General features: G+C 48.6%; 1 protein-coding gene across 5 annotated transcripts; it reads left to right on the plus strand.

Annotated features, from left to right (window-relative positions):
- Positions 1 to 1344: 1344 nt before the first annotated feature.
- Sema4f (ssemaphorin 4F) lies at positions 1345 to 28519 on the plus strand. Of its 5 annotated transcripts, none has more exons than XM_021658107.2 (14): positions 1345 to 1632; positions 3510 to 3661; positions 4649 to 4708; positions 4923 to 5021; positions 9344 to 9437; positions 21115 to 21234; positions 21350 to 21483; positions 22103 to 22281; positions 22455 to 22602; positions 22724 to 22946; positions 23076 to 23185; positions 23294 to 23454; positions 26141 to 26199; positions 26423 to 28519. In XM_021658107.2, exons 1-14 carry the CDS (start codon positions 1479 to 1481, stop codon positions 27034 to 27036), a joined length of 2307 nt encoding a protein of 768 aa, XP_021513782.1. In that variant the 5' UTR covers positions 1345 to 1478; the 3' UTR covers positions 27037 to 28519. The 5 variants fall into 5 exon arrangements, with proteins under 5 accessions (XP_021513782.1, XP_021513780.1, XP_060239485.1 ...); XM_021658105.2 differs by having other exon boundaries at positions 1346 to 1632; positions 21332 to 21483; XM_060383502.1 differs by lacking the exon at positions 4923 to 5021 and having other exon boundaries at positions 1346 to 1632; positions 21332 to 21483.
- Positions 28520 to 70811: the final 42292 nt, after the last annotated feature.

Genomic DNA, 70811 nt, shown 5'->3' on the forward strand with positions numbered 1-70811 from the left:
GTAGAAGTTTCTTCTGAGACAGGAGGAAGTTACTCTTATCTCAGAGTAACCGCAAACCACAGCTGCTGTGGGAAACCTGGGCATCCGCCTCCTTAACGGGTGCCTAGAAATGAGGTAGCGTTGCGTGCACAGCAGGGCTGGCACAAACCAGGCCTCCCTTCTGAACCTCTGTGGGTTCTCCTCTTAAATACACATTGGCCGTTCTTGACCACACTTTCTGCTCCTCTTAGTTCTTACTTAAGGACTGTGATTTTTAATTTCATTTTGAGTGTGTAGATGTTTTGCTTGCTTATATGTCTCTGCATACTGTGCATGCAGTGTCTGTGGAGACCAGAAAAGGGAACATGAGATTCCCTGTACTGGAGTTACAGATGGTTGGGAACCACCACGTGGGTTCTGGGAAACAAACGTAGAGCCTCTGCAAGAGCAGCGAGCATTCTTAACTGCTGCACCATCTCTCTAGCCTAATTTTTCATAGTGTGATGGTTAACAATGTCTACTCGACAGAACCTAGAATCACCCTGAGACAAACCTTTGGGCATTTCTATGAGGCAATTACTAGATTTGGTTGAGGTGGGAAGAGCCACATTAATTATGGATGGCACCATTCCTTGGACTGACATCGAGGACAGAGAGACCGACACAGAGACACAGAGAGAAGGCTGAATAACAGCATGCATCTCTCTGCTTCCCGCTCCCTGCCCTTTCATCATGGTGGACTATGCCCTCTAACTGCGAGCCCAAACAAACCCTTCCTTAAGTTGGACTGTGGCAGTGAGAAAAATAACTAATATACTCGTATGTGCATTTACATTTTACTGTATTGATTGTGTGTGTGGAGGGAGCGGGCGTTAGCGCCACTGCGTGCATGTAGAAGTCAAAGGCCCACCTGAGCGAGGGGATTCTCTGCTTTCCATGTTATGGGGTCCCTAGGGTGGGGGTAGTGTGAAATCAAACTCAGACTTCCAATTCAGCACCAGGGCCTTTTACCCGCTGAACCATCTTGCAAACATCTGTTTGTGTGTGCAAGGAACAAAGAAATAATTCTGAAAAACTTAGTGCCTGCACCCATATACCCACATTTTCCCCCTAGTAGTACATATATGTTCCTAGTAGTACGGATACGGCTACTTGGGGATTTGGAGCTACTGCAGTAAGCACTAGGTGACTCCAGGCCTAGGGACATCTCCGTCCTTCCGAGGAAGGAACTCACACCTGCGCCACCTGGCCTAGCTCCGCCTCCACCTGGGTTGGGCCTCTCTTCCTCCTCCCTCCTCCACTCAATCTTGATTGGTAATAGGAAGAAACCGGTTTTCTATTGGCTCCTTCGTGAGGGGGTGGAGTCGGGTCGTGTTTCATCTCTCCGCTGCAGGCCGAGCTCGGCCGAGGGGACCCGAGAGGGGCCGAGGCCCGCACTGTAGCGGTACCGAGCAAGAGGCTGCCGGACGCGCCCCACCCGGCACCAGGCGGAGCCAGAGATGCTGGCTAGGGCCGAGCGGCCCCGCCCGGGCCCCCGGCCGCCTCTGGTCTCGCCCTTCCCGCCTCCGCTGCTGCTGCTGCTGGCGATGCTGAGCGCCCCGGTGTGCGGCCGCGTCCCCCGCTCGGTGCCCAGAACCTCCCTGGCCATCTCCGGTAAGACACAGGGACCCTTGTCCTCAGCCCTTTGCACGGCGCCCAGCCCTTGACAGCAGGTGTCCACACCTACCTGCCCTGCAAACCCAGCGGCAGCATCCGGGGTCCTTCTGCACGGTGCACACCCCTCTGGGACCAAGACTGAGACCTCTACCCCGAGCCTCTCCACCTCATCTCATCCCATCCCATCCCACCCCACGCCATCTCACCTATCCCACCCCCGACCTGGCCGCGCACCTTAGCTCCCAGGACACAACCAAGGTGCTCCCTAAGCCCCCTTTTCTAGCAGGGTGCAGCCCCTCCCCTTGCAGACCTGGATACTGAGGCCCAGGGAGGGCCTGGGGTTTGCCCAACATTGTCCTTTCCAGTCCTTTTCCCCTCTGATTCTTGGTATACACCCACAGCAATCTCTTCATTTCTAAGCCCATGCAATTCCCTACCCTTTCTTTCTTTCATTCTTATGGGCCATCAAGATCAACCTTGATTTCTAGCACAGGATTTCAGTCTTTTAGCTTTATTTCCTCATCGTCCTTTCAAACGCCCTCCCACTGCCATCCAGACCCAGATCCTTCCAGCCCGCTTTCCATATAGCCGACATCTCTGGAGCTATCCTTGCCATCCTTCCGTTATCAACTCATCTTAACTTTCATTTCCTGAATGCTCTCTGCTCCCTCTGCCCATTCCCTACTTTGAGTCCTAGAAAACACTTCAGTGAGTTGATTCGGTGTTCTTCGCAAAAAGCAGAGGAGGGGCCTGGCGAGAAGGCTCAGTTGTTAAGCTGCATTTTCCGGAGATCTGAGTTCTGTTCCCAGCACCTGTATCGGTGGCTTACAACCGCCTGCAGTTCCAGCTCCGAGGGGACAGGAGTCTGTGGTTACTTTACTCATTCCTGCGTTTATAAAGAGACAAGTATAATGATAATAATAATAATAATAATAATAATAAGCCTAAGAATATATATTAAAAAACAGGATAGAGCTGAGAAAGACATGAAAGAAATCGGAGGATGCTATAAAGTATCAAATGGCAGCCACAGTTTAAATACTCTCTTCTGAGGTGGACATGAGTGTGGCATGGGGCTTGTTTTCTCCTCAGTGGGTACAAAGGAAGCCAAAACTCACAACTGGGTCACAGTACCTCAAAGTTTGTGCTTAGACATAAACTCCCAACACCTCTGGATGGTAGTTTACACGTGAGGAAGGGAGGTTCCGGAGGGCGAGTTGCTTGCCTGAGTGCGCACAGCTGGTAAGGGGAAGAGCCATGGTTAAATGCAGGGTGGTCTATTTCAGAAGCACATATCCAGCCCACCATGGGTAGAATGGGGTAAGGGGAAAGTCAAGGGTACAGGGTGACAGAGGAAGTGGACTCCAAATAAGTAAGAGTGCCTGCCATCGCGCACATACCTCTAATCCCCGACTGTCAGGAGGCTGAGGTAGGAGTATTTTGAGTTCAAGGCCAGCTTAGGCTATATAATGAGAGTTGATTTTAAAAAAAAAGAGAGAGAGAGAAAGAGAGAGAGAGACAGAGAGAGAGAGAGAGATCAGGAAAATACTTGCACTTTTTAAAGGTATTTTAAAGTTTTGTATCACATTGCTATGAGTAGAAGTAACAGATTTAATATTTGTGCAATTATTTTTAAAGTGTTTTTTTTTATATAAAAAGCATGTCTGACTGGATCGTGTGCTAACTCTTCTGGCCTCTTCAGTCACCTTTTGCTGGAGACAGGGAGATGGTTAACTCGTTGAAGTTCTTTTGTTGTTGTTGGCTGCCAAATAAATAGTCCTTGGCAGACAACAAAAATCAGCCCCTTTGGGGACCTGGGGTTCCTGAAGGGATGGCTGATGCCGCCCTCTCCTGTCCTCTTTTCTTCCCACCAGAAGCTGACTCCTATCTCACCCGGTTTGCTGCCCCTCATACCTACAATTACTCTACTCTCCTCGTGGACCCTGCTTCTCACACACTTTATGTCGGTGCTCGGGACAGCATCTTTGCGTTAACCCTGCCCTTCTCGGTGGAGAGACCCCGAAGGGTGAGAGATGACAGTGGTGTGACCCAGAGCCCATAGCATGCATTTATATCTATCACTTTGTGGGCTGTGGGCGGGAGAGTTTCATAATAACTACAGATGTAATGGAGCAGAAGGGGGGGCCCACAACAGCAGGAGTTCCTTGGGGGGTTGGGTGGTGGGAAGGGTTGTCTGTGGGTGACCGTGGTGGACATGGTCAAGACCATCCCTGTGTGGGACAGAAGATGAGCAGAGGACACCCTCACAGGGTGTGAATCCTTTGTGTGTCAGGAAGGGAGGAGATAATGGGAAGGGGCCTTCTCACCTTCTTGGCTGTGATGGGGAGACATGGTGATGGAGAGACTATGGGAGCCATAATGACGGGGAAAGGACACAGTGACGCATTTCAGGTGGCCGTGGGCAATGGTATCACTAGAATGGTGATTTTCCAGGGAGAGAATCTGTAAACTGTTTGGCCAGGTGTTAGTAAGCCCGCCAGGTCGCTGTGGCACAGCACACAGGAATGTGGATGTGCCCCACGAACTCCCCTTGGCACAGCTTTGACATGCAGTGACAAGTCCTAATATTTCTCTAAATGTGTTTGGGGTTGGGGATTCGCTCAGTAGGTAAAGTACTTGCCCAGCATGGAAAAGGCCTGCATTTGATCTCCAGAACCACATAAAATCTGGTGTGGTGGTGTATGCCTGTGATCCCAGACCTGGGGAGGTGGACACAGGAGGACCAAGGTCATCCTCAGCCCTATAACGAGCTCGAGGTCAGCCTGGGCTGCTTGAGACCCAGTCACAAAAATTTAAATGTAGTTTTGGTTTCCCAGTTGGTTTTGTTCCTCATTAGTGTCCGGGAAGGGAGGAGGTCTCCAGTTTGAGAAGCACAGTGGTGGGGGATCTTAGAACTTTCCAGATTGTCCAGTTTGTACCACTGTCTCTTTCCCCCTGACCTCCATGTGCAGGGGGAAGGGAGCCTGGGAAAAGAGTTCTTCTTCTTTCTCAGATCGACTGGACGGTGCCTGAGACTCACAGACAGAACTGTAGGAAGAAAGGCAAGAAAGAGGTAGGTGTGAGCCCGCACCCTGTCCCTGTCTGTGGAGACACTGGCCCAGCCCTGACTTGGGTCGGCGGGCGCCCTGCCGTGCTCCTCGCGCTAGGGCTCTAAGACCACACCCCCACACTCCTCCTTACCACACCTGCCTCTAACGATCTATGCCCGACCTGTCTCCCCTCATACTCACTGCCTCTGATTCTCTCTAACCATCTCTGACCCCCAGGACGAATGTCACAATTTCATCCAGATTCTCGCCATTGTCAATGCCTCTCACCTCCTCACTTGTGGCACCTTCGCTTTTGATCCGAAGTGCGGGGTTATTGTGAGTGACAGGGGCAGAGGGAGAGGGAGAGGGAGCCTGCAGCAGTGTGAGTTACTGGGGGAGGGGGAAGGGATTTTTGTGAGTGACCAGGTTGGGCATGGTTAAGACACCCATTATGTAGGATAAGTATGGGGGATGGGTAGAGGATGCCCTCATAGGGTGGAGCCTTTGTCTGCCATCAAGGGGGCAGGCGGGGTGGGAGAGGGAGGTTGGCTGGAGACTGTGGAACATTCTGAGTGTGACAAGTAGTGAGACAGTGAGTGGGGTTAGGGTTGTTGGTTGGCCTGGGAACAGGACAAATCCAAGAGATACTTCAGAAGTCAGACACTCGTGTTTCTTTGCCCAGTGAGTGCTTTGGTCCCACAGCTGGAGCCTGTTTTCTTACCAGAACAGCCCAAGCTCTCTTCTCCCAAAGCGTGCCTCATCATCCCCTGGCATCCTCTGCCAGCCCCATTCTCTACAGGGTGTGACTCTCATGACTTCTGATGTCACCACCCTCCGATGTGGTACCAGCTGGCTCTGTGCTCTGGATCTTGTTTTTGGGGTGAGCCATCCTGTCAGCCATGTTTTCTTCGAGATCTTGTTTATCAGTGAAGGCCTGTGGGTTTTCCCGCCCCCAAACCAAGGCAGTCTTGGTGTGAATATATTCTTGATGATGTCTAGTTCAGTCACAGCTACATGTTTGGAACTCTGACCTTTGTCTGTTACTTGTACTGTGGTTGTCACTGGCCGCAGATCCGTGACTGAGTGCTGGGGTGAGTCAGAAACCCTACATGTCCTCTGCACACAATTTTGTGCAAGATGTTTCTCTCTTGCTTTGACCCTTGAACTGCAGACACTGACTAGACTGTTCTGTAGTCTGTGCTAGTACAGTGATCCCCTTGGGCTTAGAGAGTGCACACCCCCTAACCCCTCTGTTCGAGGGCACCCTCCTGTCTCTGGTTTTGAATGGATCCAGTGAGCCCCAGGGCTTTCCTCAGGCTTAGTTGGCCTTGAAGAATTCTTCCCATATGTTCTTTACAAAAGTCTGGGTGATTCTTTCAGACTGGGAAGCTTTATCAGTTCGGGGTGGTATTTGCAAACCTCTGTATCCCGTCAACCGAACTGAGGGCTTAGTTCGTTCTAGTTCCCACCAGGCCCACAAGTAGCAGAGCTCTTTCTCCCAGGTTGCTCAGGCACGGGGCTCCCAGAGGGGTGGACATCAGAGTCACAGCGTGCGCAGAGTGTGATGATCTCTTGGGCTTTCTGGTCTTCCTTGCATCTTTTTTGGGATCCTAGTGAGTCCTAGCCAATGTACCCAGATTTAAAAAAAAAAAAATGTTCTGGCCATGCCTGTGGTGATTGGTGTGACTTGGGCCCCTGCCATTTCTTGAGAGATGAGGGCAATGGAGAGTGAAGCCAGGGTCCTGTGTCCCACAGTTCATCTCACCAGTTCTGTATCTTCTCTGAAGCCCTCTAACAGGCTCTTGAACTGAGGGGCCGATCTTTGGAGGGAGAGTGTAGCCCTCCAAGCTCCACCCCAGGCCTGCTCTATAGACTTTTTGGAACATCCCCTGCTGCTTTCCCCTGTCTTATTCTGTTTGGCTACATTCTTGCTTTACCCTTAGTGCAGAATCTTTCCCAGTAATAATGCTGACACTGGATAACTGTTCCCTGAAATCTTTGATCTGGACACAACTCACTCATTGACAATTGTGGAGAAATGAAGGTTCTTAAGAAGCCCTGGATCTGCCAGTTTTGGCAACAGTCACTTTAATGTGACTTGTTAAGGGAACTCCAGCCATTAACAAAAATACTAGGCTCCGATAACGACCACCAGAACAGCAATGGCCACTCACTCTGTTGCAGGCTTAGGGACCTTATGTCCAGTTAAGTTTGAGTTTGTTACCACATCATGCTATTTGGGTGTGATTTGTTTCTTTTTTATAAGCAAGGAAACTGATATTCAGAGAAATTAGATACCGTGCGTGGCTGAGATTATGTAGCTAGCAGAGGCAGAGCCAGTACTTGAAGCTGGGTTGGTCTAGATGTGGTCTACAATCTGTCTGCGTGGCCACTCTACCGCTCAGGGGACTTCCTATGGCTCAGTCTCTGTGGCATCTGGCGTGGTTCATACATCTTGGAGACTATTTTTTCCCCACCTAGGAGCAGTCCTTTATAGGCCTTCTATTTATTTTTCTTGGGCAAGGCCAAAGGGCCAGCTCCGGCATCAGTGCTCATGGAGAGCCAGCCTATCTGTCCCCAGATTTCAGCTTTAGGGATTCGTCTTCAGCACAGCTGACAGTGAGACTGTTTACTGACATGATGATGATGTAATGAACCACATCCTCATACAGACAGAGAAAATCAGTGTGACGCTCTTCCATTTTCACACCCCAGTTCAAGGTCATTTTCAACAGAGGATAATCAGAGCCTACTGTTAACGGGTGGCTGGATTTCTCGAAGGTTAGGTTAGATGGTAGGATTACGGCGCTGGGGGAAAACTGGGAGGAAGCCGGTCCTGGAATGTTGAGTTTTAAGAAGCTGACAGGTAAACACTTCGAGAAAGCCCAGCAGTCAATGGAAATATGGATTCAGGTTTGGAGGATGTGGGACTCGTTAGGGACATCAGTCCCAGAGAGTTTGGCCAGTGGTTTACTTAGAAAGGCTGGAAAAGGAAGAATGAATGGGCCGTTTGAATGATACGTTAGACTACAGACAGACCCTCAGGATATGCGAGGTAGGGCTAGAAAAAGAAGGTGCCAAAGGAAAAAAAAATCAAATAGGAGAAAGGACTCCAGGCAGAGTTTCAGGAGCCAAGGAACGGAGTAACTGCAAGGAAACTAATTGAACGGGCCAGTTCATACATGGAGACTGAAGTGGGTGGAAACCAGGAAAAGGCTCGTCTTTTTGGTCTTTCGTGAAATGGAAGGGAGCAGCTTTAGGAACGGAGATGGGAAAACAGCTTGTTTTCCAGGTGGTTTGCTTGGACAGAACAAAGATAAATTTGAGATGTAGTAGAAAATAAGTAGAGTTTGTACTCCAGGCAATGGTGTGTGTGTGTGTGTGTGTGTGTGTGTGTGTGTGTGAGAGAGAGAGAGAGAGAGAGAGAGAGAGATTCTGGAAGATTGACGTGAGTTAAGTATTGGGGGTGGAGCTATCCGGCCTAGGGCAAGGAGTAGCTTAGGTGGGACAGAGGTGCAGCCACAGTAGATGCTAAGTGCACTTGAGGGCCCAGGCACCTTGGTAGACACAAAACTACCATCTTTCTCCTCAGACAAGGATGTTCTCTCTACTTGGAGTGGTGTGCTTCTGTGGTCTCTTCCTTTGGAGAGGCCATCAGATTACACCTCATCTCCACAGGCCTACTTTAGGAATTGTCTCAGTGGATCAAACCTTGTTTGCCATCTGAAGCAAAGAGAGGAGAGTTGCTTACCATCCAGTAGAAGCGTTCAGCTCAGGGGACACATTTTTGTCTTTCATCCTTAACTACCATCAGAACAATTAAGCTGCAGCCACAGTGTGTGTCTGCTTGAGTTTGCAAGCCAGAGACAGCATGCCTGGCATGTCCACATGGTAGCTTTGCTTTGAAACCAACTATAGGAATGTTTCTCTGAGCCCGAGTGTGAAACCATCCTTCCTTTCCACTTTCAGATATTATCTTGAAACTCTCTTAGTGCTATATGCTAGGGTAATGTCACTTGTGACTGGCCCTGGAGGAACTCCTATGTCTGTCACCTCCCACCCCTCTCTCAGAAGGTCCCTGAAAGAAGATGCTTATCTGACAAGATCATGATCTGAGCTTGGGGTCATTCTTCACTGACTTAACGGTTTCCTTCTCCGCTTGGATGCGGGACCTAGCCCTCTCCTCCGCCCTTGGGTGGGAGTTGGGGAAGAATGATACTTTGTTTCCTCCAAGACTCTGGACTTCAGCTGCTTCCCACAGACTTAAGCTTTTCCTGGCCCTTCCTCAGAGCTCCAACCCTCAAAAGGCTGCCTATTTCTTCCATCTCTTTGGCTATAATGCATCTTCGAGGCAGTTACAAACTCCAGAATTTTAGAGGAAAGGTCTGTGTCCAGCCTCATGGTATTTTCTAGGGCTGTTCTGGGTATGCTTTCATGGGCAAGTGTTGGGGACAGGTCTGAGGGCAAAGAGGAATAAAGTAGAGAAAAGCAATGAGTGGGTGGAGGAACCAGGAGTGAGGTGACTGATGTGGGAGTGGGCGTGGGGTGAACGGGGTCTGACTGGAAATGGGCTTTTTCTTCATTTGATCTTTGTTTAATTCTCACCATGAACCTTCCCCATAAACTCTAAACCACCTGCCCCTCCTTCTGGTCTGTAGGATGTGTCCAGTTTCCAGCAGGTTGAAAGACTTGAGAGTGGCCGGGGGAAATGTCCTTTTGAGCCAGCTCAGCGGTCAGCAGCTGTAATGGCTGGTGAGTGGGGAGAGACAGAACCCATGATTCTTGCTCTAATGACCTCCTTCCCACCCTTGCTGCTTGAGTCTCTGTGTCTTTTCTTCCCTGGGGATGTCCACCACAGTCATGTCTCCTCTGAGTCTTTCCTGATACCCCCTGAGTGCCTGCAGCTACCGACGTGTCCCCACAGGATATTAGTCCCCCAGGCTCCTCTCAGAGGACGTGGCCTCTGCAGCTCTAGTGTGATTGCCTTTTCTGTGGACCCCATGTTCTTCTTATAGCACCCCCTCAGCTTCTAGGCGGAACTGACTGCGGCGCAGACTGGAAGACGTTTGGAAAGAGCACTTTCCAAATAGAATAGCGCTGTCCAGGTTATCTTTATGCGACAACTGAAATGATCTACATCTTTGTCTGATTTGGTAGCCACTTGCTACCTTGGCGAGTAAGCCCTTGCAATGTGACAACTGCGATGGAGGGAGGGAGCTTTAAATTGAGTTGAATTTAATTTAGTGTAAGAGGCCCCATGCGCCTCGTAGCTAACACTTGATGCGCTTCTAAAATATCTCCCCTCAGAAACCACTGCCGGGATTTTAGGAGATCCCTTTCCAGCCTTTAAAATGAGCTCACGCAGCCATCTGCAGTTACACGCACGTTGTCGGCTCTTTCCTTGTTCTTCAGGGGAATGGCTGTTTTCAGTTCCTTTTGTTACCTCCTTTGAAGGAGCCACCCGCAGTTGCTCAAGAGCGGACCCCACCCAAACGTCTTTTGGAGAATGACGAATCTATTGGCATAGAGAACAGATTGCTTTTGTGCTACCTAACCCATATTTTAGGGTTGTGTATGAGGTCACCCCACGTGGACTCTGCAAATTCAGAGAAAAATCTAGCTGTTACCTCATCGCCATGCAGCAGGGGCGGAATAGACATGTGTGCATTGTAATATCTAAAGCATTTAAATACACGAGTTAATTTTGAACTTTGTCATATAACTTTATAGAGCGTTCTTTATGATTTTCAAATACCACTTTTGTTGTTATTTTGAGACCAAGTCACATGTAGCCCAGGCTAGCATCAAACTCTTTCTGTGGCCAGCTTTTGCAATCTTGGTGATGAAACCCAAGTATTGTGTGTGCTAGGCAAGCCGTCTACCAACTGAGCTACATCCCAGCTCTAAGAATACTTTATGAAGACATTTTAAAAATATTCCAGTTGATCCATCGATCATCTATCTATCTATCTATCTATCTATCTATCTATCTATGGTTCTTTGAGACAGGGTTTTGTTATGTAGCTCTGGCTGCCCTGGAACCCATGCTGTAGACCAGGCTGGCCTTGAATTCACAGAGATCTGCCGGCCTCTGCCTCCCCTGGGATTACAGTGCTGGGATCACAGTGCTGGGATCACAGGCATGCACCACTGCACCCATCGTGAACATGATTTTTTGTCCTCAATTTTGATCATCTTCTCACAATTCCTAGACAGAGATTGCCACATTAAAGGGTGTCATATTTTATGCCTCATTATCAGGTGGTAATTGCATTTTTAGATGGGGAGCACCAGTTCACACCCTAAGCCATTGATATGTGAGGATGTCTCATTTTCTCACATTAATTTTGCCATAATGTTATTTAAGAGAGCTTGTGCTAATCTGAGGCTTGGACAGGGCACTTTGATTTGTGTTTCTTCGAATGTTAGTGAAGTTGAACTTTCTTTTTTCATGTTGCACTGCTCAGTCTTGGGTTTTCTTGGGTAAATTCTCGGTTCAGGCAGTGTCTTAACATTCCAAGCCATACGTCTTTTCCTTCATAATGTGTGTGTGTGCGATCTGCTATTTTATATGTATGAGTGTTTTGCCTACACATATGTAGTGCTCCATGTGCATTCCTGGTGCCTTCAGAGGTCAGAAGAGGGCATGAGCCCCCCGACACTGGAGTTACAGATGGTTGTGAGCTCTCATGCATGTGCTTAGAATTGAACCTTGCAGAACAGCAAGCGGTCTTCACCACCAAGCCATCTTTCCAGTCATGGTTTAAATTGTTTAGGTTTTGTTTCGTTTTGTTGAGACAGGGCCTTTCTACATAGTCCAACTGCCCTGGAATTTACCACGTAGACCAGGCTGGCCTCAAACTCATAGAGCTTCTCCTGCCTCTGTCTCCGTGGACAGTAATTAAAGTTTTGTGCCTCCACACCCAATTTCTGATTTATATTTTTTAAAGCTCGGTCTTTCTTTTAAAGAATAGATAATCACTTTTTCCTTAAAAAAAGTTATCTCAGATTTAATTCTTTGAATATTTGGAATTTCAGTTAATGAATGGTGTGGGGGGGAGCTCAAAGCCTATCTTCCCTAGCTAATCTGGAACTTGTTCTCATGGATCATGCTGTTTCTTTCTTTCTTGGCACTTGTTGCCAAGGTTGTCATAAAATACATTTTTACTTACATTTTTGGACACTGTATACTCTTTACTACTTATTAATTAATTAGTTTAATTTTATGGTTTTTGGAGACAGGGTTTCTCTATGTAGCCCTAGCTGTCCTAGAACTCACTTAGTAGGCTAGGTTGGCCTTAAACTGCCTGCCTCTGCCTCCTTAGTGCTTAGACTAAAGGCATGTGCCACCACACCCAGCTTATTAATTTATTTTTGTGACAGGGCCTCACTGTGTAGACCAGGTGGGCCTTGAACTCACAGAAATCCACCTGCCTTTGCCTCCAGAATGTTGGAACTGAAGGCACGCACCACCACGCCCAGCTTGGACAATATTTTGTATAAAACAAAACCTGAGACATGGGCTACAAAAGTAAATGTTTTTCCTTATGTATGACTTTATTTTTAGGATAAACAGATTAAATCACCCTTCAGTCATACAGTTGATGACTTTCTGTTTGAAAGTGAGCAGAGCTGAGTAACTACAGTATCCGGGCATCGTGATTATAATTATCTACGGTGGACCTGAAGAGACCTTGTTTGTACTAGTTCAGGTTTGAATAAGACAAGTTCGGTCAATATTTTTCTTGGCTTTTTACCAACATGTTTGGCAAACCTCTGAATTGGCCACTGGGGTCATTAAGGATTTCTGGGTTGTAAACACCGCTACGTTCTGCAGAATTGTGTATCAACACAAATGGCTTCCCACTTGTAGGAGTGTGAGCTGCTCAGGTGCATCCTTTTCTTTCTAAGCAGTGGTCGGTAAGCATGCGTGAATCTCTGGGTAACTTCTCTGTTCTGTCAGGAAGACAATTCATATTAGGACATGGTTTAAGGAGACAGACTTCATTTTAAGTTTATGTTATTGGTTAAATCTATTGTTATTATCTAATTAAGAGTTAAATTTGATTTGTAATTTTTTCCTTATTATTATTATTATTTTTTGAAACATGGTCTCACCATGTGTCAATGCCTAGCATGGAACTGACTAAGTTGATTATGCTGGCCTTGAACTTGTAGAGCTCTGCCTACCTCTGTCCTTCCAAGTGCTGAGGCTGAAGGTGTGCACTACCCCAGCCTGATTTGTATTTTGAGTGGTGTTTCTCCTGGTGAGGTCAAACAGCTTTCCTTGTGTCAACTGGCACTTGTATTTCTTTTGGAGTAAACCTAATAATCTAGGGTTTGTTGTTGATTTTGACGTTTTTAGATAGGTCTCTCTGTTGCCCAGACTGGCCTTGACCTTCTCCTAGTAATCTTGCCTCAGCCTCCAAGTCCTGGGATAGCAGACATTAGTGATCATGTCTAGCTGTAAGTTCAATTTTGAAATATGACATTTATCTGTACTGATGTAGTCAGATAAAATTAGCAAAATCATCCCAGTATCTTTATTTGTGATATTTATACTAGAAAAAAAATGTGACTATTTTGGCAATGGATTCACATTTGCCTGAAATCATTGGTGAGTCCTTGGCAGTTTCCCTGTCTTCTGCTTGCTCTTTGAAGGTTGGCTTCTACTCAAAAGCCTCTTTTCACCCATGAAGTTGTGATCTTAACCCATCCTGGGCTTCTTTCACCACCACATTCTTATGGTCCCCGACTCTGTACCTGCCTCCCAGACCTCACCTAGATGGAGAACACACGTCCAGCTGCCTTTCAGACAGCTGTGCTTGAATGTCCCACAAGAATCTCAAAACCATCATGTCCCAACGAAAGCTCATCATCTTCATCCGAGTCCTCTAAATCTGCCCTTCCCTCAGCCCCTCTCTGGGCTCAGAGTACCGTTACCTACCTAGGCATCCACGCTGGAGCCAGCAGCCCCTAGCCTTTGGACTTCCCTCCCATTGAGTAATGAACTGGCTTTTCATGATGATGAGCTGAAGTGTCTGCTGTTTTTTCATCATCATCATTATTATATATTTGTAACACTTCCAGTACCTTTTTCTCTATGGATTCCAGAGCTGTCCCCTGGTGGTAATGCTTTTGCCAAGGTGCCCTGCAAGTGTTCAGGTGTGCAGCTGCTGTCAACATCTGAGGTAAAACACAGCCCCTTAAATTCAAGCGTATGCTGAAAACCCAAGCAAAAGCTGAGACATGACAGGCATGGGAGCCAATAGAGAGCAATAAGGGATAAACACTTTTTGTTTTTTTTTTTTTTTTTTTTCTTTCTTTCTTCCAGACAGGGTTTCTCTGTGTAGCCTTGGCTATCCTGGACACACCTTGTAGACGAGGCTGGCCTCAAACTCACAGAAATCCACCTGTCTCTGCCTCCCTGAGTGCTGGGATTACAGGTGTGCGCCACCATGCCTGGCTGCAAGGGGTAAACACTTATCTCTATCTAATGACTTATTAATAAGTTGATGAAAAAAGGCTGATCTAATTCTTACATAAAGAATTGAAAACATTTGATAGAATGGAAGCAGTCTATCTTGAAAGACTGTGTGACCGGCTGGGTGTGGTAGCATGGGCCTGTAATCCTGGGCCTGTAATCCTGGCCCTGCGGAGCAGGAGCTGGGAGCTGGGGAATTCAAAGCCAGTCTCAGCTGCATAGTGAGTTCTAGGCCAGATTGGGCTTCATGCGATTTAAAAAAAAAAAAAAAAGGAACAGAAAGGAAGAAAGGAATGAAAGAAGGAAGGAAGAAGCCTGATTATAAGTATAAAGACTAGAGCTTGTTAATAATCTTTTTAAAAACCAGACAGTCCCTATTGTTAATTTTCTTTAAAAGTGAGCATTTTGAGGCAAGAAGATCTGGAGGTCAAGGCTACCCTAAGCTACAAAGAGAGACTATTGGATTGTTGTTGTTTAGTTGTTAACTTTTTAAAGATTTATTTCATCTTACATGTGTGAGTGTTTGCCCTGCATGTATGTCTGTGTACCACGTACATGCTTGGTTCTCACAGTGGCCAGAAGAGGGCATTGGGTCTCCTGAAACTGGAGTCAAGGACGGCTGTGAACTACCATGCGGGCTCTGGGAAGCTAACCCAGGTCTTCCACAACATCAGCAAGTGCTCTAACCACTGAGCCATCTCCCCAGCCCCTCAATTTGAAAGTGGCAGTTTGAAAGTGCAGTAGTACAATGGATATTTGCTGCCTGGTGCACAGCCTAGCCTGCGAGTTTAATTTTAGGGTGCTGACTTCTGGGACCTGTGTCCACAGGCCATCGGCACGTAGGGCTCTGTGCCACATACAGTTGTGGTTTTTATTTGGCTATGAGTCTTCATCTTTTGTGGCTCTCAATATTTTTTTTTTCTATTTCTGAAATGAAGGTATGTTAAATTTTGAGTCACAAAAGTAAAAAGATGCTAACTACAGAAATGATCAATGACTATAAAAGTATTAAAAAATATACCGAGGTGTGGAGATATATGCCTTTAATCTCAGGGTCTGTAGGAAGGCGGGGGCAGGGAAATCAAGGTCATCCTTCCTTACATGGAAAGCTTGAGGCTAGCTTGGGTTACATTAGATACTGTCTCAGCCCTCTCTATCCCTTTCCCCCAGAGAACAACAACCACACGAGCAAGGTGGTTTACGATGGAAATCCCAGCACTTGGGGGTTTGCATCAGAGAATCAAGAGTTCAAGGCCATCCAGGGAAGATACGGTTTCAAAAACCCCAACCCAGAGCAATTTTTCTAATAACATTGTCAGAAACGAGTGCCACTAGCACTGTCATTGTGCCATCCTCGGCAATCTTTCCAAAGACCACATACATCCACGTAGAGACAGGCACATACGCACGTGCACACACAAACACACAGATGGGCGCCCACATGCGCATGCACACACATTTGTGTGTGTGTCCGTTATTCGTGGCGCGGTGTTTGCACGTGAGTGTGGAGGCTGTCAGAGGCTGTGCGGTGTCCCGCTCCGTTGCCTCCGCTTTGTTCCCGAGAGGCAGGGTCTCTCCCTGAAGCTGGCGTAAGTAGGGGTCAGCAAGCCTCGGTGATCTTACTGTTTCACCCTCGATCCGGGCTGCCGGCTTGCATACACTCATGCTTGGCTTTCTGCGAGCGTGCTGGGGATCAGAACCCGGGGCCTCAAGCTTGCACAGCCGGTGCTCTTACCCGCTGAGTGACTGCCCCAGCTCCTGGATATATGTGTACGTTTAAATAACTTATAAAGACAAGGCTGAATTATTCCCGGTCTTTTTTCTAACCAGCTTATTCCCTGAGCTGTATGTTATCCTGTGGTCATTACACCATGGTCATTGTATCACTCTCTTCTGTGTGATTTTAGTTTTTGTTGTTGCTTGTTTTGGTGCTGAGGCTGGATCCCAGGGCTTGTGCGAGAGCCTTACTGTTCTACCCTCAAACCCTGTTGTGTGTGTGGATTTTTGTTTGTTTGTTTTTTTTTGTTTTGTTTTGTTTTATTTTATTATTTTATTTTTTTATTATTTTTTTTATTTTTTTATTGTTTTGTTTTTTGAGACCAGATCTCACTGTGTAGCTCTGGCTGTCCTGGAACTCACTATACAGACCAGGCTGGCCCCAAACCCACAGAGATCCATCTTCCTCCCAAGTGCTGGAATTAAAGGTGGGTTGCCTCAGTCTCTAGAGACAGGCTCTGACTGTGCCGCCCAGGCTGACCTGGGGCACCTAGGACAGCTGTACTTGAGCTCCTAAACGTCAGGATTTCCTGGCATGCACCACTGGACCAGATATGTCTTTTGAATGTTTCCAGTTGATCCATTTAGAAATAATTGGCCAAACAATTGCACCTTTATGAATACTTTACTGTATGAAGGTTGCAGTTCTGTCACATTGGAATTGAGAATGTCTTGGAGAACCTAGAATGTGCTATGTCCTCCTGTGGCCGTGCTCTTCATGCCTGTGTGGTTGATGTCTGTGTGAGCTTGAGACCACGGTGAGCTCCTGCTTCTCCCAGAGCACCTGGACACCTGCTGCTTCCATCTCAAGGCGTCTGTCCCTCCTCCTGTCCCCTAGAGTCAGTGACCAGAGGGACAGTGCCCTTCTGCAGTTGCAGGTTCCAGTGTTGCCAGCTCTTCAAGGTATTGATCCCTTAGAGCATTTAGGGCCCTTCGCCTCCAGTTTCAGCGAGGCCTTTGCCCACTTGTCACTGTTTCCTCTCCATTACTGGTTTATCACCTTTACCCCCAAGGACACACTCCCTAAACGTGCATAGCTGTCTCCCTCCCACACCTTTCATCCTCAGAGCAGCCGTGGCACAGGCACGACAGAGGTTTGGTTCGAGAGCCTTCTGTGTACGGTGTTCTTAGGAACCGTTTTTATTCCCGTTTCTTTTAGAGACAGGGTTTCTCTGCATAGCCCTGGCTGTCCTGGAACTTCCTCTTTAAAACATTTTGGCCTTGAACTCAGAGATCTACCTCCCTCTGCTTCCCAGGTACTGGGAAGTTGTGCTCCACCACTGCCTGGCTAGGGACCATTTTTCAATCAGTGTGTGTGTGTGTATGTGTGTGTGTGTGTGTGTGTGTGTGTAAATTCTCTCTCCACCTATAACCTTGCAAGTACAGAGAGTTGGTTCCTGTGGGATTCCCTTTGTTGCTGGGACCTGGGACTAAGATTTAGGTTTTCTTTCCCAAACTCTTCGGGAAGGGGTTGGCCTGTCATTTGACAGCCTCCTCTCCTCCACTAGCAGCAAGCAGGCATACGTCTCTGAAGCTGCACAGGGGACCATCACTGATTGTGCTGAATGTCTACCATGTGGCATCCCCTTCCTTGGCTCTGTACTTGTTATCTAGTGTTTGCACTTACTCTGAGTGCAAGGTGGCTTTCTCCCTGTTCTTCCTACTTATTTAAAGGACCTGGCGTTTAGGGAAGTCAGTTTCCCCAAGACTGTGCTTACTCGGCATAGTAAGTTATCAAAGTTCAAACCCAAGTCTTCTGATGCCAAAACCCTTTCCACAGTCTCAAGTTTTGGAATCATCTCTCCTTCTCACCCACAGCCTGCAAGGAGGTTTTCATCCCATAAGTCTCCCAGGCATTCTGGCTGTTTTTCACTCTGCACTGAGTGTTGTGTCAAGGCTGGCTATTTGGCTGCTGCTAATGAAACTCAGCCTTTCTGGAGCATCTGTTGCCCCAGAATCTCTATGCTTCCTTCTGCATGATTCTCTCTCCTGCTTCCCCTGGCTAGCACAAGCCCCTTCAAGCCCTTGCTAAAGTATCTGCCTTGCTTCTCCTGGCTCTTGGCCTGACCTAGCTGTCCACAGAACACTCTCCTTTAAATAGTGGTGTTCCCAGGAGCATCCTAATCTACTTACCTTTCTGCTCAATACCTTTGCGCTACTCCTTTTGGGACCTAAGCAGGATGTGCAGTGACTCCCAGGCATTGTCTTTGGCTGGGTTTCCTGGACGCTTTCTGATTGCTGCCTAGAATCTCCGATCTTTTCTGAAAGCCCTTCTGCCTTAGCACGTCCAGGAGTGAATGTCCTTCCTCTCCAGCTGTTGTCTTCATGGGTCTGCCTCTGTTGTTTCGTGCCCCAGCTGCTTACGGCTGATAGGCTGTAGGAGAGATTATCTTGTTTCCTGCCCCAGCTACTTATGGGTGATAGGCTGTAGGAGAGATTATTTTAGTCTATTCTCTCATCCTTCTTCTCTCAAGTCTTGCTCATATCTTACTAATATACTCTACCTCAGAGATACCTTCTTAGCCCTTCCCCCGACTCACAGTCTGCCTTGTCTGGGGTTCCACGCTTCTTGAACTATGTGAACGGTCCTTTGTTGTTGTTCTTTTTCTTTTGCCTTCTCTTTTCCTCTCTTTTGTCTTCCCCTTTTGTCCTTTTCCCATTTTACCTTCCTCCTCCTCCTCCTCTTCCTCCTCTCTCTCTCTCCCTCTCTCTGGTTTTTGGATTTTTGGAGACAGGGTTTCTCTGTGTAGCCCTAGCTGTCTTTGTAGACTCACTTTATAGATCAGGCTGGCCTTGAACTCACAGAGCTCCGCCTGCCTCTGTCTCCCTGAGTGCTAGGATTACAGGCATATGCTACTGTGCTGGTTCTCTTTTCTTTTTTAAAGTATAAAAATCACTTGGTTGTAATGAGTTCACAGAAACATCACACTGTGAATTTGCTGTAGGTGTGGCTCCTCTTTTTTCATTTTCATTTCATGTGTGTATGTGTGTTTTGCACCCATATATGGCTGGGTGCCACATGCATGCAGTACCCAAGGAGGCCAGACAAGGGTGCTGGGTTCTCTGGGACTAGAGTCAAGGATGGCTGTGAGCCTCCCTGTGAGTGCTGGGAACCAAACCCAAGTCCTCTGCAAGAGCAGCTAGTGTGCTTAATGGCTGCGCCATCTTTGCTGTTGTTTTGTTTTTGAAACATGGTTTCTCTGAATAGCCCTGGCTGTCCAGAACTTGCTTTATATACCAGGCTGGCCTTGAACTCTGCATCTGCTTCCAGAGTGCTGCGATGAAAGGCTTGCACTATACCCTGTCTAGGCTTTCTCCTTTTGAATAGCATCTTGTTTTGTAGTTCAGGGTGGCCTTCGATATCTGATCTTCCTGCCTTAGCCGTCCCACTGCTGGGATTGCGTTTCACATCACACCACCATGCCTAGCTATTGTCATCGTCATCACCATCATCATCGTGGTCTTCTAACCAAGGAAGACTTTGGGCTTACTAGGCCAATATTACACCACTGAGCTATACCTCCAGCCCTCTTACTTTCTTAAAAACCCCAAGTTGATTATATTGCACTCACTAATGAAAAAAATCTCTGCCATTCTCTTCTTCTCTGTGAGATAAAGACTTTACTTCCTGAGATGGAAGAGCACACTTCACAAATGAGGGCATGTCTCCATGCCTCTAACCTTGCCTCTGCTCACCTGCTCAGTCCAGAAGCCTCTGGCTCTCTGGGCATCAGCCACCGGAGTCCTTGTGCCTGAGTATGGCTTCTCTATTGACTGCTTCCCCGTCTTTCCCCCTGAAGCCCTCTAACTGGCAAACATTTTATTCTTCAGCTATAGCTCAGTTGGTAGAACACTTGCCTGTCATATGCAGGGTCCAGGTTTCAATCCCTGCCACTTCCCTGCACCCCCCCCCAAAAAAAAGATCTTCTTCTCTGTGAGATAAAGACTTTACTTCCTGAGATGGAAGAGCACACTTCACAAATGAGGGCATGTCTCCATGCCTCTAACCTTGCCTCTGCTCACCTGCTCAGTCCAGAAGCCTCTGGCTCTCTGGGCATCAGCCACCGGAGTCCTTGTGCCTGAGTATGGCTTCTCTATTGACTGCTTCCCCGTCTTTCCCCCTGAAGCCCTCTAACTGGCAAACATTTTATTCTTCAGCTATAGCTCAGTTGGTAGAACACTTGCCTGTCATATGCAGGGTCCAGGTTTCAATCCCTGCCACTTCCCTGCACCCCCCCCCCCAAAAAAAAGATGCTGCAACCCAACGTAGATAAGGCTGGACCATCCTCTGTGCCTACCCTCACCTCCTAGTTAAAAGTCCTGGCTCCTGAACATGTGCTTGTCTTCCTCACCCCAGTGGGAGTCCAGGAGAACAGCGACGTGCTCAGTGCAGTGTTTGTGCACAGGGATCCTGCCACCTTGCTTTTCCCACAATGCCTGTGCTGCTTGAGGCCCATGACCTCCTATGGCTCACAGCCACTTTCTTTCTCCTTGTGTCTGAGCCCTTGCCTGTGTCGCTCATGGTAACAAGAGCTGTCCCCCTCTGCTGTCCCAAAGTGCCTGATCTTCTTACCACCACTTTTCCTAGAGTGCTCACAGCCATCTCAGTACAGGAGCGAGGTCCCCCTCCCCTGTCCTCTGTTGCCCTCCCTTCCTATGAAGTGTCCTTTCATCAAGCGGGGCTGGAATTTCCCAAGGTGAGGCTCAAGCCGCTTCCAGCCAGTTAGGGTTGCTGGGCCTGAGGCTGACAGTGAAGGCTGCCTTCACCTCTCCGACCGACTCCAGTGTGCTTTTTAGTTGTGAATTGTTGCAGAGCAGTGTGCCCGGCAAAGTTCAGAGAGAACACAGGTTCTCTGCTCCAAAGTGGAAAACTTGAGGAAGATTGGTGCTTGCTCCAAAGCAAGTGCCATCTCCCGGGAGCCCCAGCACAGGAGCTGTTGCTGTGCTACTGCATCGACCCCCATGTCCTTTTGGAGGTTCTTCCTCAGTGCAGGCTCTCTACCCCAGCGCCTCCTTTCCCATTTGCAGGTCAGGGGTCCCCTGTGATGACATTTGGTGGCTGCTCAGTCCCGCGTGTTGCTGCTCTGCTTTGTCCCATGCTGTGCCTGCCACTGCTTCCGCTTCTGGGTGTCTGTCTGTCTGACCGCTCCCCTCCCTGTCGCCCTGCAGGGGGCGTCCTCTACACTGCCACTGTGAAAAACTTCCTGGGGACGGAGCCCATCATCTCCCGAGCTGTGGGTCGTGCTGAGGACTGGATTCGAACAGAGACCTTGTCATCCTGGCTTAATGGTGGGGAGAGGGACAGGGTCCCCTGGGACACACAGGGCAGGTGGAGGCTGGGTAGCCTGGGCTGTCTATGAAGATCTCAGGCCGCTGGTTTCCTCAGCCCCAGCCTTTGTCGCAGCCATGGTCCTGAGCCCGGCTGAGTTGGGGGATGAAGTTGGAGATGATGAAATCTTCTTCTTCTTCACGGAGACCTCCCGGGTGTTGGACTCATATGAACGCATCAAGGTCCCTCGTGTGGCCCGAGTGTGTGCGGTGAGACCTCTGTCCTGGCTGGCCGACATCCCCCATGTTTGGCCGTCTGTCCTTCCCTCTCCAGGCCTGCTTTGCCTCTCTTCTCTGTCTGCTCTGTTCTCCACCTAGGCTTCTCTCATGGGAGCTTGAGGAATGTGACGGAGAAGGTGCTGGCTCCCCCACCCCACCCCACCCCACACACTTACCCTTGGGACACACTGTCTATAGGGGGTTGGTTTACGTTAGAAGTTCAGAAGGATCTAATGATGGACCCAAGTTCAAGTCCTGCCCCTCCACTTCCTGCCTCTGTGGCCTCCAGTTTGTGCTCTAGCACCTTCACAACACATATGTAGAGTTTACATGATGCCCCATGTTGACCTGTGTTTCAAGGACTACGTGAGGTCACAGTTCTTTGTAAGTGCACGGTGGACTTCGTCACTGTCCTTGTTACCCTGACCCTGTCCACCTTTGCATCTTACTACCCCGAGTTTCTCAGACTGTGTCTGTTCTTCCACCTCTGTATGTCCGTCTCCCCATCGTGTGTGCTCTGAAGTCAGGGAAGAAACTAGAGGGTTGGTCTACACACATTTTGCCTAGTATTGGTCTTCTAAAGAGTGTTCCCATGTTCTTGTCACCCCAGGGGGACCTTGGGGGCAGGAAGACCCTTCAACAGAGATGGACAACATTTCTAAAGGCTGACCTGCTGTGTCCAGGCCCTGAGCATGGCCGGGCCTCGGGGGTCCTGCAGGATATGACAGAGCTTCGGCCTCAGCCTGGGGCGGGGACCCCCGTCTTTTACGGCGTCTTCTCCTCCCAGTGGTGAGGGGGTGCGGGTGTGGATGAGAGAGACGGGTGGGAGGCCCGAGGCATCAGCGAGTCCCTCGGCTGCATGGCTCCCATGTGTCTCTTGGGGATCACCTCACTTGATGAGGGATGAGTTGCTGTTGCCTAGCTCCCTCCAGATCCCTGCCTCCAACCTGTGGCTCCTCCAGGGAAGGAGCTACCATCTCTGCTGTGTGTGCCTTCCGACCCCAAGACATTCGGGCAGTGCTGAATGGTCCCTTTAGAGAGCTAAAACATGACTGCAACAGGGGACTGCCTGTCATGGACAACGAGGTGCCCCAGCCCAGACCTGGAGAGGTAAGGGGTGGGGCAGGTCTTCATCTCAGCCTTGGATTTCTTTCTCCCCCTCTCTGGCACAAAGATCCCTGACACCTCCTGTTCCCCGAGAAACGTTGTCACCCAGGCCTGTCTCCTTTAGTGCATCACCAACAACATGAAGCTCCAGCAGTTTGGGTCCTCACTCTCCTTGCCAGACCGCGTGCTCACCTTCATCAGAGACCACCCGCTCATGGACAGGCCAGTGTTCCCAGCGGATGGCCGCCCCCTGCTGGTCACTACCGATACAGCCTATCTCAGACTTGTGGCCCACAGGGTGCCCAGCCTCTCGGGGAAGGAATATGATGTGCTCTACCTGGGGACAGGTATATTTCAGCATCAGGCAGGCTGCCCACATAGTCATACTGCCACCATAGAGGGGTCCCCGATGGCATTCAGGCACCAGAGCCCCAGTGCCAATTATGCCGTTTCCCTGCCCTTTGCTGGCTTCCTAGAGGACGGACATGTCCACCGGGCTGTGCGCACTGGAGCTCAGCTCAGCGTCCTGGAGGATCTGGCCTTGTTCCCAGAACCAAAGCCAGTTGAGAGCATGAAATTGTACCATGTGAGTTGTGCATTTGGGGCGCCTGCTGGGGAGAACCGAGTCTATGGCCAGTTTGTGATCTGGTCTGAAAGATGTAGCACATTTTCTCTCCCGGCTCCATTTCTACAGGGTTGGCTCCTGGTGGGCTCCCACACTGAGGTGACACAAGTGAACACCAGCAACTGTGGCCGTCTCCAGAGCTGCTCGGAGTGTATCCTGGCCCAGGACCCTGTGTGTGCCTGGAGCTTCCGGCTTGACGCCTGTGTGGCCCACGCCGGGGAGCACCGAGGGTGAGTGGGGCTGCTTTGCTCTCTTGCCTGCCCTCTTGGGCTCCACCCCCCCCATATGTCTGTCTCATCTGCTAACGCCACCCTGTCTGTGTGTGCCTTCTTGTTTAGAGTCTCCATCACTTGCCTGTCCATCTGTCAGCCCACGTTAGCTCATCTGTCTGTCTGTCTGGTGCTGCCCCGCCAGTGGGACCAAGTCCATGTCAGCCAGTGACAGACAGACAGCGGGGCAGACATCACCTCTAGGAGAGATTTTCCAGTTTTCGTCTCACCAGCGCTCTCTCAGTTGCCCTTCCTCTCCTTGCGGGAAATGCCCCCCCCCTCCTGCCTTCTGTGCATTCTCCTCTTGCCCTGCCAACTGCTGTCTCCGCCTCCAGCTACAGCTATCCCTGAGGGTTTTGTCCTAGATTCCTTCTCTTCCCACTCCGCCTAGGTGGTTTCATTCCTATGATTATCACTAGTGTATCTCTAGCAGAGAGGCAGCAGGCCCGTGCAGCTCTACACTTCTCACTCTCCACGGTGCTTCGGCAGCAGCCCGCACACGGCCAGTCCGAGCATGCACTGCGGTTCCCCCTCCCCATCACATCAGTAAAAGGAGCGCCATCCCTCGGGTGCCCCCACCAGACACTGTCCCGAGGCTGATGGACTCCGGCTGCAGACCGGATCGTTGCTCCCCTGGCTTCCTCCACCTCCGCGGCCACCAAAGCCACTTCTTTGTGTGTGTGTGTGCTGTGCTAAGATGTGCATGATAGGTATGTGTCTGTATGTGTGTATGATGAATATTTGTGTATGGGCTGTGTGTGTACATTGCGTACCAGCAAGTGTGTCATTGCCACTGCATGTGTGTCGGAGGACGACCCCGCTGCTTCTCCTTCCGCGCTACGCCAGCGTGGTTCCCTCTTCCCAGCTAGCTGCCTGGAGGCTTCCAGTTCCTTCCGTCTCGTCCTCCGTCGGTAGGGCTGCACTGGGATTCCTGGGATTGCGCACCTGCCTGCCGGTGGCCCCTCTTCTGTGGGTTCTGGGGGAGCAAACTTGTTTCATCAGGTCTGAACAGCAGGTGCTTCGTCCATTTAACCCTCCGGCAGCCAGGTTCCTCTCCCTGGGCTGTCTTCAGCCTCCTAATTGACCTTCTCTCACCTGTTTTGGTCTTCTGCCAGCCATCTTCCTCTCAGCAGTGACCCTAGAAATGCGGCACGCGGCAGCGAACCCCTGATGCTGCACTCACCCTGAGTGCTTCAGCGTGGCGCTCCGTCACATAAGGACTTCCCCAAAAAGATGTGGTTTTGGAAATGTTAACCGTATTCAAAAGCAGAGAGGCTGACGTGAAAAGTTGGCAAAGATCCACGCCTTTCGCCACCGACACCTGCCCAGCACTGTGCTTTTAACACTTCACTCCGTTATTTTCAAGCAAATCTCAGATACCATCTTATGTTATCGTAAATCTTTGAGTTGTTCTTGAAGATTCAGGTTCAATTCTCAGCACCTACAGGATGGCTCACAGTTCCAGGGGCTCCAGTGCCCTCTTCTGACCTCTGTGGGCACTGCACACATATAATGTACTGAAGAGGAAAAGGCGGATGCTTCCTCTGGTCTCCACACGCACACACACGTCCACTTGCACACAAATGCGTACATATGCACACACAGGATAAATAACCATGTTGTGTAATGGGTAATACTACCACAGCCGTACTCAAGTCTTTCTTTTCTCCCCCTCTTTGATCTACCTGCCTCTTCCTCCACGAGTGCTGGGATGACAGGCATATGCCACCTCACCCAGCTGGCATAACCAGTTCTTAATTTCTTAGTGTTATCAGATATCCAGTCAACAGTTCATTATCCTCATTTTCGTAAACTTAAAACAGCCTGTATAAGTCGAAATTCAAATAATACCATCAATACGTTTTGTGTCCTTCAATTTAAAAAATATTGAGATAAGGTCTTAATCTGTAGCCCAGGCTGGCCTAGAACTGTCTCTGTGTAACCTGAGCTGGCCTCAAATTCATAGTGATCTCTCCTGCCTCCTCCTCCCACACTCTGAGATTACAGGCATCACCATTTGTGCCTGATTAAAACCTAGCGGCTGTGCATGCTAGGCAGGCACTCTCCCCCAGCTGCAGTCCCAGCTGTTAAGCTTTGATTTCCATTCCCTCAATGGAATGTTTTTGGTCAGCTGTTTGCGAAATACTTTTTCAAAGCAACATTGAGATTGCCTGTTTGGAAGCACTGTGAGCCTGACCTCACACCCAGGCTTCTTACCTGGGTGCTGGAGGGTTAAGCTCAGGTCCTTATGCTTGCACGCACGCACGCACGCACGCGTGCACGCACTCTCTCCTGCTGAGTCGCAGACCCCAGGTTTAAAGGAGAGACAGCGTGCAGTCATGGACAGCCAGTCTCACTTCCTAGGTGTCTCCTCTTAGGGGATACCCACTGAGCATCTTTCCAACAGACTGCCTGCTAGGAATGTGTATAATCTGAGGAACATAGGGGTGTTGGGGAAAGATTGGGTGAGGGAATACTGACCAACTCCAGGAGCGATTTTTAACGTGAAAGGATATGCAGTGAGTGAGTACTGTGATGACTGAGTACTGGGAGTACCGTGGGGCGGAGTACCGTGGTACTGCGAGCTTCTGAGGAGCACACAAGCACATGCGAACACTAGCTTTACCAAATGTTCTCTTCTTTGTAGGATGGTCCAAGACATCGAGTCAGCAGATGTGTCTGCTTTGTGTCCGAAAGAACCTGGAGGTGCGTGTGGCTCAGAGAAATGTGGGCGGAGCGCATAGAAAGAGGCTAGAAAGTTGAACCCATGACCGTGGCAGCCGGGGACCTACGGCCTTCCCCTCTTTGGGAATCCTTTTTGAAAACGTCCCTATAACTCTGTCCTATCTCTGATGTCTCCCCATATGCCTCCTCATCCTACTTCCTGCCTGAGCCTCACGTCTTCTGTGCCCTTTCCTTCTCTCCACAGAACACCCGGTAGTGTTTGAAGTTCCGGTGGCCACTGCGGGCCATGTGGTCCTGCCGTGTTCCCCTAGTTCGGCCTGGGCATCCTGTGTGTGGCACCAGCCCAGTGGAGTGACCGCACTCACCCCCCGGAGGGATGGGCTGGAGGTGGTGGTGACCCCCGGGGCCATGGGGGCTTATGCCTGTGAGTGTCAGGAGGGCGGAGCAGCCCGCGTGGTGGCTGCTTACAGCTTGGTGTGGGGCAGCCAGCGGGGACCCTCACACCGGACCCACACAGTGGTGGGGGCTGGACTGGTTGGCTTTTTCCTGGGGGTTCTTGCAGCATCCCTCACTCTCCTCCTGATTGGTCGCCGCCAGCAGCGTCGGCGTCAGAGGGAACTTTTAGCTAGAGACAAGGTGGGCTTAGACCTGGGGGCTCCACCTTCTGGGACCACAAGCTACAGCCAAGACCCTCCCTCTCCTTCTCCTGAAGATGAAAGGCTGCCCCTGGCCCTGGGCAAGAGGGGCAGTGGTTTCGGTGGCTTCCCTCCACCCTTCCTGCTGGATTCTTGCCCAAGCCCCGCCCACATCCGGCTCACTGGGGCTCCTCTAGCCACGTGCGATGAGACATCCATCTAGAGCCAGGAGCGTGACTGCCAGCCCATGAGCAATCACTGGAACTAGCGGCTACCATGACCTGGGTCACTGCACCTGGGAGGTGACATGGCTGCTCAGTGCTCAGGAGCCTGTGTGATCACTGGACGTCACTGTCTGTTCCTGGACCTGGATGGGCTGAGGGGCAGCCTTTGCCTGGTTCTTGATTCTCATGAGAGATCAGTCGTGTGGGATGAAGCAAGGACGTAGCTCTGACTTGCTCTGTGGTGGGCCGGGACAGAAGGAAGCACCGCAGAGGCTGTCGGGGTGGCTGTATGATTTTCCAGTTTGCTGGCTCCGGGGAGCGCATGATCCCCTGACTGCCTTGAGATCTCCTGCATCTCAGTTTCCCTATGTTCCTGGGAGAGTGTGTGTGTGCACACTGGTGTGCCTAGACCTGTCCCTTTGTGCATGAAGGACAGGGCCAGTGCCTAGGGCTCTTGGGGGTAGGAGGGCAAAGCTGGAATGGAGGACATTGCCCATACAGCTTTACCCTCTGTAGCCCATGAGGGAAACCACACACCCTCACCACCCCACAGAGCTTCTTTAACTTTGAGCAAAGTTCCCAAAGTGACCTTCTGGGTGGGAAGGGCAGCAGGACATGTGGCCCCCATCCTTCTCCCTGTCTTTACCCTCTGGCCACCACCACTGCCATGCCACCGCTGTGCTTTCCTTGGCTGGAGTGGAGGCTGAGCCCGCTTTTCTTGGCTCCCATTTAAATGAACTTCACAACATTCTGAATTTGGGGCAGGACAAAAGGAGCCCAGAAAGGTGTGTAGGGAATACAAGCAAGTTAAAGGTATATTCGCCTCAGTGACTTTCACCCTTGCCCTAAAGCAGGAATACCCTGGCTGGGGTCCACGGAGTCCCTGAAATTGTATGCAAAATGTCTGTTTGTGTGTGTCTATTTTGGGGTGTGTGTGTGTGATGGCTTTCATCAGATGTTCAAGGCCTTAATGAGGTTAAAGGACCACAGCTCATTGTTGCCATGCTTGGGCCGAGCGGAGGAGGCACCACTCTGTGGCAGCTCCTCCGTGGCTTGCCGCCTGTGGCCGGTCCCTAGACGCGCTGCTGCCGAGACCCCACGTCCCTCCAGTCCTTGGAAGTTAGGCTCTGCACGTGCTTGAAGACAGTCACCCTTCTTGCGTTGTAATCCCGTGTGCTCTGCTTCTGCTCAGTCCTGGCCTGTGAACGTGCCTCGTCCGTCCCTGGTGAGGGACCTCACGCTTCAGTGATGACGCAGCCCTTTCCAGTTGAAGTTTCTGCTCCACTTTCCTTGACAGCAGCCTGTGAACTCCTCAAGAGTCCCCTTGGGTTTGGAGTTATCAGTGGTTTTGAGTGGGACCTTTGGCTCATAATTTAAACTAGGGTTATTGGTTTATTCATCTATAAAGCGGGGATATACCTACCTCAGGGTTGCTGCAAGGATCAAATGAGGAAATGTGTAAACAATAAAGCATTACCTATAGATGTTGTTATGACCATTGCTTTATTACCCCAGCACAGCTAACCACATGGCAACCATGACAGGCACAGTCACTGTGAACCCCACGCAGTGGAAGGACCATCCTTTCACAGATGTCTGGTCTTGGATTATCTCAGCGTGGGACTCAGCCACATGTATAGGCTTTAGTCTGTGCTTTATTTTATAAAATGTTATGTGTCTTTGTGTGTTAGTGTATGTGAGTGCAGGCACCTCAAGAGGCCAGAAGAGGGCATTGGATCCCTGGAGCTAAAATTATAGGCAGTAGTGAATTGCTTGATGTAGGTGCTGGGAAGCGAACTCGGGCCTCCTGAAAGAGTAGCAGCTGCTTTAATAGCTGAGACACCTCTCCAGCTCTCTAGTCTTAAACATTTTGAGCAGGGTGGACAGACAAAGTTTTCTTCTGCTGTACTAGGAGCCACAACCATCATCTTTGCTTCTATGTAAAAGGGACATCAAGATGGAACTGGATTTTACTTCAGAATAAAGTAGATTGAGCACACACACACACTCCAGCTAAGAAATAAATGCTGAAGTAAAGATTTATTGTTTGAGACAGGCTCTTGCTACCTAACGCAGGCTGGTGTTGAACTCATTTTGTAGCACATTCTGGCTCAGAATTTGTGATTCTTCTGCCTCAGCTCCCCAAACTTTTGAGATTACTGGTATACACTGGCATGCCTGGCTTTAAGAAGGCCCAGGGTTAAGTAAAAGGAGAAATTCCTGGCTCTCTTAGGAGAGAATTGACACCCTCGAGACTGCATGAAGGGCTTGAGGAGTCAAGGCTCCAGTCCCTGGAATCTGTATTACAGGGTGTCTCCTCTGTCCTGCTGTCTGTCACCTCTGCTTGTTCTGCCTGATCTCTCTCCAACTGTAAATGCTCCCACACAGGAAACATGGCTGTCAGTGAGGGAAGGCCCTTGCTGCTCCAGAACCCCCATAGGAGAGAACTGACTCAAGTTGTCCTCTGACCTCTACATGCGTGCTTTGGCACATGTGTGCATGCATGCACATGCACACGCACACATGCCTAAAATAAATAAATGTTTAAAAGAAAGATGACCACATTCACATTCTTTCAGCCACAGACCCCAGAAGCCAAAGCTGCTTCTTCAGCTCTAAACTGAGAGTCACAGGAAGGCTCTGGTTATATCACATGACTGCACTGAGCCAGTGCGTGTGTCCAAGGAAATGGGACGCTGTGACTGGACACACGTAAGTCACATGCTTATCCAGGGAGCACAGCATGAACTTTTCAGAAGAATGGGCATAAGGAAGTTAGATGGGGTGGGGCAGAAAAAGCTGTGGCTTACTGGAGCCATTATAGAGGTAGACAGCGAGCTTTCAAAAACTAAATCTGAGTATGTTCCTTCCAAATTAAAACTTTCCAATGCTCTTATAGGACACGCAGGAGAATTCCAACTAATTTAATTTAATTCCTTCTAATTTATAGCCCTACAAGTTAGAAGACTTACTCACTTGCCCAAGCTTTCTCTCTCTCTGTCTCTCTCCTCTCAGTCAGCCTTCATTCAAATGTGTGGACACATTAAGCTTTTTCCTGCCTTATGTCAACTAAGTTCATTATTATTGTTTTTGCTGTTGGCCAGCCTGGCTTCTAGCTATTTAACCATCATCTTAATGTCACTTCCAGAGTGAGGCCCGCCCCCAGCACTCAGAAGCTGTGTGCTCAGCTGTTGCTGGGACAAAAGACCCTGACCAAAAGCAACTTGGGGGTTTCTGGGGGGGGAAACAGTCTGTTGTGGTGAGGAAAGTATGGCAGCACGAGCGTGAGGATGGCCTAGTGGCCAGGAAGCAGAGAGACCATATTTCATTCCCACATAAGAAGCAGAGAGAGAGAGAGAGGCAGAGAGAGACAGACACAGAGAGACACAGAGCCAGAGAGACACATACTGAGAGAGACAGAGATGGGTGGATGGATGGATGGATGGATGGATGGACGGACAGACAGACAGAGACAGAGAACAGGAAATGGGGCTGGTCCCCCGTGACGAGCTTCCTCCCAGGCCCCACCTCCTAAAGGCTCCCTCACCCAGCTGGGGTCAAGTGCTCAAGTACATGAGCCTGCGGAGACATTTCATATTCAAACCACAAGAAGGATGTCTACGCATCCTTCTCAGCACAGCATTTATCACTAATGCACACTTTTTTTTGCTTCTTTATTCTGCCTTATTTTGCTTATTGCCAAATTCTACACTTCAATCCCAGTTTGTACCACAGCAGTTTAGTACAGCTGTTTAATCCTAAGTCTTAGTTCCTAAGAAGTACCCAACAAAGGCCTCAGAAATGTTTACTGAGTGAGTAAATAAGACCATTGCTGACTGGGCTCACTGAGTAATGGAAAGGTCTAGTGAGCACTCTGGCGGGAGCCCGCATAGCTCCCGGTGCCCTGGTTCTCCAGCCCTTGGATCCTCTGTCTCCCATGCTGCCTGAGCTAGCTACTTCTCTCTAGCTGTGATAAAATACCACAGCCAAAACCAGCTTACAGGAAAAAAAAAAAAAAAAGATGTTGTTTTGGCTTATGTCTCCAGAGGGATAAAAGCTCACGCGGCAAGGAAGCATGGCAGCAGGTCGCTGAAGCAGGACGCTGAGAACCCACACCCTCAGCCATGCGCACACACTTGGACGCGTGAACTGCTGGGAGGGCGAGGCTCTACAGTCTCGAAGCCTTGAAGCCCGACCTCATACTTCCTACAGCGAGACCTCTCACCCTAACCCTCCCCAAACAGCATCACCAACCGGGTCCAGGGTTCACGTTCAGAGCAGCAGGTGGACACGCTGCAGTGGGTGGTCCCTCTCAGCACTCCGACAGCCTCCTCCGTTCTGGTCTGAGCTCCAGCTTAGACCTCTATTTTCTTTGGGCTCCATTAACAATTGATGTTTGGTTAATTGCAGATGGGTGTTCCCTGCTTTTCCTTCCAGATCGAAGGCATTAAACCATTTATCTGAGATACTTTTTCCAAGAATAAATGGGATAAACAAAAATAGTTGCTTCAACTAAATATAAAAATAGTGTTCTTACACATATTAATTTGTATGTATGGTATAGTAAACATTTTTCATACTAAACTCAACTCCGGAAAGACTGGGATAATTAGCCACATTTTCAGCCAGAGAAACAGGCTCAAGGAAGGTCTGCCAAAGATCTCTCCTAGTTAAGTTGGGACTATTTTCAGGCCTTTCGTAATCTGAAGCCTGTGTGGAGATGTAGTGCTAAGGATTTTCTTCTTGGTATTAAGACTAACAGAAAGATGCTATTCAATGAGAGATGTTTTGGCTAAACCTGACTCAGCGCTGGTATGAAGACATGTCTGCAACACTGAGAAGGAAGTGAGGAGCCGCCGAGCACTCACGGTCTGCTGACCTGGGGATGGTGCGTAGCGCAGCCGCACTGGACATGTCTACAGACACACTACACATGGACACAGGCTCAAACGGGATACCCGTCACAGAAGGGAGCACGGATCTGCCCGTCCCGCTGATGTAAGGGACATGGACATGGACGTTTGACCCTTGTCTAGCTTTCGCCTTGCACTAATTTCCCTCTTTTCAGACAGGATGCACTACAACCTCTGGCCGCAGAACGGCTCGGCCGAGAATCCAAGCAACGCCCCGATCCTTAAACCCTTCTTCAGATCAGCAGACAGAAGCCAAGCGCTGTAACAAGTTCTTCCCAACGCCGCTTACTGACATGACTCACAGCTCCCATGTTCCCTCACCCGCAGAGAGCGGGCAGCCCAGCTGGCTGCTGTCAGCGTGCTCCCGGCGGTCTGAGGTGGGAGAGCCAGGATGTCATCTCACAGTCAGTGTTTGTGATGATGACACATCTCCGTTGTCACAAATTTGTGTGACAACACATGCCAAACTATTAGTGATGGCTAGCTCTGGTAGAGTCTCCCTTTAACTCATATATGACATGCTCGAGGGCACACACGCGCGCGCGCGCGCGCGCGCGCGCACACACACACACACACACACACACACACACGCACGCGTAGGTCAGAAGTCGATGTTAGGCATCTTCCTCAAGCATTCTCCATTTTGTCTTTGATATGGCCTCTCACCGACCCTGGAGATGATGGGCTACGCTGGCTGGCCTACGAGCGCCAGAGACTCTCTTGCCTCTGCCCTCCCAGCGCTGGGGTTACGGGCATACACCACTGTGCCCATCTTCATGAGCACAGGGGGCTCAAACTTAGATGGTCCTGCTGGCCCCATGATCACTTTACTAAGTGAACTATATCCCCGGCATCAACTTAAAATTTTAATTAAAAAAATTGTTCTTCTTTATTTGTTTGGTGTGTGTGTTTGGGTACGTGTGGCATGGCAAGTACGTAGAGGTGAGAGGGTCATGTGTGGGAGTCAGTTCTATCCTTTCATCATGTAGGTCCTAAGGACTGAACTAAGTATTTTTGTATTTTTACATATAAACATTGTAGTTCTATATTTACTATATATCACATGCAATGTATTATGTATAAATACTATAGATTTATCATATAATTACTTAATCGCTCTGTAGCAATTTGAAGGGAATGCTGCTGGCAGAGGCCATGCAGCCTGGCCACGCTCTGGTGGTGTGGTGGCTTCTGGGGCAGAAAGGAAGATGGAAGGCCATGGGGCAAAGAAGATGACGAAGCTGTAGGGAAGGCTGCTGGGCGATGCTGGACAATGCGTGCGCCAGTTACTTTCCTCGTTGCCGTGACAAAACGCCAGACAAAAGCAGTTTAAGGAAAGAAAGGTTTATTTTGGCTCAAAGTTTTGAGAGTCATAGTCCATTATGGTGAGACGACATGGTGGTAGGATCAGCTATAGATGAGGCTGCAGGAGCCAGAGGCGTGGCCACACCGTGTCTACAGTCAGGAAAGACCTAGAGCCACATGCTGCCACCCAACTTGCTTTATTCTCTCCCCCTCTTTATTAAAGCCAGGACCCCAGCAACACGATGGTGCTACCTGCAATTGCGACAGAGTGTCCCCCCTCACTGAAAACTGTCGAGAAATAACCCCGGTGTGCCTGAAGCTGTGTCTCCTAGGTGATTCTAAGTCCAGGCAGCTTGGCAATGAAAAGAAGCCATCACAGGGACTCGAGCAGATGTAAGAAAACGTCCAGTCGAATCCTCTCCTTGGAAGCACTGAGACCCAGCAGGGGCTGTGGCACAGCTCAGGGCACAGAAAGGACAAAGCAGAGCAGGTGTGGGCTGGGCGTGGAGCTCCGAGGTGTGCCCTGCATGGGCAAGGCCTTGAGGCGGCTCCCAGCGCAGAAGCAGCACACACGCAGCCACTGTGCACCTGGCCAGGCCGTGTGCCTGTGGTGGGGTGGGCGCTGGGAGCCGAGAGTTCATGAAGCCTGGGCTTCGGGGGTAGGAAGTGGGAGCTAGAGGGAGGAGGTACAGTTGAGAGGTGCTCGAGGTCCCCGAGAACCACGGAAGGAGGAGGCTGGGGGTGGCGTGCTCTGTCTGTGACCTGCAGGAGGCTGGGGGTGGCTGGGGGTGGCTGGGGGTGGCGTGCTCTGTCTGTGACCTGCAGGAGGCTGGGGGTGGCATGCTCTGTCTGTGACCTGCAGGAGGCTGGGGGTGGCTGGGGTGGCTGGGGGTGGCTGGGGGTGACCTGCTCTGTCTGTGACCTGCAGGAGGCTGGGGGTGGCTGGGGTGGCTGGGGGTGACCTGCTCTGTCTGTGACCTGCAGGAGGCTGGGGGTGGCTGGGGGTGGCTGGGGGTGGCTGGGGGTGACCTGCTCTGTCTGTGACCTGCAGCCCAACAGTGGGACGGAGAAGCCTGACTTTTAGAGGCTTGAGGCTGCCAGAGAGATTTCCAAATGTGCCTACGAGGGAGGGGGCCCTTCTGGAGGGCAAGGCAGACAGCCTTCAGAGGAGATGGAACTTTGCTCACATTGGTGGGGTGGGGGGGCCACTAACACTGGTGTGCATTCTCACTCTGAACCTCCCACCCGAATGAAACACAGGGGCCAGGCAGCCCAGAGCAGCCTGAGAGTTCAGAGGTGGGCTGACTTGGGAAGTGGCCTCAGGTTACAAACATCACCATTTTATGAGAAATGTACCCTGAAATGAGTTTTCCATACACACAGCCCATTAGTGGGTAAAAGAGATGTATTGATTTTTAAAGCTGTTATATAAATACACCTCACAGTAAAGCAGTCAGGAAGTACTGAGAGACCTAGGAGACTCTCTGCTCTTGTTTTATGTGTCTAAGTTGGCCTGCATGCGTGCAAGTGTGCCTGCTCCCCGTGGAAGTCAGAAGACAGCGTCAGATCCCCTGCGATGGAGTCATAGGGGCCGGACTGCGTGCTGGGCTCTGAACATGCGCTTAACTCCTGATCATCTCCCCAGCTCCATCCCTTTTTTGAGACAGGGTCTCACTATACAGTCCCGACTTGTTGGAACTCACTGTGTCAACCAGGCTGGTCTCAAATTCACAAGAGGCCCATTTGCCTCTTACTCCAGAGTTCTGGGGTTAAAGGCCTGCTCTACTATGCCTTGGAAATTTCAAAATGCATTTTGTTCTTTTGAGACAAGGTCTCTAATGGGCCTGGGGCTTACCAAGTAGACTAAGCGGGCTGGCCAATGAGTGAGTTCCGGGGGTTCACCTGTCTCTGTCTCCTCAGGGCTGGGATCCTCAAGCCTGCAGGTTTGGGTGGATTGTAGGAATCGAACTCAGATCCCCATGCTGGAGCAGCAAGTTCTTCCCCCACTGAGCTGCCTCCCTGTCTGTGATCTGAGTTTGAAGTGCTTTTTTGACTGCCTCTTCCACTTGATACCATATCCAAATAGAATTGTTTCTCTCTCATTTCAGCAAGACGTCTAGATCTTCCAGGACAAGCCTGGACAGGCGTTAGTTTGTTTTGTAGCGGCACCTCTAATGTTCCAGCAGTGCAATTCATTTTTTTCTTGTTGATTTCCAGCACGTTGATAGCATTTAAAAATATTTACTCTATTATTTATTTATATGTCTGTGTCTGTCTGTCTGGGACAGGTACTGCGGAGGCCAGAGGGCGGTGCTAAATCCCGTGGAGCTGGAATTACAGGCGGTTGTGAGCAGCCTGGCCTGGGTGCTGGGGTCTGAATTCAGGTCCTCTGGAAGAGCAGCGAGCGTTTTAAATGGTGAGCCATCTCTCTTCAGCCCCCAGAGTTATAGTATTAAGGAAGCGTCTGAACACACACAGGGTTTTATATTTTTATTTGAGTAAATCAGGTGTTGGGTGCTGTGACACATTCCTAAAACCCTTGAGAAGTAGAGGCAGGAAAATGAGGAATTTGAGGCCATCTTTGGCTACACACGGAATTCTAGGCTAGCCAGGGCTATATAAGAGCTAGTGTCAAAAAATATAAACACAAACACACAAGAATCAGAGTAGATATTAAATTACATCAAAAAACTAACTTCTTGGCATTCACCAATGTGATGATGTGGGCTTTCTCCTTTGCCTGTAAGTGTCCTGGGTGGCACCTGCCCCGGTTTCCTGGCATGACCCTGTGTTAATGATTCTGTAGTCTCGGAAGGGGAGGCTGCTGCTCTCGGAAGTCTTAAAGGAAAGATAGCATGCTTTATAACCTGTGGAACACCTGCACTTTTACCGTAAATTCAGGAAGCTGCTCCCTATCCGCTCCAAGAGCACTTCCTCCTTCTCTGTTTATAGCCACAAAGGGCACCTTTGTATGGCCATGTCACTGTCTACTGAGCCAGTTCCTGAGCAAAAGAGACCTGAGGTGTTTCCAGACTTCTGCTGCCTGGGTTGCTTTCGACATGCGTTATTTTATAGTTCCATAGACATTCTCAGAAATGGGACTCCTTTGTGCGTTGAAATAGACTGAGATGCGTTCAGCCTTTTAGAGATAACAACTAAACAGGTAAACTCTAATAGACTCAAGATACACAGAGTTTAGATCACTCAGCTGTGACCTTTCTGTGGCTGCATGTTATAAAATAACCTCCACAAAGACTGTTGAGCTGGAAGTGTGTGTGGGTTTCTTTTATTTATTTATTTTTTTTTACATTTCCCTTTTATAGTCATACTTTTCCCTAGCTGTGGATAATAACCTCTAGGTTTCCAAGGATTTTTATTTTGTTTTGAGATGAGGGTCTCACTGTATAGTGCTGGCTGGATTGGAACTCACTATGTAGACAAGACTGACTCTGAACTACAGAGATCTACCTGTCGCTGCCTCCTAAGAGCTGAGATTTTTTTTTTTTATGCATTCAGATTTTCGAGGGCAATGTCACAAAGGAAGATAAAAACCATTTCTATTTTGTGATATGGCACTATCAAGGCAACATACAGAAGAAAGGGTTTGTTTGAGCTTCTCGTTCAAGAAGGACAGGAGTCTCCCACTGTCCTGGGTGGAAGCTAGCAGTAGGCAGGCATGGAGGCTGGAGTAGCATGCTGAGAGCCCACATCTCAAACTACAAGCAGGCGTCAGGGAGCGTGAGCTGAGAGCAGGAAGAGGCTCTGAAACCTCTAAGCCCTCAACAGTGTGCTTTCTCCAGCACCTCCTACGCCTTCCCAAACAGGTCCGCCAGCTGGGACCCAAGTGTTAAAGTGCCTGCGACTACGGAGGACACATCTCGTTCAAATCACCACAGTGGTCAGCAGCCATTGAGCAGTTTTCCAGGCCAAGCTCTGTGCTAGCTGCTCTGAGAGTGTTCTATGCCTGTGCTGGTTACCTATCATGCTGGTGTGTGCGCTGTGTGGGGCGTGCTGTGTGGGCACAGGAAGAGGCCAGGACAAGGCACCGGGTGTCTCCTCCCTCTCTCCACCTCATTGCCTCGAGGCAGAGTCTCTCCGGAAACCAGAAGCTCGTTGTTTTGGCTAGAGTGGCTGGCCACAGAGCTCTTGGGGTCTGCTTATCTTCCCCCACCAATGGTCGGGCTGCAAGCAAACAGAGCCACCCTCAGGTTTTGATGTGGGTATGGGGATTTGAACTCAGGTTCTCAGAGCCACTCTCAGGTTTTGATGTGGGTGTGGGGATTTGAATTCAGGTTCTCAGAGCCACCTTCAGGTTTTGGTGTGGGTGTGGGGATTTGAACTCAGGTTCTCATGCTTACGCAGCAATTGCGCTTATCCACCGAGCTATCTGCTCAGCCCCTCCGGTCTTTCTTTTTCTTTCCCTTCCCTTTTCTCCTTTTGCTTCCTTTTCCTTTCTTCCTCCTGTTCTCTCCCCCATTGCCTCGCCCTTCCCTCCTTTCTTTCCTTGTCCCCAGTCCCCATGCCCTCTCTCTGAGACCAAGCCTTTCCATGCATGTGGCCCACGCTTGTCTGAAACTCTCCCTCTTCCAGCCCCAGCCTCCTTAGCATTGGGACCGCAGGTGCCAGGCATCATATTCAGCTTTGAGCGTGTTACTCCTAACTCTCATTTTAACCACACCAAGAATACTTTTGGGTTCTGTTTTACACAGATCCCAGAGTTCCAGTTGTTCAAGGCTCAGCGAGGAAGTGGCAGAAGCTACGTTTGAACCCAAGTCTGGCTGCTCTGTGCCGTGCCCTGTTAGCTATGCCTACCCCGAGCTCTGCCAGTTCATTCTGCAGTGAGCAGCATGCTGGCATGTGTCCTGGTGTTTAACAACACTCTGTAGCTTCTGGATGATTTTTCCAAATGATATCTTATTTTGATGTCAAATTGTGTCCGATTAATGAATAACTCTGGAGTATCTGCCACAGGAAGGAATGGGATAGCTGCTGAGGGGAATAGACTCTGGAGGGGTCAGGACTCTGAGGCAAAAGGAAACCTGGTCTTGAACAGCCACGTGAAAGTTGGCTGGTTAACCTTCGGCTTACCACCCCCACCGGTAATTATTGTTGTTCAGTTTTCATCCACAGGAAGCCAGGAAGGAGATAAACACACTCAATCAATGCAAATTCCTGCTCCTTCCTGGCGCCCCTCTCCATACAACCAAAGTAAACTTTATGTCTGTAAGTGTATTAACATCTAGGTCAAGTCAGAGAAAAACTAGCAAAGAGTATCTCTCTTCCCTCTTCCGTTTTCCCCCCTCCCCTCCACTTCCCTCCCTCCCATTCTCCTTCCCTTCATCTGTTCTTGCCTTCATCCTCCCCCACCACTTCTCTTTCTCCATTTCTCTCTCAATTTCTTTCTTTCTTGACAGGCTCTCACTGTAGCCTAAGCTGGCCTCAAACTCATGGCATTCCTTCTGGGTCAGCCTTCCCAGCTGTGAGGCTCCCCAGCTGGCTGACCATCCATTTCTACTATGGAGTTATCAGTTCACAAGAAATCGGGCTACAAAGAGCAGTGGAAACCTCCAGAATAGATCTTAAGGATACAACACAGGGCACAGATTGAGCTGACAGCAGCGCTTTACAATAAAAACATTGTACTTTCTCTTGTTGCCTGTTTCTGACTTTATTCTACTGTGACCTGGCAGGATGCAAAGAATTCTCAGTTACCTTATATTGGTTAAGACCTGGTTTGTGTCCTACGACGTAACCAGTTTTGGAGAAGGCTCCATGTGCTGCTGGGAAGACGTGGATTCCTTCTCTGCTGGATGGAGTAGTCTGTGCATTCCATCTGTGCGGTCTGGCAGATGCACAATACGTTCTAACTCTGAGTTTGCTTGTTTGTTTGTTTCTTTATTTTGTACTTGTTTTAGTTTGGAAGCCTTATCTAAGTATGAGAGGGGAGTATGAAAATCTCTTCCTATTCTGTTAAGACCTGTGTGGCCTTTTTAATGCCTTTTTATTATTTAGTCAATGACATTAGGGTCTAGTACTTGGTACATACATATTTACAGTTGTTATTATGTCTTGACAAATTCTCCCCTTTATTAACAAATTGTGCCTCCTGTGATCTCTTCTAATTAGTTTGGTTTGAAAATGGCTATACCACCAAAATTAATCTGCAGATTTAATGTGGTACCTACAAAACTCCAGTGTCCTATTCCACAGATCTAGAAGAACAATCTAAAAATTCATATGGAACTACAAAAGACCAGGAATCACCAAAGCCATCTTTAGGAGTCAGAACATTGCTGGCGATGTTACAATAGCCAACCTTAAATTATACTGCAGAGCTATAATGATACGAACACTCTGGTGCTGGCAAAGCCATCATCTGGAGCAAGAACATTGCTGGAGGTATTACAATAGCCAACCTTAAATTATACTGCAGAGCGATAATGATATGAAAGTCTGATACAGGCAGAAAGCGGACAGGTAGACCAACGGAGCAAAATGAAAGACCTGGAAATAGACCAACAACATAGCTATGACTGCCTAATTGTTGAGAAACGAAACAAAAAACACACATTGGAAAAAAGAGCCTATTCAACAAATGGTTGAAACTGGATAGCATCTGTAGAAGAATGAAGTTAGATTAATTTCTTTCACCCTCTACAAAAATATTTGAAATAGATCAAAGACCTAAAATCATAACAATGAAATATAGAGAGCACTCTTCAAGGCATTAGTGCAGACTAGAATGTTCTGAACTGAGCCTCAGTAACACTGAACTAACCCCAAGAATCAAATGTTGATCAAGAATCAACATGAGGTAGGTCGACATGAGATTAGAAAGTTTCCACACAAGAAAAGAAACTAGCATTACAGCACACTGAGAAACCACTTAATGGGAAAAACCATTTACCATCTATGCTTCAGGCGAGGGGCTAACTCCCAGAATTTATGAAGAACTGCAGAAGTCAGATACCTGGAAAATAAATCTTCCAATAATAAACAATACAGTAAACTGAGTAGACAGTTTTATTTAAAGTAACAAATGGCCAATAACTATTTTAAAAGTGTCCAATATCCTTCGATATCAGGCAAATGCAAATTAAACTGCTTTGAGGAGACACTGCTAGTCAGGATGGCTGTCATCAAGAAGTGCTGCTGACGATCTGAAGAAATAGAAGCCTTTAATCCCAGTACTCTGGAGGCAGAGCAGGCAGATGTTTGGGAGATCAAGGCCAGCATGGTCTACATAATGAGTTGGAGGACAGGACAGCCAGGGTCACATAGAAGGACTCTGTCTCAAGAAACAAAACAACAAACAAACAAAAGGCAAAAACAACAAGAAACCAAAAATTCTCATTCACTGCTGGTGGGGGTGCAAATTAATACACCTGCTATGGAAATCAGTTTGGAAGGATATTTTTTTTTTAAAGTAAAAAATAGAAGCAGCATATGACCCAACCATTCCACTCCTTATTTTACACAGAGAACCCCCATCTTCCACAGAGGTCTGTACCTCCATGTTTGTTGCTGTTCTGTTCACTGTTGCCGGTGAATGGAGCCAGCCCACATGTCCGTTAACACATGAATGGATGACGAGGAACTGGCACACATATAAAACAGAATACCATTCGGGTCCAAAGAAAAGAGAAATTATGAAAACTGGCAGGGAACTAGATCAACTTAGAATCTATTCTGCGAGGTCACCCAATCTCAGAAAGAAAAAGCTTGTTACTTTGAAGTTGTGCGTTCTATGGGTTTTGACAAATGGCATACAGTACCTCATAATACCACACAGATTCACTTCACACAACCGTAGGTCCTCTGTGCTCTGTTAACAGGAAACTGACTCGCCTATACCCATCCTGTACCCATGGGTTTCGACGACCCTTGTCCTCTCATCCCCGTAACCTTCACTGAAATAATTCCACACGAATGAACAAGCCAAATGAACGAACAGGCCAGAACTGGACTTTGTCATGTAGAGGGCTATTAATGAAGGAACAGGATGCTCTGCCACACTCTTCCACTCTTACCTTTTATATGGTCAGATTGCCTTCTAAGAGGATTAGCTCGAGTCAGCCTGTAAAATTAAAAGCTTCTAAATTAAGCCTAAGAGAGAAGTACGTGAACATGGATAGCTGACCCGTCCGTCCAAGAGAAGGAAGTAACCAGATAGGAATCGTGAGGCGTTGGGGATCCTCCCGACTGCTGAGCCAGCCCTGCTCGCTCAGCCTGTGTTTGTGTGCACAAGTGAAGGTACAATGACACGAAACAGGGCCCATTCCCGGAAAGCCTTGTATCTATAGAAGAGGAGGAACTAAGGGCAGATGGGGCTACCCCTCCTGTCTTCCTGTAAGGAATTGCAGGGTGGACAAGGCCCAGCCAGGATCAAGACAGGACCTTTGTCACCCAGCCCAGCACCTGCTCTTCCAGAAAACATTCCCGAGACAGTTTGTTTTTCTTACTCTTTTCCGTTTTTCCCCTTCCTTTCCCTCCTCCTTCCTCTCCTTCTTCTTCTTCTCCCCCATCTCCCCACTGTGTACCTGAGTATGACCTTGAACTTCCGATTCTCCTGCCTCCACCTCTTGAGTGTCACATCACAGGCATGTGCCACAATGCCTTGGGTAGGCTGTGCTGGGGATGGAACCCAAGGCTTCTTGCCTGCCAGGGAGGCACTCCACCAACTCAGCTACCTCCCTAGGCCTTAATTCCATTTTCGAATGTTAAGATACTGGGCTCATCTAAAAATAAGAACTATAGAGTAGACATAGTCAACACACATTGTATATATATATAAAATTGTCAAATAATAAATAAATATTAAAATATAAAAATGTGGAAAATCTTGTTTTTATCTCTTTCATTAATTTCTTAGACACCTTTTGTGTGTGTGTGTGTGTGTGTGTGTGTGTGTGTGTGCTCGCACATGGAGGCCAAAGATTTGTATTAGATGTCTCCGTCAACTGCTTTCAACCTTTCAAAAATGTTATTTTTTATGAATGTATGTATGTATGTATGCGGATAAGTATGTATGTGTTGGTTGTACATAGTGTGTACATGTGTGTGCCAGAACATACAATACTAGTGCCTGCAGAAGCCAAAAGAGGGTGTTATACTCCCTGGAGTGGAGTTACAGCCATTGTGATGTACCACAGGTGGGTGCCAGGAACTGAACTCGGCTTTCTGGAAGACTGATGTTCTTAACCTTTGAGCTATTTCTCCGCCCTGAACTTATTTTCTTTTTTAATTTTAATTTTATTTTTATTAATTACAGTTTATTCACTTTGTATCCCAGCTGTAACTCCTTCCCAACCCCTCCCAATCCTGTCCTCCCTCTCTCCTCCCCTCCTACTCCCACTCTCCCTCCCTCGTCTGTCCCTACGCCCCTCCCCCAGTCTGATCTTATTTTCTCTGAAGAACGGTTTCTTGCTGTACCTGGAGCTCATCAGTTCAGCCAGTCTGGCCAGCAATGAGCTTCAGGGATCCACCTGTCTCTGCTTGCCCAGCACTGAGCTTACAGACGCGTGCCGCCACATCTGATTTACATGTATGTGCCGCAGATGTACGAGCACTTTACTGACTAAGCCTTCTCTCCTGTCCTGTGTGTATACTTTGGGCAGGCATTATTCAGATGCCCTCCAAAGAGCTTGCGCCACTTTGAAATCCCTCTGGCAGAATGGACCTGTTGGTCTTTGCTGGAGATCTGCCTTCTTGAGCTATTTTCTGTTTGGACTAATGTCCCATGTTGCTTCATCTCTTGAGTACCTAGTTTGGGGACATGGTCGGTAACATGAGCAACCAGCTTAGACTTACAAACTTGGCACAACAGGTGCCTAGAGTATTGGTATCTCTCGCCCCAGGTCACCTCCTCCCTTTGCTTCTCTTTGAGAGGTCATTGCTCAGAATAGCTCTGCATATTGAGCTAAAAAATGACCCTGTGAATGCAAGGGATAGTTATTAAGAGTTCAGTCTGACCCACGGAGACACTGAGGCAGAAAGGGCTGAAACATTCTTCCAGGATGGGGCTAAGAAAAAAACAGAAAGAATTTTAGGAGGGAAACACTTTGAGCCACAGTTGTCTCTTGTTAGAGAGGTAGAGGTCATTGGAAGGGAACAGAGACTGGCAAGGGCGGCTGGCTCTAGGCTGAAGACAGACAATAGAACCAGGCTTTAGTTCAAATACACTGAATTCTTTTAAGAAAGATCACAAGGGTTAGGGGAGGGAGGAGCAAAGGGACCCCAGAGCAGCAATAAGCAGTGTGTGAAAGAATCTAGCCAACCCATCGATCTAAAGGCGGAAGTTAAGGCGGGAAAGCCTAGGTGCAGGTCAAGAGATCTATCAGGTGAAACTGTTTCAGGGGAGAGAGAGCTGCAGAGGCAGTAGTTTGTGAACAAGAAAACACAGGTGTGATTCATTTTGTGGGGCGGAGTGGCTAGGGATGGAGCTGTCATCCCGCCATCAAGGGAGCTGGCTGAGCGGTTCTTTCTCAGAACAGTGTGATTTTCTCTTCTCCACACAAGGAATGGCCAGTCTGTAGATGCAAGCGCAAAAGTCATTTCCTGGCCTTCAGGCCACCACATTCCTACCCAGACTGGGTGGTCTCTGACCATACCTGGTTAGGTTTGCTGGCACAGAGCTCAAATATGAACATCCTACCAAAACATAGCTAGTATAAAACCTATGGTTCCATACACAGAAAAAAGGGTGCAGACGCTCCAAGAAGCCAACTATTCGCTGTGGGGGAAGATGGATCATGTAAGAAGAGGGAGATACCTACATAATACAAAGAGTGATGGAAGAAAAACAGTCATGGGGAAAACGTTGATGAGAGCCACCCAGAAGGAGAGAACTGAACACAGGTTACAGTGACATCAAGCAGTAGGGCCCTAGACATTTGGCAGCTGGGCGTGGGCATCAGTTTCTTAAAAGTGAGAGCAGAGCAGAAGGAGGAAAAAGGTGGTCAGGGAGAGAAGACAACTGTCTGGGATGCCTGTTGGAGAAAAGGGAGAGGTGCTTGGCTTTAAGGTGGGCTAGATCTCAGCTATTGCTTTTTCTTCCTTCTCCTCCTATTCTTCCTCCTCTTTCTTTTCTTTTTCTTCTCCTCCTCCTAGTCCTTCTTTCTCTTCTTCTTGGTCTCCTGTAGGCCAATCTGGCCTTGAACTTCTGAGAACAAGTTGTGGGTCACTGACAACAATGTGGCTGAAACAATTGCCAGTGGGTGGAGGGTGAGGTAGGGTAAGGAACAGAGGAGAGTCACAGGGAGCAGGCATTCTGAATTCATGACGGTCCAGGATTACCTCGAGCTTCTCTCTTCCCACTTTCACCTCTGGAGCGCTGGGATGACGGGCATGTGCCTCCATGTTCAGTCTATGTGGGATGCTGGAGATGGAATTCAGGACTTCATGCGTACTAGGCAGGCACCTACATCCAGCCAAGAACTGAGCTGCTCTCAGCTCCAGTGGAGAGAGTTAAGGAGCTAACAGGGGCAAGGTGTGTGTGGGACAGGCTGAAAGGGATAGTTGGTGGAATAAGAGTCATTCTTTTTAAATGTGTCATTATTTATTTAGCTTTTTTTTTTTTTTTTTTGAGACAGGGTTTCACTGTGTAGCCCTGGCTGTCCTAGAACTTGCTCTGTAGACCAGGCTGGCCTTGGACTCAGAGATCTGCCTGCCTCTGCCTTCTGAGTGCTGGGATTAAAGGCCCTGCCTATTTTCATCTTTTTGAAACAGGGTATCATGTGGCCTAGGCCAGACTCGAAATCACTGTGAAGTTGTTGAGGGCACGGAATCCAAATGTATATTTGTCTCCTTCATCTTGAACTTGCCTTTCCTGGGTACCGCACTGTTAACTCCCTGAAGTTTGACTGTGGTGAGACACCCGTGTGTGTGTGTGTGTGTGTGTGTGTGTGTGTGTGCGTGTGGTGTGTGTGCACCCTCGCGCACATGCGCATGCACGCTCCTTGCATGTCTCCTCTGTTCCTTACCTCACCCTGGACACACTGGCAATTGTTCCAGCTGCATTCTTGTCAGTGACCCACGACTTGCTCCCCCTATCCACCTGGGGCAGGTCACTCCCTGCCTCAGTCACTCCTACCCCTTGTTGTCTATGCTTGAGTTGAGCTAGAGAAAATCCAGTCAGACTGGCTGGCTGGGGACAGAGTGATGGCTTCCTCCCTCAGCCGCTTCTCAACACTGCTGAAAGATCGTTATGTTCCACCCTCAGTCAGTGGTGGAACATATTCAAAAGACTGTCTTTATTCATTCGTTGAGAATTTCATGTGATGTATTTTGACCATGTTCACCTCCCCCAACTCCTCCCTGACCTGCCTCTCAGCCAGTACATTTCAAACATCTGATACCAACTTGTCAGTCCTTCTGAGGCCCCTCTCCTCCTCCAAATGCCCACATTCTCCATAGTCTCCAGATCCATGCTCTCAGGAGGACGAGGATGAGTACTGACCGGGTCACGAGCAAGGGCAGCACTGTCTGTGCACAGAATATGAAGAGAAAGGACATTGGACAGTCATTGCAATGAGACTGTTGCTACCTGCTTCAGGTCACAGGAAGTCAGCATCAATACAGAAGACACAAAAGGGGCAAGTGAGAGAGTCCAGGCCTGGGCTGCGATTTCAACCCTACAAAGCAGACATTTATTGCCAGGTGCTTTGGGAAGTCACAGAAGCCTGGATTGAGGAGACTCTCAGGAGCATTCTTGGAGGTTAACATGCCAGCCCCGAACATGGTGATTGATCTTGCCTGTTCACGGAATGCCAGCAGGATCCAGAGAGGGAGGAAGTGAGAGAAGCCTGAGCCTCACTGGCTGCAGCAACTGAGGCATTTTGGACACTTCTGTGTGGCAACTTCTTTCTTTCTTTTTTCTTTAAGAATTTATTATTTTTAAAAAATTATGTGTGTATGTGGTTATGTATGTGAGTGCAGTGTCCATGGGGGCCTGTAGAGGGAGTCAGGTCCCTTGGAATGGGAATTACATGTGGTTGTGAACCACCAGGTCTCCAGCCCTGCATTGTGGTTTGGTTGTTTGTTTGCTTGTCTCACTCTACAGCCCTGGCTGGTGTGGAACTCACCATATAGATCACCCTAACCTCAAACTCACAGAGGTCTACTCTGCCTCCCGAGTGCTGGGGTTAAAGGTGTGCACCTTCGTGCATAGCCTTGGTTGTTTCTTAAACCAGGCAAGCTGACGATCAAAGGTAACCGTCATAAATATTCTCTTAGGTTGGTGAGATCAGTTCAGTCCTCAGGAACAGATGTTCCACCAACAGATGAACAAGGCTATAGCTCAAGCAAGAGGACAACAGACAGATGTACTTGCCAGGGCATAGAGAGATAGCTCCCCGGTTAAGCTCATGCCCTTGCAGAGGACCAGAGCTCACTTCCACAGCCCACACGGCAGTTTACAACCATCCAAAACTCCAGTTCCAGGGAGTCCACCGCCTTTTTCTGACTGGGCACCAGGCCCACCCATGGTGCACAGACTGTGGTACATGAATACACAACAATCATACACATACAATAAAACAAATCTTAAAACAAAACAAAAAACACACAAAAGAATAGGAAATAAAATAAGAAAATAAACAATCAGGGCATTAGTGAAACACTTTGTGTGTTTGTATGAGAGAAATACACAGAGACAATTTGTATAGACAAATATATATAGAAAAGACAAAGAGAAAAGAGACGAATAGACAGATGGAGACTGACAGAGAAAGGGGGAGATATTTTCCATAGAGGATTAACTGGGGGTAGGGGGAAGACCACCTTAAAAGCTTGAAAGCAAGTGGCTCCTTCCCTTGGAATGGGGTCCAGACTTTGACAAAAAGGGCGAAAAGGAAAACCAGTCGGGCACCAACACCGGCCCACTTTCTCCTTGCAGGAGGACGTAGACTGGCATGTGCCGCGGCAGGGGGAAACCTGCTGCTGTTATTCCCTCACAAGGAACGCGGCAATAAAGTGACAGCACAGCCTCCAAGCAGCATTTTTCTTCCCAGGAAAGGCAGGAGGGAAACAGTATGAAGCGGCAGCGAGCAGTTGCTGGGTCTGGAGGCTCCGAGCTGCCAAACTGCAAGAGGAGAGGCTGGGGCTGGAAAGCCGCCGGCAGGCTGCACAGAAAGCTCCCTTCCTGGGGACGCGTCACCCATGTTGGGATGGGCTTTCTGGAGATGCAGCTGCTTTTGAGGGGTGTCTGCTCTTTGTGAGTAACCCTCACCCGCAGTTTAGTAACGCCAGTGAAACTCGCCGGTTTACCAACCTGGACATTGCTGCAGCCGTCCCTCTGGTCTGCCCTAAGCTCCCTTTCTGGGGCGAATCGACGGAGCGTATGAGTGTTTCACGTCTCCCCGTGAAAAGTCTGTCACAGTCGCCGGGCAGGCGCTCCGCCATCTTAGCTAAGTCCCTAGGCCTACAGAAGTGCACAGGCTGGTTAGGGAGACAGGCACACTGACATGGAACAAACGGGGCATTATGGGCATCCCCGATGGAGACAAACAAGGTTCTAGGCCAGAGAAGCTGCAGAGCAGGGAAGGGATGTTGACAGCAGTGGTCGGAGAAGGGTCACGCGCGCAGGGAGCAGACAGTGAAGCCAGCTTCCCCAGCCCTCCCTCTCTGCCGCCTTCTGGGAAGCCCTTTGTGTTTCAGGGGCCAGGATGAAATGCTGACTTCCGGCCTTTTCCAGGAAGATGCTGTCATCAGAGGGCACCAACAGGAGCAGAAAACCACCCCATGGCTGCAGTGGCCCCCACCCCATGGCCTGGTCAGAACTGGAGAGGGCGCCTGTCTTTCAAGTAAAGCCCGGTCTTTGAGCTCTTGCTTCATATCGTTGTCTTGTGAGAACGGAGGCGAGTATGGGCTGCCTGGAAGGACCCTCCATGAGCTGCTAATGAGAAGTGGTGCCATGGCTCTCTGTTTGTCATTAGTATGGCCTAATCCCTCTGCGGCCTGTGGCTTTGGCGTCCTCGTGAAAACAGCCTGGTAGTGGTGAACACCCAGACAAAAATGGTGAAAAGTGTGGCTCCTACTATCCACTTTATTGAATTGGATCTCCGATTTGCTTATTTTGCACTCTAGGAACTGAAACCAGGACTTCATGCCACTAAGCTATACCCTTAGCCTCCTAGTTTCCGCTTTAGTCGGGAGAAAGAGGTTGGGATGTGAGCGTTAGGAAACATTCTTTGGGCCTCAGTGAGCGTCAGATCTCCTGGTTAAAGTCCATCAAATGGACCCCCTGGTGGGTTGGGCCAGGGCTGAGGCCCTCTATCAAAGCACGTGGTGTTCGGGAGCTCTCTCTGTCTCTGTGTCTCTGCTGTCTCTATCTGACTGTCTGTCTGTCTCTTTCTCTTTCACTCTCTCTTCCCTTCTGCAGTTTAACTTTGACTTTCTTTTGGCCATGTAGCTTTCCATTGGAAATAGCATCTAGCAGGACTCTCAGGCGGCCTTACCGCACTGTGGCTTCTTTGATGGTAGATGTGCTGAGTCCTGAGCCTCCGTTTCCTTTTCTGTAAAATAGGAGTGATGACAGTGTAACTGTCACGGCATCGTGGAAGGGCTGGATTGGATAGCACAGGCATAGTCCAGCATGGACACATGAAAGGGACTCACCTTCCGCTGGTGCCGCTGGTACCACTGGTGCCGCTGCTGGATCCCACGGTCCGTTGCAAAAGAGGAGCAATGATGGCAGTGTCCCCAGAAGCTGCTGTGACCCTGCTTCAGAGTCCACAGCGCCTCCTCTGCCTGCAGTTGTGCTGTCGTGCCTCAAGCACCCCGTTGCCGGGCTACTGTCTTTCCTGCAGGGTCCAGCCTGTGGCCAGTGGTTCTAGGGCCTGCCACAGGGCTTAGCAACTATTTAGAATCCAAGACAACAGGAAAATGAGTTTGGAATTCTAAATGGCCCTTTTGCCCTAGTCAGCCTTAACAGTTAACTGGCCACAGTCTAGGGTCACGTGAGAAGAAAGCCCTGATGGCAGACTTGTCTAGAACTCACGGGTCTGTGGACACGAGGGAATGTCTTGATTACTGGTTGATTTGGGAGGGCCCAGCCCACAGTGGGTGATACCACCCTAAGCCAGGTGGAGGCAGGACGCATGAGAAGCTGGCCAAGGGTCTGGAGAGCTTAGCAGTTAAGAGCACCTGATGCTCTTCCAAAGGATCCTGTTCCCATGGCAGCTCACAGCCACCTGCAGTTCCCATCCCGGGGATCCTATGCAGGTTATAAGCAAGCAAGCAAACAAATGAAGACACACCCAGTGTCTGAAGGCTTCAAAAAGAGAAAAGGCAGGCTGGAGAGATGGCGAAAATGCTTAAGAGCACTGGCTGCTCTAACAAAGGACCCGAGTTCGACTCCTGGCCCCCACATGGCAGTTTACAACTCTCTGTAATGCATCCAAGTGGTCTGACCCCTCACACAGACAGGCATGCAGACAGAAACACAGTGCACATTAAAAAAATAAAGTAAAGAGAGAAAAGGCTAGTTAAGCCCAGGCCTGTGAGCGAGCCAAAGATGGAGCCAGCATCAGCGGTCCTCCACGATTTCTGCCTCCAGGTTCCTGGCTATTGTCCCGACCCTGACAAAGCATGAGAAGGGAGTTGAGAAAAATAGACCCCTTCTTCCTCCGAGTTACTTTTGGGTGGAGTACTTTGTCAAAGCAACAGAGAGGAAACTAGGATGCCTTTAAGAGCCTTTAAAATAGCCTTAAAAATGAAAGTCATCGGCCTTCCAATCACTGCCAAAATGACCGGGGCTGATGAGTATTTAAAAATCAATTCCAGAGTAAATGGCTCTGGTTCCAGATAGCCCTCTGCAGAAGGACAGCTGGGGATGTGGGCAGAGGAACAGGGTGGCTTTAGGACTGTGGGAACTGAGTGGAAACACTTGGCCTTTGGGGAGCAGCTGCTCTGTGACCAGCTGCGGCTGGCAGTGAGAGGCATGCCCTTGAGCCTTGCCTGACGCCTTCAAAACCACTCACCGAAAGCGTGGCTGCAGTATGCTGGGGAGACACGTACTGGTTGGCGGGGTGGTCACATGGAGGGCTTTGCTCATCTCTGACATTGGCTAGCCTTCCTTGCCTGGTGCTAGGGCCTGGGAGACAGAGCTCCCTGGACTGGAGTCAGGGCCTGGATTGCCAGAGGAGGATGTGCTTAGAGAGGAGATCCTACCACCAAGGCAGAAAAGGAAGAGACCAATGATTTGTGTTGGAAAGAAACCAATGATTTGTGTTGGAAGGGTGCTAGCTTGTACACCGTGGCTCATGTTTCTCCACAGAGTCTCCCTTGAGGTGGCTGCTGCTTCTTCAGGTGCTCTGCCATTCCCAGAGGCAAGGACGACAGAGGTTAAAGTCTTCTTGCTCCATGTTGGACAGACTTGTGCTCAAGTCTCAGGGCTTTTGTTTGTTGTTTTGTTTTTTTCTTACTAGACGTGTGATGCTAGCTGGTGAAAGCTCCCTAAGACGTCTCAACAGAATGACTGGTGTGCTAACTAGCGCAGCTATCCTCCAGCGTCGTGGGGAATGGCTCCAGAACCCACCAACACCAAAATTCAGGCGCGCTCGAGTCTCTGGAGAGATGGCTCAGGAGAGACAAGAGCGGCTCTTTCAAAGGACCTGGATTTGGCTCCCAGCACTCACATAGCAGCTACCAACCACCTGTAATTCCAGTTCCAGGGGATCTGACACCCTCTTCTGGCCTCTGAGGGCACTACATGTACACAGGGCAAGACATGTAGGCAAAACACTGATACATATCATAAAAATAATAAACCTTTAAAAAACCCTCCATCAGAGTGACTTGTGGACATGCACGTGGAGACATTTTTGATTGTTAATTCATGTAAGAAGGCCCAGCCCACTGTGAGTGGTGTCATCCCTAGGCATGTGAGTCTGGGTTATATGAGATAGCTATCTGAGCAAGCCAGAGGAGAGAAGTCAGTGGGCAGAGTTCCTGCCTCCAGCTCCCTGCCTCCAGGTCCTGCCTCCAGGCCCTGCCTCCAGCTCTTTCCTCCAGGTCCTGCCTCCAGCTCTTTCCTCCAGGCCCTGCCTCCAGCTCTTTCCTCCAGGTCCTGCCTCCAGCTCTTTCCTCCAACTTCCTGCCTGCAGGTCCTGCCTCCAGCTCTTTCCTCCAGCTTCCTGCCTCCAGCTCTTTCCTCCAGCTTCCTGCCTCCAGCTCTTTCCTCCAGTTTGCTACCTCCAACTTCCTGCCTCCAGCTTCCTGCCTCCAGGTCCTGCCTCCAGCTCTTTCCTCCAGCTTGCTACCTCCAGGTCCTGCCTCCAGCTCTTTCCTCCAGGTCCTGCCTCCAGCTCTTTCCTCCAGCTTGCTACCTCCAGGTCCTGCCTCCAGCTCTTTCCTCCAGGTCCTGCCTCCAGCTCTTTCCTCCAGGTCCTGCCTCCAGCTCTTTCCTCCAGCTTCCTGCCTCCAGCTCTTTCCTACAGCTTCCTGCCTCCAGCTCTTTCCTCCAGTTTGCTACCTCCAGCTTCCTGCCTCCAGCTCTTTCCTCCAGCTTCCTGCCTCCAGGTCCTGCCTCCAGCTCTTTCCTCCAGCTCTTTCCTCCAGCTTCCTGCCTCCAGCTTCCTGCCTCCAGCTCTTTCCTCCAGCTTTTTCCTCCAGCTTGCTACCTCCAGCGTCCTGCCTCCAGCTCTTTCCTCCAGCTTCCTGCCTTCAGCTCTTTCCTCCAGCTTCCTGCCTCCAGGTCCTGCCTCCAGCTCTTTCCTCCAGCTTCCTGCCTCCAGCTTCCTGCCTCCAGCTCTTTCCTCCAGCTTGCTACCTCCAGGTCCTGCCTCCAGCTTCCTTCCTTGAGCTTCTGCTGGTTGTCCCTCACTGACGGACAATAGCTTTGTAAGATAAAATAAAGCCCGATCTCCTGAAGTTGCTGCTGGTCAGTGCTTTATCACAGCAGCAGAGAAGCAGATTAATACAGACAGATCTCCCTGCATCACCCAGACTGGATGCAAACTCCAGTGACTCTCTTGCCTTAGGGTCCCAAGCGCTTGGGTTATAGGTGTTTGTCACCACGCCTGGCCCAGCAGAAAACTGACTGGGTGAGGGCATTTTTAGGGAACGGATGTATCAGGCTCTGTCTCGAGCTTCCTAGAGACCACTGTCTGTCAGAGATTAAGTGTGACAAACGAGCAATGCCAGTGGAGGAGCGTTTGGAAGGAGCTGTGTCGGGTGCTGGGAAGACAGGAAGTGCTGACTCCAGCTGCCTCCTGCTGCCCCTCCAGCCTTCTCTGAAGCATCAGCGCAGGGACCACCGAGAAGTCATGAGGCTGGGTTGTTAGGCTTCTAGGTAGATTTCTTTTCCGTTTCTTGAAATTTTGAGGGCTGGATAGGAAGTTGCTGTAAGTTGAGAAGTGTGAAAACGGTGGCCAGGCATGGTGGCTCACACTTTTAACCCAGAGGCAGGAGGGTTTTTTCCTCAAGGCCACCCTGATTAACATAGTGGGCCAGTCAGCGCTACACATGAGGCCTCGTATGGAAAAAAGAAAGACAAATATCTGGCAAAGAACCATAAAATAAGATGGGCACTAGGGCTGGGGAGTGGCTCAGTGACTAAAGTTCTGGCAGAGCAGGTGTGATGACACGAGTTCAAGTCCCAGAACCTACTTTTAAAAGCAGGGCGTAGTGTTTGCCAGTCGGTGCTGGGCAGACAGATGGGTGCTCCTCGGCCTCCTAGCCTACTGTCTAAGCTCCAGGCAGAAGAGAGACCTTGTCTCAAGGTGGACAGCATTCCAGGAGAGACACTGAGGCTGACCTCCAGCCTACACACGCAGGCACACATGCTTCTCCATTTCGAGGTTTTCTAAAGGAAGCTGTGCTATGGTAAACAGACAGCGCTTTGGCCTTGGAGGAAGGAGCTGTGTGCGTCCAGATCTGGCAACATCAGCAAACCACTCTGGGCCTGTGTATCTTTGTCCATAAACGGGGGGGGGGAGGGGAGGCGGTGAGAGCATCCGCCTTCTAAGGTGGTGGCAGGGTCACATATAGTTCACAAGAGACAAATGTCAAAAGAAAAACGAGCAGGTGAAGACTGTTTACTCAGGAGGCTAACACTCAGGACGAAATCAACCGGCCTTCTTAAACTGCAGGATGTTAAAAAGAACAAACACCAGTAAAGGTTTAAAAGACTCATCTCATTGGTGCCTGGCTTAATGCACACACTGTAAGCCCAGTGCTTGGGAAGTGCAGGCAGAAGAGCAGGAGCTCAAGGCTAGCCTCAGCTACATAGCATATCGGAGGCTAGCCTGGGCTACATGAGACCTTGTTAAAAAAAAAAAAAGACGACTAACATTTATTGAGTCTTTACTGTGTCTAAGCATGATAGACATAGCTCATTTAATCTCATAAATATTGGTGAATTGTCCACAATTTACTTTATAATCTTACTTTTTGTTGTTTTTGCATAAGAGAAAGTCTCACTCTAGCCCAGGCTGGTCTGGAGCTCACTATGTATCCCCAGGTTGTGTTTGAACTCATAGCAGTACTCCTGCCCCAACCTCTCAAGTGCCAGGATTTCAGAAATAAGTTTTATAGATGAAAATCGGGGCACAGGGGAAGGAAATGATTTACCCCCAGTCCTCCAAACACTAAGTGTGCAGGCCTGAGCCCACAGCTGGTGTTCAGGCTTGGGGTACATCTCTGTTTTCAGTTCCATACTGCACAGGACTGTGTATATGATCTCATTGAATGTCAACAACAAAGGTGGCAGCTGTGACTTGGCTGGTGGAGTGCTTTCATAGCATGGGTTGAGCCCTGGGTTTAATCTCCAGTTCGACAAAAACTGGGTGTAGTGGCATGAGCCCCTAATCCCACTCTCAGGAGCTGGAGCTGGAGGGTCAGCTCAAGGTCATCCTTGGCTATTCGGGGAGTTTGAGGCCAGCAGGGGGTACCTGAGGCCCTTGTCTTAAAGAAAACCACAAGGCGATGCTGGAGAGATGGCTCAGTGACCAAGAGCCCTGACTGCTCTTCCCTGACTGGCTCAATTCCCAGCACCTACACGGCACTCACAACCATCTATAACTACAAGATCTGACACCCTCACACAGACACACATACAGGCAAAACACCAATGCATATAATAAAAATAAATTATAAAAAGGAAAAGGGAAAGAGCCGCTTGAGGACTCTGTTATTTCTAGGTCGCAGGTGAGGAGCTAAGGCACACAAAAAATACTTCAGGATCACAAACTAGTAGTAACTGGTGTCTAAACTCAAACTCCGAGCTCTGCCCTGTGCCTCCATTCTAACGCCGTCGGTTAAGAACTGCCTTTGTAATACCAGAATCATATCAGAATATTGAGGAGAGTGAGTCCTTGCTCACAGCGAGGGCGGTAGAGTAACCAGCCACCCTGGGATGACTCAGGGATAACCGCGGGGGCTGCCAGTCCCCGTCACCTGAGCAGTGCCCAATGCAGACAGGGCGGAGCAGACTGTAATGGAAATCTCGGGGGTAGATGACTGACTGAGCCGCCCCAACGCCAAGCTGTGGTGGTGAGCATCGCCTTGCACTGTGGAATGCCATCTGTGTAAGAGTTCATCAACACGAAACAGACAGGTGTGGCGGCTCACCACTGTAAGTAAACTCAGCACTTGATGAACTGAGACCAGGGGATTGCTAGGAGGTCAAGGCTAGCATGGCCTAAATGGAAAGAGTATCTCAGAAAAGGAACAAGGTAGATAGAAGAAAGAAGAGGAAGGAGAGAAGGGAGAAGGAGGAGGGAAGGAGGAAGGATGGGAGGGACAGGGAGTGTTAGACGCCATCTTTAGACAGCTATTGTGTCCTACAGAATAAGAATATCTAAAGGGCAACCATACATTGGAGCCTCTGCTGCCCCGCTCTGAATTATTCCCTTCCAGTCCCGGCCCAGTTCTGCAGTCCAGGGCGCTCCACCGAGGGACTGCTCATGGGTACCACGGGAGGGCGCTGGGGGCTGTGAGTAATCAGAACGCTGTGTCAGAAGGTGGTAGAAACGCCCCTCCCGTAACCTCCACCAGTTTTGCTGCCAAGGCTCCCGGAGCAGGCTCGGTGGGTCCTGGAGACCTGCAGCGCAGGCTAGGGCGGGGCGTAGCATTCTTCGCACAGCGGGTGGGAGGCCTTTGCGGGCGGGGCGTGGGGGACTGTGAGCAGAGGCTGAGTGATCCATAGCCTGTGAGGGTCTCTTCCGCACTCCCGCCGGCTCCAGCGCCAGTCCTGCGTGCTTCACAAGATCTTACATAACCTCGCCCACTGCCAGCAGGATCCGGGATCCGAGCGCGGTCGCCCTCCCTCGTGCTGGCACTCCTGGAAACTGCGAGGCCTGCTGCTCGGCGCGTCCAAGGGTGGGCTGCTGTGGCACCCTTCTGACTGGCTGGCCCCTTACTGCAGGGGCAGAGAAGCTGGCTTGGGTCCTCTTGAGACCAGAGGCTTTTGGTTTTAGACCCGTCAAGGTGTTGATTAATTTGCACCCCACCTTCCCTCCTCAGGGACTTCTCTTTCGCCCTTTAAATATGGGCTACTCCCCTTTCATGGTGGCAAACTCCTTTACTTCCAGCACTCAGGAGGCTGAGGCAGGCTAGCCTGATCTTCAAAGTGAGTTTCAGAACAGCCAGGACTACACAGAGAAACCCTGTCTCGAAAACAAAACAAAATAAACCAACAAACAGAAAGATAAGCTAATCCTATTAAAATAAAAAGATACAGACTTGTGTGGGAGGGATGTCTCAGCAGAGGCCACAGTCAAGAGCAGTTTGCTCTGGCTCCAGAGGACCCAAGCTCAGTTCCCAGGCCCAGGACAGACAGCTCACGACCACCTGGAACCCCATCTCGAGGAGATTCTCAATAAACCTCTCCTGACCCCCTCAGGCCCCTGTGCACACACACATAAACAAAAAAAATATTAAATTAAAAAAAAAAAATCTGCTGCTGGTGAGCTGCCCAGTTAAGAGCACTTGCTGCTCTTGCTGAGGACGGAGTTCAGAACCCAGCACATGTCAAAGCCGCTCACAGCTGCCTTCTCGGACTTCCTCAGCTCCCCATGCTGTGGGGACCCCCAGCCATAAAATTATTTTTGTTGCTACTTCACAACAGTTATGAATCGGAATGTAAACATCTGTGTTTTCTGACCGTCTTTGTGAAGGGGTCATTTGACAGCCTCCCCCCCCCCAGAGGTTGTGACCCACAGGTTGAGAACCATCGCTGTATTAACAGTTCTGTGGGACCCAGTGCCCAGGGTTTCTTCTGGCCTCTGAAAGCACCTACATGCGTGTGTACACACACACACACACACATAAATGTTAAAAACAGATAACAGACTTCCGTGTGCCCTGTCCAGGAATGCCAGTTGCAGGGCGGCTCTCGGGGAAGGGCTCCTGCACGGTAGATTTCTTTCTTAGATTCCTGGTTGTGTCTCATAACTCCTCGTCAGCTGTGCTCCTTTAAGAGAGGACATCTGGTCGCTCGTGCAGCACAAAGATGTGACTTTGAACTCCAGACTGTAACTCAGACAGTCATAACCCGGGCAGTCCCTGAATCACAGCGGCTCTGCAGGCACGCAGGTTGCGTTTATTAAGCGAAGTCTGCTGACAGGCAAATAGTGCTCCCCGGGGTTTATAATTATGAGTGACCACACATGAGCAATGTGGCCGGCACCATTTGTCACCTACCGGCACTCCAACGCTAAGAATCATCAGCCTAGTGGGTGGTGGACTCACCTTAGCTTATATCCCGCCCTCACGAAAGATGGAGTAATCAGTCTCCTGGGAGCCACTTTCCTCACCTGCCTTTGACTTCCGTTCAGCCAGCTCAGCCTTCACGGGACTCCTGCCGACCCTGCCCCTCCCTGTCCCACCGACTCGCTGCTCCCCACCTGACCACCCAGGAAACCGTGTGTCTAAATTACACCCCGTGGAATTTGATTATGGATGATTAAGTGCACTGTTAGGGATCGCCCCGACTTGTTCTCAGTTTTCTTTCTGTAAGAGTAATCTGCGCTTCTTTGTGCGGTGGACGACGCTTACTGTAGAAATCCTAACGGTTAAAGTGCGAGGAGTAAGCGCCAGTGGGGTGAGCACTCACTTACAAACTGGCCATCTATATCACACCCACACCCACGAGGCTTCGGGACCGTAACACACTGAGCGGGAAGGGAAAGATCGTAAGCCAGTGGCCAGGAGCGACTGGGGTAGTGGTGTCCTCTGGCTACGTCGGGACTCCTGCACTCATGAACTCATGGCACTCAGGCGGTTGCCTGCGCAAGACCTTTATAAGGTGCAGCCAGTCGGTCATGCCATCACGGGATTTAAGGAGGTTGTTGAGCCCCCACCTTTACCTGAGGAGCTGTGGACAGTTCATAGCTTCTGTGAGAACGCGGGAGAGGGAGAGGTTTTTGTAAGGATGTGCTCGAAGGTGGTTGAGGGTGCTGCAGGGGATGGCCCACACCCAGCAGGATAAGGACAAATCAGACTCCATGATTATAACAGAAAACAAACAAACAAACACCAAAAGGACATGAAGTTGGGAGGATATGGAGGTGAGCTTTAATCTGAAAGGAGGTTAGGGAGAGGAGTGGAGAGAGGACATGACCAAAATACACTAAGAAATTCTCAAGGAATTAATTGTGTATCTATATCCTTCTATAAAGGGATCTTTATATCTATCTATGTATCTATGTATCTATGTATCTATCTATCTATCTATGTATCTATCTATCTATCTATCTATCTATCTATCTATCAATCTATCTATGTATCTATCTATGTATCTATCTATGTATCTATGTATCTATCTATCTATCTGTCTATCTATCTATCTATCTATCTATCTATCTATCTATGTATCTATCTATGTATCTATGTATCTATCTATCTATCCTCTATATAAGAGAAGGATCCAGGCTGAAGAGATGGCTCAGGGTTAAGCTTGAATGGCTCTTGCAGAAGACCCAAGTTCAGTACCCAGCACCCATCCTAGGCAGCTCACAATTGCCTGTGGCTCCAGAGGATTTGACACCCTCTCCTGTGGGCACTCACATGCATGCACACATAAAAAGATGCACATACATGCATACATTAAAAAGAAATCTTAAAAAAGGACAGTCTTCTGAATTAAGCTGTAAGTCTTGAGAAGGGCTGCCAAATTCGCTTAGTCCCATATGACATGATCAATAAACATTTATCTTATAGAGGAGTGTCAAAATGTGATGTCAGGGTGTGTGGACAGGTGTAAGCAGCGTACATTATAAACAGATATGAAATTGTCTAAGCAGGAAGTGAAAAGGTTATGTAACTTTACTGATGAGAAGCAGAAAGGATTAAGAATATTTTGTAATGGAAAAATTGTAAACATACACAAGCGTAATGAAGTTGGTTCAGGGTCACTCATCTCCGGTAGTTATTAGTACACAGCTAATCTGTGTCACCTACTGCTTACCTGCCCCACCCCCATGACGCCGAAGTAGTCACTGCACCTGTAAATTTCCGCAAGGATCTCTGTAATGAATATTCACGAGCCCACAGGATGGCTCAGCAGGCCGCAGAGCTTGCCCGCAAACCTGACCACCTCAGTGGGTACACAGGATCCACACTAGCATTCTATCAGAACTTTTTATAGTGGGACCCAGACAGAGTTTACACATTGCAGTGTTACCCTTTCTCATGAATTCCTTAAGACACAGGCTATCCTCTCAACTCCTTTACCATTCCTTGCTCTTTCTTTTCCTAAAAAGAATCCACGCTGGATTTTGCTGACTCTACCCCACTGTGTGTGATTGAATAGGTTTTTCTGTTCTGAGTATGCCCAATGAATGAGTAGGTTTTGTCTTTAGTCAGATGTGGGTATATTTTATTTTCTTTGTACACATCTTGCCAAAGTTTCTAGATTTCCCTCTTGTCATTTCTTAAGTTTAGATCCAGAAGTTTAGAAGTTATAAATAGTCCTTTAGCATGAAGTTAGTAGAAAGCTTTTTCAAAAGGTAGTTTTAGAAACTAGACAATAGTGGAGTGATTGGCAAATTTTTTAATATATATTTCATTTTATGTTCATTGGCATTTTGCCTGCATGTATGTCTGTGTGAGTGTCAGAAGCCCTGGAATTGGAGTTACAGACAGGTGTGAACCTGAGTCCTCTGGAAGAGCAGCCAATGCTCTTAACCACTGAACCATCTCTCCAGCCCCCAAATTCTAATAGATTCGTATTAGTAGACAGTATTATATCATTGTTATTTTCTACTGTTGATAAATATACTCTGGCTAAATAGCATGTTGGTATTTGAGGATGCTGAGGGTAGGGAGGAGTGCCTGTGTGTGTGAGGTCGGGGCAGTAAGATTAAGAGTTCAAGGTTACCCGCAGCCTGAGTTTCAAGGACAGCCTGGACCACAATACAACACACCTCAACAAAATAAAATCACAACATGTCTCAAAAAGATAAAATAAAATAAAATAAAATTTAAAAGGGTAGATGGAAACTTTTCTTACAGACTTTCTGAAACTTAAAAACAAAGAAAGAAGGAAAGAAAGTCTAGAGAGGAGGCTCCATAGTTATTAGCATCGACTGCTCTTGCACAGGACCCCGGTTTGTTCCCCAGCACATACATGGTACCCACAAACCATCTGTAACTCAGGTTCTAGGGATTCATTGTCTTCCTCTGACCTTCTTTAGCATTAGGCATCCCTGTGGTACACACACATACATGCAGGCAAAACACTCATGCAAAAATGAAAATAAATGTCTGAACTCAGTTATGAGACTTTTATTAAGAAAGCTTAGCACCTCTACAGTGAACAGGAATGAGGTTTGGCATTGGGAACACAGGCAAAGACATTAGCAAAGACAACAGTGAGTAGCTTTTTTGTTTTTGAGTCAAGGTGTCAATATGTAAGCTTGGAACTCACTATGTAGTCCAGGCTGGCCTGAAACTCACAAAGAGCTGCCTGCCTCTGCCTCCTGAGTGCTGGCATTAAAGGTGTGTGCCACTATCCTGACACTGAGTATCTGAGCCTGAGTCTGTGTTGGGATGGAGAGTGAGGAGGCTAAGAATAAGTTCTGAGAAAGGCTCCTATCCTATAAGCAGCTGTATGCTACTGGCCACAATAAGGGAGTTCTTGGAAATACAGGAAGTTCTTGTTTAGCCAAGGAGGAGGCACAGTACAGGCCGAGCCTACAAACAGGCAGAGTTTGCTTTATCTTTATTTATTTATTTACTTTTATAGGTTGTTCCTACAGGCCCACCCTCTCTGAATAAACCATCAGGAAGATGTACACAGCATTAAAAAAAAAAAAAAGACTCTTTGTTTGAAGTGTCCCCCTTCTGACTCATGTGTTTGAACACTTGGCTTCCCAGCTGGTGTGGATGGTGTAGAAGGTTGTAGAGCCGCAGTGAAGGAAGTGGGTCACGGAAGTGGGGCTGGGTGGGCAGAGCCGGGGTGCCATAGCCTGGTCATACTTCCTCTTCACTCTCTGCTTCCAGCTCCATGGGAGATGTGAGGGAGCCGGCCACCATAAAGCCACCATGCCTTTCTCTTGGTGATGGGCTGCATCACCTCAAAGTGCACCAGAATAAGCCCTTCCACGCTTTAGCTGTTTCCTATCAGGTGCTGGGTGACAGCAAGAGAAGAAAAGTAAGGAATGCAACCTCACTTTCCTTTGGAAGGAAGAGTCACCCATAGTCTGAAGGCAGAATGAACCTCACATCCCACACAGAAATGCCTTTCACTGAATTCTCCTCCTCGCCCCCTGAGAAAGGGTTTCTTTGTGTAGCCCTGGCTATCCTGGACTTGCTTTGTAGACCAGGTTGGCTTCGAACTCACAGCAATCGCCTGCTTCTGCTTTATCCGTAATAGCCAGAATCTAGAAACAACCTAGATGTCCCTCAACTGAGGAATGGATACAGAAATTGTGGTACTTTTACACAATGGAATACTACTCAGCAATTAAAAACAAGGAAATCATGAGATTTGCAGGCAAATGGTGGGATCTGAAAAAGATCATCCTGAGTGAGGTAACCCAGAAGCAGAAAGAGACACACAGTATATACTCACTCATAAGTGGATAGTAGCCATATAATTTAGGATAAACATACTGAAATCTGTAGTCCTAAAGAAGCTAAACATCAAGGAGGACCCTAGGGAAGATGCTTAATCCTCATTCAGAAGGGCAAACAGGACAGACATCGGAAGTAGGAGAAGACAAGGAACAGGACAGATGGCCTCTGAAAGACTCTACTGATCGAGGTATCAAAGGAAAGGCTGAGACTCATAGCTAAACTTTGAGCAGAGTACAGGGAATGTTATGAAAGAAGGGGGAGAGAGAAAGAATTGGAGAGGACAGGAGCTCCACAAGGAGAGAAACAGAACAAAAAAAATCTGGGCTCAGGGGGTCCTGCAGAGACTGATGAAACAACCAAGGACCATGCATGGAGAGGATCTAGACCCCCTGCTCAGATGTAGGCCATGGACAGCTCAGTCTCCATGGGGATTCCCTAGTAAGGGGAGCAGGGGCAGTCACTGGCATGAACTCAGTTGCCTACTCTTCGATCACCTTCCCCTGGTAAGGTGGACTTACTAGGACACAGAGAAAGAGGATCCAGACAGTACTGGTGAGACCTGATGAGACCTGATAGGCGAGGGTCAGATAGTAGGGGAGGAGGACCTCCCTTATCAGTGGACTAGGGGAGGGACATGAGGGGGGCTGAGACTGGGAGGAGATGAGGGAGCAGGCTGCAGCCGAGGTACAAAGTGAATAAATTGTAATTAATAATGATGATGATGATGATGATGAAAATCTGGCTTGTAGATCTTCCTGAAAAATCCAAAGTTCTCTTTCCTTTTCTTTAAGAAAAGATGTATGTATTTTTACTTTATGTGTACGCATGTTTGCATGGTGTATGTGTGTGTGCTATGTGCATGCAGTGTCCATGGATGTCAGAGAAGCACAGCTGATTCCTTGGAATTGTAGTGACAGTTGGCTGTGAGCTACAGCATGGGTCCTGGAAATGGAACCCGGGTCCTCTGCAAGGACAGCCACTGCCCTTAACCACTGAGCTGTCTTTTCAGTTCTCTTTCCTCCCTGTGTTGATTCTCAGACCTTCAGTACAGAGAGTTCTTGAGATCAGTGCCTGTGCTGGGAGAGGAAGAGAAAGAAAAAGATTGAACAGGATTGGACAGGGAGGAAATTTGCCTGTGATACCCTCCAATGGTCCCACAGATAGTGATTAAGCTATTTTTGATGTTCAGAGTTGTAAGAGAGCCAGGAGTCCATTCCCTGCTCCCGTATGCTTGTGTGCCAATGGCTGCCATGTTCCAAGGGGCTCCGTGAGCTAGCCACTGAAACACATCTGAGCCACGGCAGTCTGGTCTACAGAGTCAAATCACCATCAGCTCAGTCAGAAGCTCAGCTGTCGGAGGCTGAGAGTGCACACGTGGGGGAGACAGGAACAGGCTGTTTCTCACCGAGTCCTGGATTCGGGTGACGGCAGCATGAGCTAATTACTCTTCCTAGGTCTGCAGCCCTGGTAAGGTTGCCGTGGTGAGAGCAGTGGCCCTCGCCGGCCTCGGTACAGCAGGTGAGTCTTTCCTAAGTAGGGCTAGGCTGCTTAGCATGTACTTACTTACCCACGTCACACAGCCACATTTGGTTTTATTTTCCTATCAAATAAAACTGTTCACTAGAAGCTGAATAACCTTGAGATAATTTCTAATCTTCACCCCACTTTTACGGCAGCTGACGTGCGATTTAGAGCAAGATTTAAAGAGATAGACCCATCTCAATCTGCCTCCCTCACCCCACCCCATCTGCTTCAGTAGCAGGGAATCTTTGTTTAATCTGACTCCAGGCCCCTTCTTTGTGTTTGAGAAAAACACTGTTCTTTTTCTGTGGCTTCTCTGTGTCCCAGTTGCAACTTTAGGAACTCGGATCAGTGCCATCAAAGTTGTAATTTAAAGCTTTCGGGAGGCCCTGGCTTTCTCTGCCGTGGACAGTTATCAGCCCTCATTATCAAACTACTCATCCCTTTGTTGCTTGCATAATAGAGAAAGCAGCTTCCTGCCCTTGGTGACTTGGCAGAATATGAATAAGGAGAGAGGGAAGGCAGGGAGGGAATGGGAGGGAGAGAGAAGAGAGGAAAGGCAGAGGAGAAGGGGGGAGAGAGAGAAGGAGGAGGAGGAAGGGAGGGAGGGAGGGAGAGAGAGAGAGAGAGAGAGAGAGAGAGAGAGAGAGAGAGAGAGAAAGATTGAGAGAGAGGATGAATACACCCATAGTGGGTCTGTAAGGGTTCTTCACCATCCCGTCCTCTGAGGTCTTTTTCATCACATGGGATTTTTTGCTCCTCTCCAACCCCTTTCCCAGACAAGGCCTCACATGGCCCAAGTCTGAGGCCAAGGATGACCGTGAGCTTCTCATCCTCTTGCTTCTACCTCCCGAGTGCTGGGATTTTAATCACTACGTACACCCAGTTTAATGACAATTACGTGGTGGTTGGAATTGAACCCACCACTTCCTTCATTCTAGGCAAGCACTGGGCCACGTGAGCCATGTCCTCAGCCTCAGGTTCCCTTTATGGAAGAACGTTGCCTCTTCACTCTGAAGAGAGGCGTTCATTGATTTCAAGTTCAACTTAAGAATGAATGGCCCTTCCTGCTTTTGGAAGTTTCTAGATCATGTCTATCCCAGCCATTCATTTCTTGAAAGCAGTTTTTGCTTCTTTCTAAAACACACACACTTACCTTTAAAAGTTAAGCAAAATCAAGGAGCTCATATAGAAAACCAGCTGACGCCTGCCAAGTCTATGTTCTCTTTTTCCTAGTGCACTTTAGGCCCAGCACTTGAAGGCAGAGGCAGGTGGAGTTTTGTGACTTCCAAACCAATGTCCTAAAAACCAAGTTCCAGGTCAGCCAGGGCAAACAGTAGGGTAGAAAACAGTAGAGGAAAATATGACAACCTCTGACCTCCTCATATGCCCTCCTGGGCAAGCGTACTCGCTAGCATTAAAGGCATGTGGCCACCTAGCAGTTTTACGGTCTGATACCTAGCACCACATTGACTGGGTGCTTGTAAAGCCTAGAATCCCAGCACTCAATAGATTCCGGGAGATGGAGCCCTGTAAGTGCAAGGCCCCAGTCTACTTACCAAGTTCCAGGCCTGCCATGGCTATGTAATGAGACTCTGTCCCAAAAATATTATGTATTTTTTTGTATGTTTTAATGAGAATGTAACTATGCATATTTAGGATTTTGAATGCATGTTGTATCAAGATCCCATTGTCATAGCATTCTATTGTATAGGGCAGCTTCTTAGGTTACACATATAGGAGAGATCATACAGTATTTGTTTTTCTGTATTTGGTTTGTGTTTCTTAATATAATGCCTTCCCGGTTCACTGGCATTACCACAAATGAAAGGATTGCATCCTTATTTATGACTGAGTCATATTCCATTGTATAGGCATACCACATTTTTTTATCCACTCACCTGCTGTTAGACAGTTATGATTATTCTATTTCTCAGCTTTTATGAGCGTGCTGCACTGATATGCTGGTTTCATTTCCTGTGGTTATATCTCTATAGTGGGGCTGCTGGACCCTAAGTTCTATTTTAGTTCCCTTCCATTTTTACTAATCACATATTTTCCTAGGTGATATGTACATATGATTGGCTTTGAGTCATCCACCTTGAACTTTATCTATTGCTTCCTCATATGAGATGACTTTCCTGCTATCTCTTTCCATTTCTGATTCTTCTTTCTGCCAAAATAACTACATTGAACTACCAGTTAAATCCAATTGTGGGGTTTATATTTTAGGACCGTATAAATGTTGTTTAATGAAGAGCCAAAGAAAGTCTGGAATTATGCAGGCAGAATAAAACTTGAGAACAAAACTTAGGTGAGACTTTGTTCTCTGATAATTTCACAATGTACACAATGTATTTTAATCATGTATACCCTCCATTATCCCCTGCCAGTCCCCTCCCATTCCTTCTGAACCCTTTTGTCTTTCCCAAAAGTCCCTCTCCTGCTTCCAGATCTTTTGAGGTTTATGATGCACACAATTTAATTACAGCTGTTTGCATGACATGAGCATGGATGTTGGACAACTCTGTTTATAATTATTTGATAGATGGTATCCCCTCTAGCAATACAAATAATTTTTAAACATAGACTTAATATACTGTGATTTTATTTGTTTGTTTGTTTATTGTGTGTGAGAATTTGCCTGCATGTGTGTATATGTTTAGGTCTCCATATCGTTTAGTGAGATGATTCTCAACCTTCCTAATGCTGTGACCCTTAATACAGTTCCTCATGTTGTAGTGACCCCAACCATAAAAGTATTTAATTGCTACTTCATAACTGTAATCTTGCTACTGTTATGAACCTAATGTAAATATCTGATGTGTGGGATGCCTGATATGCGACCCCCATAAAAGAGTTGTTTGAGCAACCCAAAGGTGAGAACTGTTACCCATAGTTAGAGTTACAGATGGTTGTGAGCCACCATGTGGGTGCTGGGAATCAAACCTGACTTCTCTACAGGAGCAGCAATCACTGCTGACCACTGAGCCATCTCTCCAGTACCTACATTTTAGATTTTTAGAGAATGCAAGTACTATGTGATTTGAGGGGAAACTGGACTTTTATTTATAACTTAACTGAAGGGTGTTATGACTTAGAAAAACATGTCACTGTCAACAGCTCTGCTGGTGATTAAATATCCTGTGTGTAAGTGCCTCCCTTTTTTTGTGAGAATTCAAATGCATTAATTTAGAGCTTTTCTTTTCTTTCTTCCTTCCTTCCTTTCTTTCTGATAGAAATAAAATGGAATGATGGTGAGACAAAGTTATATTATATAAATGCAGGTAATAATTGGAAGCAGTGGGAGAGGGAGGGGCAGAGAGAGACAGAGAAGAAGAAGAGGAGAAAAGAGACAGAAAGAGAGAGGAGACCAAGAGGAGAGAGGAGAGGGAGAGGAAGAGAGAGGGGGAAACACAAGTGTCTGGATTTTATGTGTAGTGAAGGGCCTCTGGGAGCAGGAAGCCTGCCACTGGGCGGGGCAATTCAGGGGAGAGGGCAGCCACACCCTGCAGCAGGATATCTGAAACCAAACGTTTTTCTTTCTTTCTTTCTTTCTTTCTTTCTTTCTTTCTTTCTTTCTTTCTTTCTTTCTTTCTTTCTTTCTCTTTCCTTTCCTTTTTCCTTTCCTTTTTCTTTTCTTTCCTTTGTTCTTCTTTGTAAACAACAGGAGGAATATTATTGTTAAGACCCCTCATGGTTATGGATTGAAAGAACATGAAATCTAAATTGGACATAAACTGTGTCGCTTTATGTTTTTTGATAAATGGTTCCGGATATTGATTGTCAACAGTTTCAGTAGGTGGTATAGACCAGCTTCCCAGGGTCTTCTTCAGTATACGGTTTAGTAGGATGGCTGCCTACACCTTAACTTCCTGTGAGCTTGTGTCATAGAGGTGGGTGGGCCCCTTTCCACTGCGCTGCATCGTTGTAGTCACATACAAGAGCCATCAGCAACCTGTTTCCTTCCTTTTCCTTCTTCAACAATTTTCTCCTTCCTCCCTTCCTTCCTTCCTGCCTCCCTCCCTTTCTCCCTCCCTTCCTCCCTTCCTTCCTTCCTTTCTTCCTTCCTCCCTTCCTCCCTTCCTCCCTCTCTCCCTCCCTTCCTTCCTTCCTAAGATGTGATGCAGGACCTATAGGTCAAAACCTAACTATTGTTCTTTCACAGAGAAGAAACGTTTAGTGTATGCAAATGACATACACAGATGACCCCACGGTTTGTCTTCTGAAGAGGCTGAATTATGTTAACCTGGGCTAGGTCGGTACGGGGACACAGTTCCAGCTTCAGGACATCCTGCCCAGAGGACGGGCATAGACACAGGCTCAATTCTCAAGGATCTGCTGAGACACTTTCTTAATCCGCTCAGCCAGGTTTTCTGGAGCATACTTATCCAGCTGAGACAGATTCTGGAAATAAGTTTTCTTCTCTTTTTCTTTTTTCGGTTTTGTTTTGTTTTTGAGATGGCAAATATGGTATAAGAAACACAGCATGCAGGGTGATGATGCACGCCTTAATCCCAGTGCTCAAGAGGCAGAGGCAGGAGGGTCTCTGTGAGTTCCAGGCCAGCCTGGGCTACACAGAGAAAACCTGTCTCAATAAATAAATAAATAAATAAATAAATAAAACAGAAAAGGAGAAGAACAGAAAAAGAAACATAGCACAGTGTAATGAGGGAGACGCGGCTGCTCTTCAGTGCAACATCTTTGACCTGTCTTGAGCTTATTCACTGTAAGATGGTGAAATAATCCGATTACTTTATTACGTCTTCCAGAATACAGAGCTCACACAATGAAACACCTGCATTGTATTATAAATTGCTTTTCTTTTTTCTTTTTCCCTACTTTGTTAGGGCAGTTCAATAGTGCGTTCATGGTGTGTGTGTGTGTGTGTGTGTGCGTCACACGCGCTTGTTTGGGTATGCACATGAGGATGCTGGAGATCATTGTTAAGTATCTTCCTCTGAAGCTCTCCACTGTGTTTTTTGAGGCAGGGCCTCTCACTGAACCTGAAGAGTGCTGTTTTAGCTAGTTTGTCTGTTCGGTGAGCCCTGGGGTCTGCTTGTCTCATTTCCTCCGGCGCCAGGATTACAGACCTGCCTGTATGCCCAGCTTGGATGTGAGTGCTGGAGACCTGATCTTAAGTCCCAGTGACTCCACAGCAAGCATCACATCCAGGATTCCATCTTCCCATCCCCTTAGTGTCGGGTTTTTTTAAACAAAAATTATTGGTATGTTATTTTAACAATGAATCTCAGCTCAAAGAGCAAAAGATATTTCAAAATGTTAATCATTAATTTTGGTAGTCTTGGCTTTTTGAGAGACAGTCTTTCTATGTAGCCCAGGCTAGCCTCAATTTTACTTTGTAGCTTAGGTTGGCTTCAAATTTGCAGAGATTCTTCTGAATGGCTTCAATTACAAGTGTGCATCACCATGCCAGGCTCATTTTTTGTTGTTCTTGTTTTTAAAAAAGAAGGTTTAAATGTAGTCTGCAAATGGTCAGATTGCAAAACGCTGAGCGGGAGAATCCGGATTAAAAGGGTACATCTGGGTATGATTGAAGTTTTATAAAGTTCTCTAAAATGCAAACTAATCTAGAGTGCCAGAAGGTTGGTGGTTGCCTGGGAACAAGATGTGAGAAAAGGACAAAGGGACACAAGGGTGCTGTGATGGAGCGCTTTAACTGTCGGTGAGCCTGGCACAAGCGGGAATCGCTGGAATGAGAGTCTCAATGAGGGGTCGTTCCGATCAGGTCGGCCTGTGGGCGCATCTGTGCGGCACTGTCTTCATTCTATCAACTGAATCAGGAGGGCCTGCCCATCGTGCTGACGTCACTCTCTAGGCTGCTCAAAAGCAGAGAAATTGAGCCCAACGCAAGCAAGCGAGTGCGTTCACCTCTCTTGCAAGCCACTGCCAGTGTGACGTCTCTGCTGTGAGGGGCTGCAATCTGGAACTACAAGCCAAATGAACCCCCTTTTCCCTCAGTTGGTTTTTGTCAGTCACAGCAACAGAACTGCTAGAGGACACCTGGACAGTGGGACGTTTGCACTGAGACCCAGTCAGGCATCAGTAGCTGCTGGATCTGTAGCTGTTTTTCCTACTTTGATCCAATTCCCTGGATCCGGTTTCTAGCACTTTGGGTAAAAATATGTAAGTCTCACTGCTTAATGTACAGATTTAATCCCTTGTTTTCAGGCCATCTTCTCACTCTACTACCTACATGCTACGTTCAGTGCTCCTTGCTAGTTTTAATGTTCACTGGCCCTTCTTTCCTAGAATATAAACTTTAAACAGACAAGTCAGGTATGATGGCTCATATCAGGAAGCTGAATCAGGAAGACTGACACGAACCTGAGGCTAGCCTGAGCTACATAGTGAGGCCAGCCTTATCTCAAAGCTAAACATGTTCAAATAGAATAGTTACATGAATAAAATATTTTTCATAGCTAGGTATGGTAATCCCAGCACTCAGGGAGGCAGACACAGGCGGATCACTGTGAGTTTGAGGCCGGTGTGGTCTACAAATCGAGTCCAAAGCAGACAAGATTCTACAGAGAGAGACCCTGTCTTGAAACAAACAAACAACAAACAACAATCTTATAATCATCCACCTAGATAATCTTTTAGATGAAGTTAGGTATGGTGGCAGTGACACCCAAGTTTGATATCTAGCCCACACATGCACACACACACACACACACACACACACACACGCCACATCTTTTGTGGAGGATGCTTTTGAGGTGATCTGACTTTTCTCCTCAGCAACTGTCTTAGTTAGTGTTTCTGTTGCTGTGAAGAAACACTATGACCAAAAATCAAGTTGCAGAAGAGTTTTTCAGTTTACACTTTCACAGAGCTGTTCACCACCGAAGGAAGTGGTAGGAGATCAGACCTGGCAGGAACCTGGAGGCAGGAGCTGCAGCAGAGGCCATGGAGGAGCGCTGCTCACTGGCTTGCTCCCCATGGCTTGCTCAGCCTGCTTTCGTATGGAACCCAGGACCAGCAGCCCAGGGATGGCGGCACCCACAAGTCTGGGCCCTCCCCCATCAGTGACTACTGAGAAAACACTCTGCAGTGGAGTCTTATGGAAGCATTTCCTCCCTTGAGGTTCCCCTCGGGTGACTCTGGCTTACATCACAGTGACGTAAGAGTAGCCAGCACAGCAATCCTGGACCTTTGGCTACAGCCAGACACCGCACCATTTGGGATGTGGCCGGTCCAGGGTTCTCGCAGGGGATGTCAGCATCATCAGGCAGAGGCCCAGAAAGGACCTCACACCAGGCACTAACTGAGCTCAGCACTTTGCACAAATTATCTCGGGGATTTCTCAACAACCTACAGCTTTTATCTTATCATATGTACGAGGTGATGGAGACTCAGATAACTTTGATAGCATCCCCCAAGTGACGGAGCTACGACGCGTCTGTAAGAGCCACATCCACACGGACAGGCTTGGGAACTGACCCGCTCCACACACACGATCCTGTGAAAGTTCCAGTTGTGAGAATGCCCCTGCCTCTGCCTCCTGAGTGCGGGGTCTAAAGACGGGGCCCACCACACCTGACTCAGCTGTGAGGATTCCAAGTGGTACTTGGGGAGCATGAGGAAACCCTTTGGGGTTACTTGGGCAGGAAGACTGGGGCCCTAAAAGCTCTGTCCCGTGGACATGAAGGGCTGGGATTTTGAAGCTGGGTCGGTGACCTCGGGAATTTCTGGGAGGTGGAGGTGGGTAGAAACCACGCTCTCAGTCATCCGAGGGGAACCTCCGGAGTGGAGGTTTTAGATTTTAGCTCTTTTTCTCTCTTGGCTTGTTCCAAGGCCAGGGCCTCTTCTGCGCCCAGACTCCACAGTCTCTGCATGCGTTCTCTGCTGTGGCTGTGAGTTACGTGGGGCGGGACCCTGGTGGCTTCCAGGCTGAATAAGATGTTCTGGAGATCATCCTCCAGCCCAGGCTGTCAGGAGTTCCCGCTCGGGTTCTGTCTCACTGCGTGACCTTTGGTTGTTCACTGGACACG

Source organism: Meriones unguiculatus, chromosome 5, assembly GCF_030254825.1.
Source record: "Meriones unguiculatus strain TT.TT164.6M chromosome 5, Bangor_MerUng_6.1, whole genome shotgun sequence".
NCBI classification, from domain to species: domain Eukaryota; kingdom Metazoa; phylum Chordata; class Mammalia; order Rodentia; family Muridae; genus Meriones; species Meriones unguiculatus.

Excerpts from the sequence above, each read along its gene's own strand:
- Sema4f (XM_021658105.2), top strand. The coding sequence starts at position 1,479 with ATGCTGGCTAGGGCCGAGCGGCCCCGCCCGGGCCCCCGGCCGCCTCTG. Across the intron at positions 22,947-23,075 it reads TGTGCTCTACCTGGGGACAG|AGGACGGACATGTCCACCGG; the intron begins GTATATTTCAGC and ends CTGGCTTCCTAG. Across the intron at positions 26,200-26,422 it reads GTGTCCGAAAGAACCTGGAG|AACACCCGGTAGTGTTTGAA; the intron begins GTGCGTGTGGCT and ends TTCTCTCCACAG.